This window comes from Varanus komodoensis, unplaced genomic scaffold (genome assembly GCF_004798865.1).
Source record: "Varanus komodoensis strain SLA01 unplaced genomic scaffold, ASM479886v1 scaffold1, whole genome shotgun sequence".
Classification (NCBI taxonomy): Eukaryota; Metazoa; Chordata; class Lepidosauria; order Squamata; family Varanidae; genus Varanus; species Varanus komodoensis.
Window position 1 is genome coordinate 130,000,676 of NW_025335268.1, and position 62,808 is coordinate 130,063,483.

Consider the following 62,808-nt stretch of genomic DNA (forward strand, 5'->3'; position numbering starts at 1 on the left):
CTTGCATTAACAAATAGTGAGCAATCGTGGGCAGATCTGGCCAGGTCCCTCTCGGCATCCTTGCGAGGGCACCTTCTGGATGCCCAAAAACAAGACTGCAAGAGCAGGGCCTGTGCAGTCCGGAGCTAATGTCCTGTGTTTCTGTCTCTCCTCCAGGGCGAGTACTCTGGTTTTGTGTACAGCTATGCTGTGGAGGAACCACTCTCAGTGGGACATAAGGTGGCTGGTTATCTGCCCAGCCTCTTCTGGGGGTTCATCACACTGGGCAGACTTATCTCCATCCCTGTGTCATACCGAATGAAGCCAGCAACTATGGTTTTCATCAATGTGGTACGACCAAATCTTTCCATTCTCCTTTCCTTACAGGGCAGCTGAAATGGTTGAGAAGGCAGGTTGCGGCCACTGCATTTTCAGGAAGGCCAGTAACACTATTGATCCTTTTACCAGCAGACCCATTTGGAAGCAAAAGAGTTGTGTGGGTAGAGAATCTCATGAATAAGGGCAATGCAAAGGAGCTTGTAAAATTATTCTCCCAATGACGTGCTCCCAAAAGGCATTCTATGTTCATTAAAAATAAAACAAAACTTAAATATCCTGTTGCAAATCAAAACTAGAGCATATGAATGAAAATTGTAGCTGTAAAGTCAAGCTACAAGGAATGGGTTGGATCCTATTTCTGTAGGATCAGCTGCGACTCACTAGCCAATCCCTGCAACTCACAATAGAATTAGTTTCCCAGATCTGGTAGATGTGGCAATCCATTGTGAGTCAAGCAACCCTTAAAACAAACCATGGTTGTCAGGGTAGCCTGTTGCCACACGATTAGCCACCTTCTGGGAAGCAGTCTGAATTCAGACAGCGCAACAACCCAGCACAGCTTGTTATCCATGATGGTTTTTCTTGTTGTGCAGATTGAAATCAGTGGGAATAATTACTAACTTACGCATTGATTTCAGTGTGTCTTTTCTAAACACGGCTAAGTGTAGATCCAACCCAGTGCTTTCTGAGGTGGGTCCCATGGTCAGCTGCATGTCACTGGGAACTGGGATACTCACTCATTGATACTCAAGCATGTGTGAATTGTTATCCAGAGGGAAAACTCACCTGGCCATTTTCTTGGTATCTTTCTACTCCTCCCCATCTAACTGTTGCTCCTCCACTTTGGCCAAGCCCAGAACATTTTGAATCTATACATTGATTTCTCTCCTTACTTCCTTTTTATGTCATTGCAGGTTGGAGTGCTTATAACATTCTTCCTGCTCCTGATCTTTTCCTACAGTGTTCTCTTTCTGTTTGTGGGGACTGCTTCTCTCGGCTTATTCCTCAGCAGCACTTTCCCTAGTGTGCTTGCCTACACCGAAGACATCCTTCAATACAAAGGTAAGGCAGCACTCTCACTGAGTTACTTCCTTCTGGAAAAATCACATCGACAGCCACAATTGCACTAAGCAAAGCAAAAGTGGAGGGCTCACTTTCAGTTCCCAAGCTGAGTGTGTTCCTGCATTGTGTTTAAAGGTTTGAATTCTACACAGATCTTAAAGTAACATTACAATTTCAATGCAGGTTTATTCAGAAGCAAGTCTGATTATATTCAACAAGCCTGTCTCCTAGGTTGTGGAGGACACCCTTACTAATAGCAAAGCAAACATACTCACCTTACAAGACTTGCACAGAGAAGCCTGCTCTCTGGTGGAGACAAAAGCACCTGCCCCTTTAAGGACTTCTTTGTTCTGCCCCATGAGCTAATGGTGTGGTCTCCAACATGGTGCCCATGGGCGCCTCTCTTGGCACTCATCAGGTTCTCTGGCCCTTCTGGGTTTTATTCTGATTTAGATTTTTTTTAAACAACACTATGGTGCTGGATTGCTGCAAAGCAAAATGCTAGCTTGCGCCATCCTGTTTATTTCCAAAAATGCCTCCGGGCTCCCTATGTGGGCACCAGAATTAGTCTTTGAAAATAAAAATGGTGTGTGTCTACAGCCCAGCATGGTCAGCTGCCTAGAAAAAAGCAAAAGAAGGCGGCAAGCTGGAAGTGTTGCAGGGTGCATCTGAACAGACAGAAGAGGAGTGTTTGTGAAGTATTAGTTAGTGTGTCTGCCTTTTCAGTGCTGCGATGTGTGTTTCTTTGGGCAGAACAAGTTTGCCTGCTCTTACCTGGATGTTCCTTTGCACTTTGCAATGGCAAATCTGTGATTTGGCGTTTAGCTTTCAGACCACAGGTCTGCCAGGTATTTTATTTTTTGCCCCATTCCCTAGGAGAGCAGTAGTCACATCTCAGTCACATAGCCAAACAACAAAAGTCTACCTAGCAGGAAAGGATAAGACTGCCTGGGACGAATCTGTTTGGTGGCCTCTTCTTGGTCCTGGGGAGATAAATTGGGTTGGGTTCACCTGTGTCTTGGGAGCCTTGCTTTGGGCAGTGAAGGGTTCAGTGCTGGGAGTTACGTGCCTCTGTTTCTTTGCTACTTATTCTCCCATTTGTTAACTTGGATAGACCTTTTCTTGATTCAAAATCTGAAGCCAAGTTGGTATTTTGTCTCAACCACAGATTGGTCCCACCTAGTTGCCAAGCTTTTATGTAGTTAAAGGAGTTAAATTCCAGCTTGATAGAATTTAGTTTCCTCCTCTGAGGCAAATAAACAACATACCTTAAGGATTTTCCTTGCCCAGAACTAAGTAGAATGGAGAAAATTGCAGACTGCAGGACAGCGCGGGGGGGGGGGGAGTCTTTCTTGACTGAACATTTCTATCACCTGTATTTGATTGTCCTCGTCTTTTCCAGTTTTTTTTATTACATCCCCAGGAGAGACATGATGTGGATAAAGCTAGTGAAGATGCAACCTCCTCATGATGCGGTGTCTATGCTGCCTTTTATATGCTTATTTAAAATCTGAAGCCAGGCAACTAACACGTGCCAATTCTATTCCAGGCTGTGCCACTACTGTGTTGGTGACAGGCGCGGGAGTTGGAGAGATGGTCCTTCAGTTACTGGTGGGATCAGTAAGTGCATGAGATGCAAGGCAAACATAAACCCCCATTAAGTATAAGCTGTCCTGAATTGTATACCCATTTATGATAGATTTGCATAACTGCTTTCCAGGAAGTTAATCCTAAACAGGAAAGAAACTGCCTTTTATCAAAAGAGTTCTATCTTAATATTGACTGCATCTGCCTTCCCCAAGCTGGTGCCACTGGCCATATGAGCTGGAGCTGATGGGAACTGAACTCTAAAACATCTGGAGGGCACCAAGTTGGGGGAGGCTGGCCTTTGTTGACTGGCAGTAGCTCTCTAGAGCTTCAGACTGGAGAGACATGGAACTTGAGACCTCGTGCATGTCAAACAGGTGCTTTGCTTGAACTTTAACGTGCTGAAGCCAGTTCAAATGGCAAAACCTTGAATCCTGCAGTTATCTTTCTGTTGTCCACCCTACAGCATTGGGTGGCATTTTAAAATGTTTTTCTGCTTCAGAGAATGCTTTTGTCTAGCTTCATCATCTTGCTCCCTTTTAAGGTCACAGTTCTGTATGGTGTCGTGGTTAGATTGCAGGGCTAGGAAGTGAGAGACCCAGGTTCAAACTCTGACTCAACCATGGCAAGTGTTGCGTGACCTAGGGCTGAACTCTGGCTCTCTTTCAGCCTAACATACAGTGCTACCTTGGCTCACGAACTTAATCCATTCCAGGACTCTGGTCGTGACCCAAATTGGTCGTGAGCCAAGTCAAATTTCCCCATAAGGTTCAATGTAAATAAGGTTAATCCGTTCTGTAACTTTTTTTTTTAATCACAAAAATTTGAAGCAAAGTGACAAAGAACAAAGATTGCAGCCATCTCCCCCCCCCCCACCTGAGCACAAGCAGAGCCATCTCCCCCGCCAGCACGACTGTGATCATCACCTGATGCAGAATTTGTGACCTGAGGCAATTTTTTTCTGAAATTTCTGTTTGAGACCTGATTTGGTCATGAACTGAGGTGTTTGTGAACCGAGGTACCACTGTATTTAACAGTGTTGTTATGAGGATAAAAGTTGGGAGTCAGGTGGAAAGAAAATGGTGTGCATTGCCTTGAGGTCATAGGGTAAAGGGTGGGTATAAATAAATATAAGCATAACTGATGCAACTTTCTTGAAAGAACAAGGGGCCCGATTCAAAGTTCCAAGTTGGAAACATGTTCTGGTTAAACTGGGCTAGTTTCTAAGAGATGTGGGCTTAAGGCACCCCTGCAATCTAGATAGCTAGTAACTTCTGGAACTAAAACCCTCACCCTCTAGCAGAAAGCTGGTAGAAACCCCAGGAAAAAGATGCCATTCATCCCTTTCCCCAAAGGTCAGATAATCTGGCTGAAAAAAGCCCACAGGTAAATGGATCCTGCATAACCCACATCAGCATTACTGGAGCAGTTTGAAATAATGGTTCCTCAGACCTCTAGACATAGCAAAGCAGTGTGCCGCTGCATCTGTCATTAAGGCTGCACTGAAGCCACCAATTCTGAACTTCATGGTTTTCTCTATTACAGATCATTCATGATCAGGGCAGTTACAGTTTCCTGGTCTGCGGAACCATCTTCGGAGCCTTGGCCTTTACTTTCTACATCTTCCTTCTGTTATTCCACAGGATGCACCCCCAGCCCCAATCAGGTAAGGACTGCCAGCCTGTTCCCCTGACTTTACGCTTCTGAAAGCAAAGGAAGAAGGAGTGTAGACAAAAAGGCAGAGCAAGTGGAGAGCGCGCAAAGTTAAAAATGCAAGGAAGTGTTTATTTGACAGCTGCTTCCTGTCCCTTCTTCCTGCTTGGATAGGCCCACAATGCTCCAGCAACTACACACCCATTGATTTTCCTTAGTCTTGGAAGTGAAATTCAGGGAAAATGAAATATACTTTATAGGAGGGAAGTGGGAGGGGGGTGTAGTTAGTGGGGTGGAATATCCACCATAAAATGTGTTGCAAGTCTAAATATATTTTTCGGGATCTTTATATGTATGTGTGTGATGGTGCCAATATAACAAACCAGCATCACATGCAGCCCTCAAAATTGAAGAAGTTGTGCATGCTGTAGGCTTACCATTAAGTAGCCCTGGGTTAGGAGTCAGCTATAGACAAGATTTGAATCCATTCAGTGTGGGGCTGTGGACGCAACGCTGTTTGCCACAGTATCCCTTTGAGAAACAGAGTGTGAAGTACGCTCCTCAAATCTGCAGCTGATTCACACTGAGCACAGAAAGGGTGCATTAATCTTGGGCATCAGCCCTGTGGGTTGTGCCTGGAAGCACAAATCTCTAACCACATCTGCATGTATCGTATTGCTCAAAGCAGCCCTCTCAGACAGAGTCCATCTACTAGCACAGTCCTTTTAAACTCTCAATGGATGGGGTTTGGGTTTCTTTGCTTTTGGACGGGCAGCTAAAATGAACCTTGTTTTGCAGATGTGGATCTCTCACCCGACAAGCCACCACCAATAGGAGAACCAGGGCTTTATCAGAGCTAAAGGAAGCAGCAAATTTTTATTTGGATTAAGCACATGGTCCCTCCTACTGAACGATTTGCACTCACCACCTGGTTTAAAACTACCTGAATTTTCTATGATCAGACTTGTTAGTTACAACCTGTTCCTATTAACAAATTATCCATTGTTACCAGAGGAAGTTCACTGCAGCAAGAACTAAGTGATGAACTGCAGAATCCTAGAAGGGCTGAAAATTTTGATATATGGAAGTTTAACTCGTCCGATTAAACTCCTAGATCAGTTCAGGGGCACAGGTGGTGAAAACATGTATTGATGTATTTTACAGGCAAGGGGGTGGGAGGTCTCCTTAAGTTTTCTATTCACTACAACCAGGAAGCATCGCTAGGTATTAGCGGGCATGTCCTCCTAAGCTGCAGCCCCTTGGCTGCAGCACAGTAAAAGAAACATGTTCCCTGGCACTATGTACAGCCATCCAGATTTTTTAAAAACTGCATCTATTCACCACCTGGATTCTAGTATTCAAGTCTTGTGTGTTGCCTAGATGGGATTTCATGATGTTCACCAGGTGATGGGGTAGGCCACCTAATGACGCTCAGCTGACCCAGGATTGTTGGCCTTACGAAATTTGCACAGTAGGCAGTATGAGTGAGTTGTAGGCTACTTTAGGTGCCGGAACAGCCAAACTCCTGAAACATGGAAGTTCTGAAGTACACTAAGCCAAGTGTCAAGTCTCTTCCCTTTGTGCAATATTATAATAGGTGCCTTCTGTGAGCAGAACCCGAGAGGTACTGACGATCCAGACTGTAGCAGCCATTTTCATGCCTGCTACAAATGAAGGTATCAAGATCATTTAAGACACAGCTTTAGCAGAACTGAGCTGGTTGTGTTGCAAAATGCTGTCCCGTGACATACATGTGTATGTATATAAAGGAATGTTTAATATGATTGTTGTTGTCGCATGATCTTGTGAAGTGACTAAGATGGGACCCAGCAACTTCACTCAAGCAAAGCTACTTTCTCCAGTGTGTTTTTGCACTGCTCAGCTCTAATTTGTACAGAAATACCAAATTTGTGTTCCCATTTGGCTTCCAGTTTGCTTTGTTGCATGGGTACGCACCCTCACCTTTGACTTCCATGTTGTCTGAACCTTAAAATATACCTTCCTTGATTACAGAGCGTGTGTGTGCTTGTGCCCTTAAGTTATCTAAGTTTAGGCGTAAGTGGGACATGGGTGCCTGCTGGTCAGTGGGATTCTTAGACTGGAGGACAGAACCAGGTAGATCTTAATCTGATTCAGCAAAGCAAGCTTACATTCTTGAACTCACTCAGGTAATCCGTATTTTATAGTTTAGGAGTTTATTTTCACAAAGAAGCAGGCATAAAACCTGGTGTTTACGGTCCCACCTTCCACTCAGGCAAGTAGAGAAGACTAGACGATACTGCTTCTGGCTTGCAGTAAACAACAGCTTGCCATAAACTGAGCCTGGAAGCTTCTAATCTTAGTATGCTATGCACAGGAAGAACGTTTATTTCTGCTTTTTATAATAGCAAACCATGGTTTGGTATTACATTTGAAGGCAGCCAGTGAGTTTAAAGTGTACCTTCTATGGAAGACATAAAAGGTGTCTTTTGAAGATGCAATGCAACTTATGAATTATAGCTGTGCATTATTGGCGGTATAATAGCACAGACATGCATTTTGCATCTCATATAGAAACAATTGGTTGCATCCAGTGTTAGTCCTACCTGGACTAGATTTACAGAAATGAATGTGAGCTAAGTTAAGCGAACATTGGATACAACCCACTGTTAGGCCCTGCAATTAGTGACCCCTTTGTTTCTGAAAGTTTTGGTTGTTTACAGTGTAATCCTATGCATGCCTGCATTGAAGCGAGCCCCAAAGAGTTTGTTGGACTTTCTCCCCAGTCAGTGTTTACAGGATTGCAGCCTTAATGTCCTTACATGTTAAGACATTGTAATCCTTAGTATAAAAGGCTATACTTTATCTCAGCCAGATCATTACTGCAATCAGCTGGTATGCATGCTGTAAAATTGCGATCCATTGAGCCTGCTATTAGTATATTTGGAGTGTTAATCTGCAAAGCTCTGGAGTGACTGACTGCTGGCTCCACTGAATGAAAGTATCTATCCAAAAGGCACAATATTCACACCCCCTGGCTCAGAAGAACTAAATTGTCCTTTGTCTTCTGCACATTCCATCCATAATGACCATATAACTAGGCAGATACAGGTTAGACACCACTGAAATTACATTGATACATTATCTCTGCTGTATTTGGTGTTGTCTATGTAAAACAACTTCTCCGAATAATACTGATGCTTGCTACAAAGACTTCAATATTTAACCTTTAAAGATGCTAATAATAATAATACATTGTTTGCTTGCTCACTTAAGAGCAGAAAGTCATCACCCCACCCATGCAATAGATTTTGTTCAAGAATATGCATTGTTGCTGGAAACAGTGGGTCAAGCAGCTGGTCCCTGCTTGCTTTAATGTATTTAGTTTCCATTCTATAAGAGAGATCTGTCTGGGGAATGTGTTTCCTTGTATAGGTTGCCCCCGCATATTGCAGCAAGAGCTTCGGGGCCAGTCCTGCAGTGCAGCAGAGAAGGGATCTGCTTCGAGACAGAAGAATGCAAGAATCAGTGGAAGAGTGGCAGCTGCAGCAAGACTTTCGAAAGTGTGGTGCTGCTGCTTCAGGCAGCAAAATGTCTTTGGAAAAACCAATAAATACATCTTCAGTGTCAGTCAATTGAATTTCCGCACTACTTCATGCTCCTCAGTTTATCTACAAATGAATTAAACAGCTGCAAATACTGTAGATGACGTGGGAGGGGGGATAATCTAAAGACAACAAGAAGAAGAGGCTCAAGGTGCTTAGTTCCTTCCAATGAGATTCTCACATTGTATCCAGATAGCATGCAAGTATTTCAGCTTGCAAGGTTACATCTGTGCCTTTGAGATACTCATAATGTTACTTGGCAACAAGTATGCATCATTTAAATCAATTTAAATCCAGGAATAGTGTCATCATTACATATAAGCAGGAGTGAAGCTTATATTATACATGCAAGAGGGGTTCTGACAATACTTAGTGATTACATTATTGCTGCTCTTTCAATTACCCACAGTAAAGATTTGTCAGAAAAAAGTAATGAAGTTGCAACTGCTTTCCATTGCAAAGGAGAGTAACATTCAAGATAACAAAGTTTGTTAAAAAATATTTATTTAGAAAAATACAACTGTTTTGCAAGTCTGGTTGCACATACTTATTAACATGATTTGCTACAATGTTTAAGCAAACTTGCATTATTATACAAAGCAAATTCCTCTGTCAGTTCTTAAACAAAATATTTAGCACTTCCCCCCCAACACTTCTTTTTAGAAAAAAAAAAAGATTGCCACAAAAGTCTAAGCAGTAGAAAATGTCACCTGATTTCTCAGGAAAGACCTTCATTATGGTTGGATGTACACTAACCTTTCAAAGCAAAGCAAATCCATAAAATGGCATTGCTGTGCAGTCCTAAAACACTTTAAGACTAACTTTGTAGAATTCTTGGTCAAATTTCAAACACTGCCTTAATAAAAACATTTCTCAATTAGCAGATTTTCTTCCCTTTCTAACATCTCAGTATTATGAAGGCCTTCCTAATATCTTACCCAGAGGTGCTTCTAGTCAAGACAATAATACTGAAAAGTTACGTAGCACTTTGGCTATTTATGCAATTGCATTACATACCAGCATTTACACAATGGCATTAACATACTGGCTATATAAAAGAGTTCAGCTTTTCAATTATATAAAAGAGCAAGACTCCAAGCTACTTTTCCCAGCTAACTTCACACGACTATTGTAGCAATAAGCAAAACATTTGCCAGATATCAAGAAATCCTGACTAGACAACATAGCCATATCCTCAAAGACAACACATCCAAGGTGCGTATGCTTTCTTTTTTGATGTGCAAACTCTGGATATTTGAGGCTGGTGCAAAATGACCAAAGAAGCCCAAGGCCCACCTTACTCCACGCTAGCCCAAATTCTTCCTGGGAGGCAGGAGGAGGCACTGGAGCTGATTTTACTTCCTCTATGAAGAACAGTGCAAAAGCCTTGGGAGGTCAGGGACCTGGAATGAGAAATCCCTTTCCCTTCTTAAAGCTCGCTGTGCTATACTCTGGGCAGTGAAAGCAAATCCACTCCATTTACTTGTTCTTGTATGTTAGCCTAGACTGAGGATTATCACATCTACAGTTAGAAGGTAAAGACTTGACAAACCATTTTTTTGTGCCAGATGCATATTGGGTAAAAGCGGACACTTCCCTGCAAACAGTAACCCTATAGCACAGAAAAGACCAGGAAACCAACTGTGTATTATAAGTAAAATGGCAACTTCAGCAACATGCTTTGCCCTGTGGCACCAGACCAAATCCAGCAAAAACCTAGAACCATGAGAATATAGCAAGGGGTGTAATCTCTGAACAACAGAGATGCTAGATGGTTCAGTGAGCTCCTCCAACCTCCTCTCTCCCACAATGTTCTACAGAATAAACACTTGTGCATATACATGCATATACACACAAGCATGAGTGCACACAAACAGCAGGCTAACTGAATGGACCTGCATAACCATGCCATATCCTTCACTAAATGTAATTCTAATAGTTGTCATTTTCTAGGAATTTCCTCCTCCATCAAGAGATATTTATTTATTTATTTAAAACTTTTATATGCTGTCCTCTATGCGTGGCATCTCAGGACAGCTTACAAACACCAAAGAATATATACTCTGTCCTCAGCTTCCTCCACTTTTCACAACCTCTTGTTTCTCTTTGCATATCTTTACAAGATGCAAACACTATGAACACAGAGAAGAAAAGCTTTAAGTATTTCATTATGGTAGGCATTACATGAGCAGAGCTGACTGGAGCTGGGGTCAGACTAGATGGCCCATGCGACCCCTTCTGACTTGCTCTTTTTCTATATTTCTAAGTATGCTACTGTACCTATCCCACTGTGATGTACATAAGGCCATCTGGTAACTGCAGTGAAAATTAAAAAATCTATTTAAAATTTTATTTAGAACTAGACTTTGCCATACAAGGTTGACATCATATTCATTAAAAACTATTTTTAGCACGTAATATTTCAACACTGAAAGTCAAACTCTAAAGCTACACTTCAGAACATATTTGTGAAGAAGATAGCTCCTAGTTCAACAGACATACTAAACCTGTTCATTTACGTTCATTCCTAATTACACAAACATGACAAACTTTCTAAAGACCAGCTATGAAGACAGCCTTAGAAGACAGCTAGAAGATTTGTGAAGAAGACCCTATTGACAGCAATGAAACCTTTCCTAGTTCAGGTGCACTGAATACCAATTCTTAGCCATCAACAGCAAGGGCGTACAACTGCCTTCATGCTATGCTTTTATGCTCTTTGGTAGCATCTGGTTGATTAACATGGAATATAAGATGCCAACAGACCATCAGCCTGATCCAGCAAGACCTCTATGTTCTTCCTGCTCAAAGATCTCCTACAGGAAGGTCTGTATTCCTTATCAGCTCTCATGTATGCCAGTGCAGAACATGTTGACTCCAAGCAGTTTGGAATTTAGCTCAGACATGGATTCTGAGTTGGCCATTTCAAATCTATCTTTCACGGGATATGAAAATATAGCCTCCAACATTTAACCTTGGTTATCATTTGAGTAAGGGTGCGTACACTCAATGACTTTAAGCGCCAGCTACCATGAGACATGGAAGAGAGCGACAAAGCAAAGTCTAACTTTGCAAGTTTAGCTGCCACGATCAAGCAAAGGCCTATTGCAATCTTGTGGCAACAGATAAGCATTTCAACCATTCAGGTTATAAAATGACAAACATGTGAATGGGAGAAAATGTCATAGAATATCAGTATGTTTCAGGAACTATAATGTGGCATAACTGATTCCACTCGAAATCCTGCAAAAGTGCAAAACATTTTAAAAGCTGCATCTAAAAAGCACAGCACTTCCAAGCTTAAATAATACGTAGAATCAAGATGCCCATCTGGCCTGCTTATGTCTATAGAACGTGTGCACCTATTTTTCCTGTTTTGTCCAAACTACTGGATTAGCTTCATCAGTTTGATATTCTATATTACTCTGAAAGGTTTGGAGGGAAGGGAGGGAAATCAGCACTAGAAAGAATGGCCAACCACGTTCACATTTTGGAAACAGATGTTCAAACTGCCTTCTGTACATCGGAATTTCAAAACCATGTTTGTTGGGGCAAGAAGGAGATGCAGTGAATTTTTACTTGTATTAAGCACAAAGGCCCCTTACTGAATGATTTGCACTCACCACCTGCTTTAAAACTACCTGAATTTTCTATTATCATATGTGTTAATTACAACCTGCCACCATCAACCAATCATCCATTGTTACCAGAGGTTCACTGCAGTAAGAACTAAGTGATGCACTGCAGAATCCTAGAAGGGCTGAAAATTTTGATATACAGAAGTTTAACTCATCCAGTAAACTCCTATATTTGTACCTTCCTTGATTCTAAAGCCTGTGTGTGCTTGTGCCCTTAAATGATTATAAACTAGTATGGGCACAAGTGGGCCATTCGTGCCTGCTGGTCAGCATATTTCTTGAACTACAGGACAAACCAGATGGATCATAATCTGATTCAGTAAAGCAATGTCTAATGCAAGCTTACCTACACAGATGTCCAGCTTGGGAAAATGGACTGGGACTCCAGGTAGGCCAGATTGAGCCCTAGAGGCTGGACACTTCTGCCATAAGTGACTACGATCCACTTGCTAGTTTGTCACAACTTCACTTACTTTCTCAAATAATTTGGAACTAGTGGGCTTTGTTGTTACTTTTTGAAGGACAAGAGATGGTTAGAATCGGTGTACCAAAATTAGCTCCACTAACTAGATTTCCTACTGGAAAATACAGAGCATTAGTGACTGGTAATTAAAGAGCAGAAAAGATAACTGATAGCAGATACTGCTTTTCCACAATACCAAGTGTTAATCAGAAGAAATGAAGGAAGTACACACCTTGGACAGTTGGGGGCTCTTATGTTGGGACCATTAGCACACAGGGTGACTGCAATAACTTGAACGAGTATAGAAGGAAGACAAATAAAATACTCTTTGTGAATGCTGTGGACATTATCTATGTTGACAAAACTTTTGATGAAGTGCCTCACAATATCCTGTTTAGCAAACTAGCAAAAAGTGGGCTAGATGGAACAACTATTAAGCAGCTCCATAATCATTACAGCAGAGTTAACAAGTGGGATGCTTCAGGGCTAAGTCCTGGGCCCAGTGCTTTTCAACATTTTTATTAATGCTCTGTATGAGGAAGCACAGGATAACCTGGAAGACAGAAAGGAGATTCAGTGTGATCTTGATCGGTTGGAACGCTAGGCTGAAAACGAGAAAGAGATTCAACAGGGACAAATGCCAAGTTCTGCACCCAGCAGAAAGAAACCAAATGCACTGTTAGAAGAAGGGGAATACTTGGCTCAACAATACTGCAAGTGAGAAGAATCTTGGAATTCTTGTAGATCTTGTTGTAGTTCACAAGCTGAATATGAGTCAACAATGCAACGTAGCTATAAATGCTATGTTAGGTGCATTAACAGAAATATCACTTCTAAATCAAGTGAAGTAATAATTCCTATATTCAGCAGACCTCAGCTGGAGTACTGTGTCCAGTTCTGGGCACCACAGTTTAAGAAAGATGCAGACAAGCTGGAAAGAGGAGGGCACCAAGGATGATACAAGGCCTGGAAAGGCCCTATGAGGAGAGATTGAGTGAACTGGGTATGTTCAGCCTCAAGAAGAGAAGACTGAGGAGTGATGCATGAAGGCAATCAGAGAATGAACAATTTAGAATAGCCAAAAGGTTGTCAAAATATTAGTTGCTGAAGTAAAGAATCATTAGACACCAAGTCATAACAGTATATTATGCACAATAAAAAACAGATTTTTTTCTGTAACCATCAAAAGGGACTAGACACATAACCAAGAAAATTTAGGTGCTTTAAGAAAATGTAATTAGGCACGATCAATCCAATACACATTAAAAAAAGATTTTGACCTAGCTTAAGTGCCAGACTGTAATTCAGCCTGTACAAACAGTATAAAAATACTTATCATGTAAAATAATGATAGGTCTGTACATTTAATTTGCTGTAAAAAGGAAGCTATACATGAAAGCAAGTAAGATTATTATTATTATTTTAAACCATGTAAGATTTAAACCCAGATCTTTCAGGACTAATTCTGTGAAAGAAGAACTGCACTGCCTCTTTCTAGTATAGGAAGAAGGCTGTATGTGATTCACTAAAAGGGATCACTGACCAGAAAAAAACTGCCAAGGGCACAGGTTCACTTTAAAAAAAATGATGAAGAGAAGGGCAGGTCAAGTGGCCAACAAGAAAGATTGAGGATCTTAGCCATACTGATTGCAAAAGATCTTGCACCAACAGAAATGTTTAAAAAATACTCCCTTAGTTGCAGAGACAAGCTTGAACCTACAATGTCAAAGATCACAATCCTCAATGCCAAGTGTATTAGCCATTCCCAGTTCTGGCTAACAGCTCTCACTCCTAACTATAAAGCATCCATCAAACAAGAGGCAGCCCATCAGCTCAAACCTTCAAATGAACTATGTGTCAAGGATGAGACAAGCAAGCAGACAGGAGAGGGAAAGGGAGAGGTTCAAGAACAAAGATATAAAATCTCTGTAAAATGAAGCTCCATCCAATCACCAAGAACAGCAGAACAACACTTAAACCTCAGAATGGTCAGGCAACTTCTCAGTGTCTTGGGGAAACTTGCGGGGTTCACTTATAGAACTAGGTATAGGTACTGCACAGGTGCATCACACAGCACACAAGACTCTACAATAGTTGAACAAAGGCAGTCCATGTTTTCCTACTGTCAGAGGAGGAGGGGAGGCAAATAATTTAATTACTATTCTTTTAGTGTGCAAGAAGAAATTTAAAACAAATATCATCATTTTGAAATCTCTCCTACGCAATAAGCAGCCAGCCTAGAATGACTGCCCTTAAAAAGTGCTGCTCTTTTTTGCCCTAAAGGCAGAATACAAACCACTGTGCAAATATCACAATGCAGAATGCCTATACTCTCTTATTAACCGCAGTTATTTTCTGGCATGTCTATGCTGAAACGACTATGAAATATTGCACTTTCTATTTAGGTACAACAGGCATGGGCCTTTCAATTCCATCTCAGCAAAAGCATCTCACGTGACAGACAGAAAACTGTGTGTAATTTCTCTGGTACATTCTTTTCCTTGCACCAGATGTTTAATAGGAGTGTTTTTATAAGGACAGTCCAATAACTTAACTGTTGCACTGTTCTTGTGAACATTGCCTCACAATGCTGAAAAGGATCTGGTTTACCATATCAATGCAGACAGTTTAAGCAACTGTCTCCTTCCTTAGTATGGACTCAACCTTGGGTGGACCCTTATACATAAGTGCACACTTTGGAATCAACTCAAATCTTGTGGAAGTGCCTTAGTGACCGTGTAGAAATCTCCCTGTTCACTATAAAATGGGATAGATACAGAGCAGGCATTTCAAGCTTCTCTCTAGCCTTACGCTGGAGATGCCATCTTTGCTGCTAAAGATTCCACTAAAAGTCATGATTACAGTTATGATAGGAAAACTATCATAAACTATCCTCTGTTCTTACTGGGCAGATGGCTAACACTGCCTAAGGTCAACAACCACCATCACCACCACTCCTACATAAACACACACCCATCTGTTGATAGGACATTTATCACACTCCACTGCTGGTATGTCTCTTGATTTCCCAACAAATAGCTACTTTACACTACAAATCTTAAGGTGCTTTCAGAAACTGATAGCCCTGACACCTGTCAGGAGATAAGTGTGCTATTTCTGAAAAAACATTCCGGTTTCTCATGCATCTCCTTCTACTAAGAAAAAACTACTTGAGCGTGGCCATCCCTAATCACATTATCATCATTCTTCCCATTTTTGTTCTTACCTATAAGCAAGACTTGCACATCAGAAAGCCAGCATAATATTACTGATACTCTTAACTACCACTGGGCTAAAGAAATCACCCAGGGAGGTTTGTGACAAGACTAAGTGCAGGTGAAAGTTGCTTTTTGGCTCTATTATATTACAGGCAGCTTGGGCCAACCTGCCCTTTCCCACCCAAAACCTCCTTATCAGCAGAAACTTTTTGTAATAACTGCATAATATTTCTAGCTTAAGGAAGCTTTGCACACTGAAAACTTTAGTTCAGCTCTTACTCATATTCAAATGAAAAAATGGATCACCCAGAGCTATTGGGCTAAGCCAAGCAATGCCTCTTCTTTGGGTACCTCATTGGTCAAAGAGAGAATAAAGAATAAAATGCAAGCGTTCACTTCTCAAATGCTGGAACTACATACGACATTATCAAGCAGCAAGACAACACTGCACACCGCATGTCAAATACACACTTAGCTGTAGGGCACAACAAGTCCACTGCAACAATCTCCAATTAGCATTGTTAATTTAAATTATTCTCTATTAAGTATCAGAGGATTTTTTAAAGTTTTCTTTCCTTTTTTGCCTACCAAGTAATATCAGAGTTAACACATTCAAATATTTCTAGACAATCAAAGCAATCCATTCCACAAGCTATGCATTTCTGTACTATTTAAGCTTACACACAATACTTGGGAGATGAACTGACATTTTCCCATATAGATATAGAGCTAGATCTATAACTGGATAAAGGCTATTACCCTCAAGAGATTACCCAATTCTCTTCTATGCCATTGCAAAAGTTTCTCCTTACAATGACACAGGGTCTTTTTCCTGTATGAGTAATACAGAAATTATCAATCCCAAAATCAAGCCTCTTAAAAAAGCTATTTCTTGGAATGCCAGCTTCCAAAAACGATTACTAGTTTTATGTGAAAGATAAGAAGCAGGAGTGGAAGGTTATCAGTCATAAGAGACAATGTGTCTGTGCTATCAGGCTCTGCAAATTCAGTCATTGCATCCATACAAAAAAATATTCCCTTTACCAAAGAGAAGCCTTCTTAGACCAAAAGAAGCAGGGGAGAGGGAAAACAATGGAGAAGAGTCTCCAATTAAGGCATTTTCATACAAATTCCCTTATGTGTCAAAGAGAATTTTTGCAAAGGCATTTGAACTGGGAATGGCAAAAGTCAACTCGGTTTATAGTGTGTTTGTGGAATTACAAGCCACTCCTTGAAAACTGGATTATGTGTTTCTTGATTAAATGTTGTCCTCTTTTTTTTACCCATTCTGTCCTCTTCCCACAAAGACATACACTATGTCTTCTGCACATCTGGGGAGAAAGGCCCAGGAGTGGAAGGTCCATCCATTCCTGACACAGTAAATGGTCCATGTGTATTCAGCACCGATGGGAACTATAAAACAAAAACAAATGTTAAAGTTGTAGAGATGTTTATAGCTACACTTGCCCTGGCATTTAGGTTTTCCACTGATGGCTGATGCATTGAGGCCTTGATACTGGCAAAAGAATTCTTCCTTTGGGGAACAAGAAAACAATGACCATTTGTGGGGAGGGAAAGGCAGCACAGGGTTTGCTCCGAGTTCAGTATTCATGCTATTAAATGGTTATACAAAAGTGGCCTAGTGCAGCAAAGCCACATGACCAAGTTCTGACAAATGTACCATGTTATAAAAACATAAACAAAACCTTCATCCTCAAAAACATTTTTACAAGGCCATTTTTAGCTACTTGAATACAGAGGTAGAAGGCCAACCTTGATTTGACTCTTTCACCTCAAAAACAGTCCTGTAAAATTATTCTTTACTCTGCCCACCAAACATCCAGCTGTAGCTTTGAAAAGTTGCCTCTCGCTTCTGCCAAAACAGAAGTGCTTATATATTACTTATCAACATAACCAATAAATGTAAATGGTTCAGGCTTTGCTGTAGGTTAGACTGTGCAGTATTCAATGCACAACCCTGTACTATATTTTCTCACATATTCCCCAGCCTCATACAGTACAATCTCCACGCTGCAATCTTAATTCATATGTACACATATCCCATTTTCACGGGAGGGGAAGTGGGCATTACAATCTGCACAGTAAAGATACATACTGCAATTTCATTTACCTTAAAGGCTTAGGACACAGTCAAAACATCTCCAGATCACTGGTTTACAGTTATACTGATTTGGAACTGTTTTGGAAACATATAAGCCTGATTCACATTCTGAACTTCCCTCCCACAGAATACTGTGCCTCAACAGAAGCAGACCAGATAGCCAAGTAAGTACCCATCTGAAGGTGGCACCTGTATGCCACTCATTCAAACGATGAAAGCATTATATAAGCAGTTCCCGGCTTATGAACAAGTTCTATTCCTGAGAATATGGAAATTCTTCAAGTCAGATTGTATATAGATGGGCTTCCACATTCATGAGGGTCAGGGTCACAGGACCCCCATCAAAGTGGAAAAGCTGCAAATATCTCTAGGCTCCAGCTCCCAAACTCACCAGCACCTCCTCTTTACAGCAAGGAAATGCTAGAGAGATTTCCCTCTCCAGATGGGTGGGGCAGGCGCTTTTGCTTCTCCTCTCTCTATGGTGGTAATGATTTCCTGCAGTATTTTTTTAAACAAATTAATAGGCTTTATGGTAGTTCATTGGTAATTATGTGTTGTTCATAACTTGGATGTTCATAACTCGGGGACTGCCTGTAATATCCTCAGTTCACTGCAGTATATAAAGGAGGTGAGTAGTTCTGCTTCCAATGTTGTAATATCCATCTTTTAGTGGTCAAGAGGATGCAGTGAATCCATTTATGCAGAGCAGTGGTTAACTGCCATAAAGTAGGTAAATAATGTAAAAGAGCAGGTACATCGACAAATATTAAACAATGTTTGTTTTAAAGTAGTGCCACAGCCCTTTCAAGACAAGGGAGATAGTTTGGTGATTCAATAGAAATACAGTAGAGCTGTCTAACTTATTTGTATTTTGGAATCCTATAATGAAATTAATGATAGTCTGCTCTATCCATGGAGGTTCTCCTTTTCAAACGGTTGCCCTCCATGAGTTGAAGGTGAGGGCTGTAGCTCTTTTTCTGCTCAAGCATTTGCCCTATTCAGGGTTAGAATACCTGAGCAGTGCCACTGCATTATTGCAAAAGGCCACCATAATTGCAATATAGGATTCCAAGTATAGATTGAGATGGTTCTACTGTTTGTTTATTCAGACATAAAGGGTGCAATCCTATGCACCTGTAAACATAAAGACCTATAACATGCTGTGAGTTGTAGGTCTTTCTTTTGTCTAAACATGTATAAGTTTACACCTTAAACCATTTCTCTCATCTGGAAAGCAGTATGGCACTATTATGTAAAGTGAAAAGTTAATTGTTCATCTTTCCTGAAAAAAATGGTGGGGCTTATCCCAAAAAATTATGTCAATGACAAAACTACACTTGCTGATCTGGATTAACACAAAGAATCCACTGTGCTATTCTTTGTATTTCATGAAGAATTTTCATTGAAAGAACAGAGGAAGATGTCATTTTCCAATCTATTGCACTCAAACTAGAAAGTTGCCAAGGAATCTTGTCGGAGAATTAAGGAGAATGACAAGTCTTGATTATAAAGACTATAGCTAGCACTGGCCTTCCTAAGCAGGAATGGAAATCCAGTTCAAACTATAGTTTTCAATTTTGTTTTCAGTACTAGTATTAAACAGTTTGCCAGTTCAGATTCTGGCATGGCATCTGTGGGCAGCACTGAACTACAAACTGAAAGTGCAGAAGGAAAGAAAGGAGCACAAGAACCTGTGGCTCATTTATGATCCTCCAAGATTTAAAGAATTGGAGTGGGGAATGCACAGCCTTCCAGTTATTGGACTCCACTGACAAGCAAGCAGTCTTCGTCAGCATCGTTTATGGTGAATGTGGATGCAGTTTCAACAATATTCATACCACTACACATTGCCCATGCCCAGTACAGAGGACAATCTAAACTGAAACTCATTTCTAAATGAATAAAGCAGCTCACATTTAAATGAAGTTGCAAGAACATGAGGTATTTTCATTTTCAAAAGATCCTCTTAGTTCTTTAACAAATCTCATCTGTTTTCTGGAACTTACCTGGAAAAGAGTGTTAGCACCTTGTAATCTTGCTGGACTGAGGGGAGCAACTGGACTAAGGGTGCTCCAGAAATGGATACTGGAGAGCAAGGGACTTGGGGTCAGCAAAATAGGTGTCTGTGAGACATACAGAGCAGGGTCACAAAACCAGTTTTGAGAGCATTTAATAGCTGAAGTTTCCATTAAGTCCAATATAACTTGCAAACACATTATTCAATTAAGTTACTTTAAACGTAACACAGGTGGGGCTGAACAGCAGAACAAGACTAGAAAATCATGATTTAGAATTATACAGCCTTTACAAAGTGATCCTAACAGTGGAAATCTGCTGTCTAGTTCATGTGCAAAGTGTATGGTGTGAGGTGGTATAAATACTCTCTGCTGCTTCCCTACTCTGCATAAAATGTTCATAAGCCTTCAGATTCAAAGGATTGCAAGCCTCAAGGGTGCAATTCATTGGACTGTGCCCATGGTGTGCAAACCTACAATAAAGTCAGAGCTAGATGGAAGCAATCCTAGCAAAAATGACTCTAGTAAAATTCATATGAGCTAATTTGCAACATCCATACCTTGTTCATGATACAGGAAGTAAAAATAATATTGTAACCTAGCCACAGCCCACACAGAATAAATGCCCAAAACTAAATTTTTTAAATTCTACGCAAAGTGCAAAAACTGTGAATGAACTTTGCAGAATAATCTATATAAGAAGACAACCTACAGTGTCAGATCCACCACACCCATGGGAAAAAATTGCAAGCTTTTGCCTATTTCATTTGCCTATCTACTATCCTGCCTAGGCAACATGAAGGAAGCAAAGTGAAGCAAGTAACTGATCTAATGTCTTCAGCTATCAAACTTGATAAATAACAGGGACCAGGTTGCAGGGTTGCATGTTTCCTACCACAATCTATCATGAAGTGTAGATTCTACCCTGCCACTCTGCAATATTTCTGCAAAACCATTGTTAATAGTGAACTAGGGTTCATCCTTAACCTAGGATCTGAACCTAACCTTATGTTAATATTTCAGATCCTGTGTAAAGCAGGAATCCTAACTAATTCTAGTTATGCTTAATATTGCTGCAGGTGTAACAGTGCATTAGGCAGGAGGGATCTGCATTCATACCCTGCCTTTTACTATCATATAGTGAACACACTTGTTTTTTGGCAAGGTACTTGATTACATTTCCATTTCAGTCTCTTAAATATCTAGTTTTGCGCCCTACATTCAGATAACACTTGACACATCTCTTACCAGAATGTCACCAAAGTAGCAGTCACTTTTCTACCAAACTTCCTGTATACATGAACAAAAATAACAGAATCAGGATTACCTGTGAAAAAAGTGCTGGTGTAAGAGAAGCCGTGGGGAGAGAAGGGCTTAGTATTCCCAATGGACTTGGGTCACTGCCAGTAATGACCAGAGTGGGAGCAATCTCCAGCCCTTTGGGCTTTCTAGTTCGGCTATGACGAAGCTCCTTTTCTTTAAACTCCAAGGCTTGGTTTTGAGAATGCTCTGGCTGCTGGCAAGCCACAGACTCAGTGTCTGTGTCTATAACCAGATCAGGATTGGAATTTAAAAGTGGCAAAGGAGACCTGGAAGGAACCTGAAGAGGTGGTGAAATGGAGGTTGCAGGAGGTGTAGGGGTGAAATTGGTGGTCAAGTTTGGCAAGGATTCTGCAGTTTCACTGGGAGCCACTTTTGGTGTTACTAGAGATTCCAAGGCCTGGAGACTTTCATCTGAACCAGAACTAAGCATAGAGGCAGCTGATACAGTAGAGGTCAGTTGAGCAGTAGAGGCAAGGGGAGATACTGAAGGCTTTTTGGACGACATGGTCACAAATTTTATAACCGAAGGTGTTGGATCCTGAGGAATTTTTTTCTCTGCCAATTTCTCAGTTGGGTTTTCCATCTTGATTGGCTTAAAGAGTTTTACACATGAGGAGGAATTCAGGGAGTTCAAAGTAAATGAAGAATAAAGGCCTGAGTGGATATAGTCATTGCGGCTAGAGGATTTTGCACAGGATTGATGCTTCTCTTTTGCACAATTTTCCATGTCCTTTGTAGCACTGCTAGCATCTACAGAGCCTGTTTGCACTTCACCATCACCCTCAATCTTGCCAACTGCTAGTGGATCCATATTCAAAATCTCCGGATAAGACACAAACTTGTAAACAAACTTTTGACCATTCACTTTTTTGATGATGTTCTGTGGAAACATCAAAACAGTAAAAAGCATCAGGCAACCTTCTGGTTTGAATTCTTGCCACAGACATGCTTCAGTTGGACATCTTGAGACAGCCCCGCATCAATTAGGAAATTCTGTAAACTTGACCATGAGTATTATATGCTCATTTATTACAGAATGGATCCAGGCTTAGTTAGCCTCATTAAGGTCCTACTAACTAGGATTACCCATCCATGCTCAGTCATTCTGGCTCTAATCAAGGTACATATGTCCAGTTAGTTTCAACCAGCCTATTGCATTTAGCAATTACAGAATATTCACAGTTTATAAAAAAAAATGCTATTGCATTCCTCTGGGCTGGCTACCCACACAGCCAGAAAGCTGATCCATGATCAGTATAAACAACAATGTTTATTATTATTATTAGTAGTAGTAGTAGTAGTAGTAGTAATTATTTCATTTCTATACCACATGTAGCTTAAGTTCTCTGGGTAGTTTACAACGAAATATAAAAACAATAAATATAATAAAAACATTAAGAATTAAAATTAATTTAAAAGAACATAAAATTACATAAAGGAACATTAAAAATACAATAAAAAAGACCCAGCCAAGAATACAAGAGAGGCTCCTGGCTAATTGTGTCAGGTTCCTGAATGGCCAGAAGGTCTTTAAAGGCTTCCGCAAAGAGGGCTGCTTTAACCTGGTGCTGAAAAGATGGCAAAACTACATCACAAATGTTGATCATAATGGGGACAGATTACCTACATATTTCCTGACTTTGATCCAGAAAGCAAGGAAATTTAAACCTAAATTCTGAAGACAGGACACTTGTATTAATGTGAGCACAGCATCGCCACATCAAAGTTAAGTATTCAGAAGGCAGAACATTTATGTAAGATTTCAATATAGCTGAAGGAAAATGAACAGTTGAAACACAGAACTGCAGCCATTTCAGTGCCCCTGAGCACTTGTTTGTTGGCACTCGTTACCTTTGTACTTACTGAAGCACTAAATGCTTCCATTTAGTGCTTACATGCAATGCGTAATAGCTAATCCAGTGTTCTTGAGCCCAAGTTCTAATATGCCAGTTGGAGTTGACATTACTTCGAAAACATTTAACATTCTTATTCTGCCTATCTTTAGACAAAAGCAGATTCAATCACTTATTAGGTGCTTATGAAATATCAGCATCTGCTTTTCTTGGATGTGCTGAATATATTTTTTCTGGTGTGCTTTTGTTTTCTCCCTCACCCAAAGTGGGGGGCGGGGGGGGGGGAAGCAATCTTTCTGCAGAACAAGTGGGATAGCTTCCCATGCCATTCAATGTTGCAGCAAATATATTCTTACTGCTTTTTTCTTATGTTCTTATTGAGGAAAGGTAGCAAGTTACTAAGCAACAAACCTAATGCAGTATATGTGAGGAGTGACCCAAATTCGAAATACAATTATTTTGTATTGTTAGGGTTTCCATAATCCCCAAATGTGTACCCTCTTTAGAAATCTAACAGCTGCTTTTCAGATAAAGCCTCTACTAAGAGTGGAAGATAGATTTTTTCATACATTATTAAAATTAAGCTTTCAAGTCTTTAAAGGCTAAGTGCATGTGCATCTATATAACTGCCACAAGAAATGGAGTTCTTAGACACTCAAGCTTGTTTAGCAAATGAAGGTATTGGGCTGAATGGGAGTTTAACTGCTTTAACATTCTATACTATGTCATGAAACAACTACATTCACTCAACCCAAGTCAAGGTAGGGCATGTAAGCATCAGCTTTCCTATTTGCAGTCCAGTCAGCTCAATCCTTGAAGTGAATGAGAAAAACAACAACCTCTATTAAGCAAAGGCTGCAACACAAGATAGTTCAACATCTGGACAAAAGCCTGAGTTACCTTCACATAATAGTATCTGAGAGCCCGACTGAGTTTGTCGTAGTTCATACTGGGTTTGTTCTTGCGGATTCCCCAGAGGCGAGCCACCTCTTCTGCCTGCAGAAGTTTGAACTCTCCATCATTGGAGGTCCAACAGATGATATCCTTCTTCCGAGGCTCCTGAAGGAGTTGCAAAAGGAACTGCCACAAGGTGATAGCACTGTCCATAGCAGTGAGCTGGAATTCAGAGGGAGAGAGGAGAGATGGTGGTCACTGAGGCCTTGTACATCTCTTTAAGGATGTGTGCACAACTCCCTTAGTTGGACATGGGCAACAGGGAATCTGTATTCGCAACAATCCATGCCACCAGACAGGAAACATGGCTTGCCAATGGAAACTAAACATAAAAGCTTTTCCACATGGGTCTGCATATATTCTCATTTAGCTAAATCAGGTAAGCTTGGAGAATCACACTGACTCACAGCATTGATCCACAAAAAGCCCCTGCGTGTTTCCAGTTTCAACTTGCCTCATAGGAAACTGTGCCACTACAGCAGCCAAACAAAACTTCTCTCTCTATTCAAGACAAAAATAGCACACACAAAAACAAAGCAACTGCAATGCAACCACAATTGCAATTTACTCTTTTTCTCTTGAGAGAAAAGAGAAAGGGCATTACTACGTTGCTGGAAAAAAGTTTCAGGGATGTATTCAGGCTCTGCCTTCCACATGAGGAAAAGACCTTCTGCAGGAAGAGGGGACCCCTGCCCAGTTTAGGGGCTACCCCTCCCAATGTCTTCCTCTGTTCATCAGGATCTCCTATCTCTTTGTGTAGTAGTTTCCGAGGACTGAACAGCCTGCTGTGGGAAAGCAGTGGCAGAGAAGTTCACTTTAGCTAGCACAATGGATCCAGTTTAAATCTGAAGCTAATACAAGTGTTCAAGAACTGACCTCCATGTTGATTTTAGCATTAACCCCACTTCTAAATCAAATATGTATTACAAAACTGAAAAAAATATTCCAAATATCTGCAAATATGTGTTGCTTTAAAAAAAACCTTATTACAATCCAGGATGTAGGCCGATGTGCAGAATGGCTCTGGCTATTTCCTCTAGGTCTTCAAGGCCACCTCAAAGTTTTACAGTTATCCTTGCTCAAAAAAGAGCATGTGCAGCCAAGTAGCCAAGAAAGCTGGCAAGTATAATGTTTTATTTTCCTTCTAAACTAGTGCAACTGAAGAATGCATGAGAGCTCTGCAGTTATATACAGTTATATATAGAAGATATGTATAACATATTAATACAAAATCCTTGGTGAATGAAATATTCACCTGAACAAGCACAAGCTTTGGTTTCACTTTGGTAGGTATTCAAAAGTGACACACCCCTTGCAAATTCCAGTCTTTTAATGAGGCCCGCCTTCTATATATCCTTGCTCTAGGCTAAAAACAGGGGCCAATAAGATGTGAAGACAGCAAAAGGACTTCCTGGAAGACTACAGTGAAGGGTGCGCTTTTAGCCTTGGCATATCACTACCTTCAGGGTCTTCTGATACCACAAATCCTACTTGGATCAGAAGGGTAGGAAATTCATATTCAAATCATAAAACATTTCATATTCAAATTCTGTTACTGAATAACATTTCCACTTTTTTATCAGGAGAGGATCCACATAAAGAAAAAATAAGCAGCCTACTCAGACATACAGAGTGAAACAATTTAAACAAGGTTCAGAATTCCTATTTAAATCATGTCACAATGCAGGGTCTTTCCCTTTAGACGGAATCTTCGCATCATGAGAGCTTGCCAAATGAACTTGTCGTTCAAGGTGCTTAAAACATGCACACCAAGATTTGTGGCCTTAGCATGATACTTTTGTCGTGTCTGGCCACAGGCTGCACTATTAAGAAAACAGGAACACTGCCAGTGAGGTGGGAAGGAACATTTTCCAAAATGGATTGCCCCACCTCCAATGTTCTGTTTTTCCACAAAAAAAGCTGGACCTGAGCTGCAAAGTATAACAACATCTTTGCTCTGCTGTTACCTGTTGATGTCCTGGAATAATTTTGATAACTATGACGATTTCACACACCTCCGTGTTGACATGTGTGAACTTTAGGTATCAAGTAAGTGAAAAAATGGAAACCCCATAAAGTTCTAGTGCAGATTGAGTTCCCAGATTATGGAGGAAAACATTTAGAAGAGGCACAGTGAGCAGTCATGACACAGGAGTTTCAAGGCACTGAATTGCCTCTTGAATGTCATGGACTGACTCAAGTGCCTGTGTTCCAGAGATAATAGGATCTAGATGGCCCAGGAGGCCCCTTCTGACTCACGGTGTTCCTATGTTTCTATAACTGTGCGCAGCCCAAGTGCTACTGCATGCATGCTGGGATACCCACAAGTCTTTCGAGCTGTACTGAGTGCTGTTGTAGAGGCTTCACAACTTTGAGGAGCATCCTTCATTTTCCATGGTTGCAAGAGGAGGAAGAATGGGCCTGAGAAATCCTGGTGAATGTTCAGAGAACCTCTAGATCAGTCACAATCTCTATTTTTTTAAGAGAAACATCAGAACTTTAGCAATGAAACTGAGAACTCTGAGAATAAGTTTGTGAGCTTTCCTAAATCTAATCAGAATCAAAGCAATGTCAGAATTTTTAATAGCTGCTAAGGTACAATGCCCCCTTTGACTCTGCCATACATTGTGAATAAAAATGGATTTAATTGACATTGTTGCCACTTGATGAATACAAGGTTCTCCACACTCTGAAGATGCAAAATATTTTTATTGTGGAACAAAAGTTAAGTAAACAAAAACAAAGTGGCACTTTTTAGTAAAATAAACACACGCACACCCCTTTGCTATGACACACTTAAATCCACCTGTGTGCAATTCCAGTGCTACATGGTTTCAGATTAAATATACCAGTTTCTGGAAGACTCCAGAGTTTGTTGGAGAGAATATCAAAACAAAGACCATTATGAAGAGTAAAGAGTTATCAAATCAACTCTGGGATAGTCATGCAGAAGACCAAACAGGGATGGGTTATGAAAAATATCCCAATCTATCCACAACCCACAGAAAATATTACACCCACTATTACAAAATGGAAAGAATATGGCTGAACTGTGATTCTGCCTAGAGAAGACCATCCACCCACACCCAGTGACGTCATAAGGATATTAGTCAGAGAAACAATCAAGGTGCTTCTACCAAATGTTCACTTGGAAAGAGGGATGGGGTGAAAACTGCACAAGCGACAAGTTTTGCGCCACAATAAAAATATTTTGCACTTTCAGAGTGTTACATAGAAACACAGAAACAGAGCGAGTCAGAAGGGGCCTCCTGGGCCATCTAGTTTGACTCCCAGCTCCAGCCAGCTCCACTCATGACATGCCCACCATGTTCATGTCTAAAAATCTAGCACGCCCAAACAGGGACTTGAACCCTGGACCCTCAGATTAGAAGTCTGATGCTTTACTGACTAAGCTATCTGGGCACTCTACTGAGCTATCTCGGCGTTGAGTATCTTGTGATCATCAAGTGATAAGATGCCAACTAAACCTAGTTCAGTTCCAGGCTATTACACAACAAAATGTGGAAAAGTCAAGGAACGGAAGCACATACATCTGTACAGGCACTATAAATCAGGGTTCTCTAACATGGCACCCAAACATTGTTCTTTTTTTTGTTCTTTTTTAAATATGCATACAATGAGCCATATGCTTCAACAAAAGCAGACCAAATACCCAAATATTTGAAGGTGGCATCTATGTCACCCATTCATATACCAAAAGTTTTGTAAGGTTCTCAATCCATTGCTTTATAGGATGCATTTATTACTCCATTTTTTAATATCAGCCTTTTAGCTGTTAGAAAGATGCAGTGAATCCATTTCCCCTTCTATTTCTAAATTTCCATGAAGCAAATAATAAATAATAATTTAAAACACCATGTATGTCAATGAATATTGAAGACTGTTCCAGTACAAAATGTATCTGTAATAATAACCACTTCCCACAAAGAAGGCTATTGCCAAAGCACATGTTAAAAAGAAGCATTTGCTGTATCATACCATCAGCAATTAGTTGAATTAGATAACTCTTTATTAAAGAAATGTTGCTTTGTCCAATAGACACGAAACAAATGCTTTTACTGAAAAAGACATGGCCAAATTCCATAGGCATGATAGGTAGAGACCAAAGCAAGGATCCACTGATTAAGCATTTTGTGAGAGTGTCCAAAGTAGTTTCTGAAACTCCGAAATGTTCCTTCAGTTCCAAAATGGTTAAATAGTCACAAAAAGAAAACACATTATTCCCCATATGGACAAATATTCACCATAATCAAGGTCTGTGAATATGAGTTTCCATATGTATGGAAGGATTCAGTAAATATTTGGGAATTAATTCTGTTCAAGTAAAAATCTTTATCACCCAGTTAACAGAATGGATATAATCTACTGCATTACAGCCAGCATCCAAAATCTACTTTACATATGCCAAGGATGGTCTTAAACTTTACTTGTTTTCCTGTTGGACAGAAGACCTTCATGCTGTGTAACACAGCTTTTGAAATATCTCTCAGTTTAATTTAATATTTTCCACTCAAAGGTCTTCCAATAAGTTTGCAACTGATATTTTCAGTAGCCTTGTTCTCACATGACAACCAGAAAGAAACCCATGCATTGCTATTGAGTGAAGACCTCTAGGTTGTTTGTGATTAACAATCCACAGTTAAATTATAGTCAGGTTTCACACAAAATTTGAAAACAATCCAGAGTCTACTTGAACTCTGGTCATCATGACATGTGGCCTAGATGACTGTCAGCATCCTTATTTGTTAAATGACACTATGGAAGTACTAGATCGCAGCCACAGTGGCTTCGGGACCAGTGAATGGTTTTGAGTCACATGATGAAGCTAAAATACATAGCTATTCGGAAGACTGCAGTAGGATATATTTTATTAATGATGTTTTAATTATTTGCTGTAAAATACCATTAAATGGGAAAGAGGTGTATAACTTAAACATAAAAGAAAAAAAGTTGCCAGCTTAATTTTTGAAAGTTATATTTTTGTACGTCTGAGAAATAGTTAAATTACCTTACTAGGTTTAAATAGCACTTTGTTCCTAGTAGCAGCATAATTAATTGAAAAATACAATCTGAAAGCCCACAAAGAATTGTGGGGGTGAACTATGGGAGCATTAGCTATATGTACAGACGTGGTTTGAGGTTGGGGGATCCATCCTTAAACTTTCCACTACAATATGTGAAGAAGGTGGATTATACACTCTCAAACTATTAAGGGTGGAAAGATAACTGGACATGAGGAATGGGCACCTGAGTATGGACATCTGCCCAAGATAACTTTGCTTTCCCAGCTTCTTTAAACTGTCCACTTTACAGTTTAAGCAGTCCTTTGGAGAAAGCTTGATTTGGATTAGAGAAAGCATTTTTCTCACTGACCTCAATTATCCACAAAAAAACCTCTTTCCTTGTAAGGAAAGGGAAAGTTCCCCAAACAGTTTAAATCAAGTGTGGGCAACCTGCAACTTTCAGGCTAATTTCAAAAGCTATCTTATTTATATAAGCCGTCCTGAGTTAATCCGTTCTGAGCACTTCCGCGGAAGGATGGGATATAAATGCTGTAATAAATAAAAATAAATAATAAATCTGCATGCCATCATTCAGGCCTCTGGAAAGAGCATGTGAATGAAGAAGTTAAGAACAAAGATCAGGTGAGAGGTAGGCAGAAAGAGACGAGGGAATCAGCTCTGGCCTCTGCACTCTGCTGCCTTCAGCCCCATTCACTGCCAACATGCAGCCCCTGACAGATTACCCATGAGGGAATGCAACCATCAACAGAAAATGGTTTCCTCTGCTGCTTAAATAATTGTGGGGGCGGGATAAGCATCATCAGTCATACATCGCCTGCTAATTATTTCTCTCTGTGCATTTTTCTCCCTAAAGTTAAGCAAGCCACCCAAAACACTGATAGTTGCAAATCTGGAGAATCTTCCACCAAAAGTAAAAACCACCCACTTCTCTCTGGGTGGCCTTATTTCATTGCTACATTGGTTGGCACAGGACCATCAACTTTGCTACTATACAGGGAAAATATTTATACACTTTTTATTTTTGCGTAAAACATTTTGTCTCAAGCATACACTGTGATCTCCTCAGCATTACCCATGAAGTTCACAAGAGAAAGCTTATGGAGTTGATTACAAATAGCCACCATATCCTTCCAGAGATCAAAGTCCTGAACAGAAATGTAGCATTTCAATGCTTTAGCAGTTTCTTTCATCCAGGTTCTTAGCAAGTATGCACATGTGCACACATACACTCAAACACAGAGAAGTTTCACCACCCCTTTCACTCTACAAAATGAAGCCCTCATGCTTTCAAACTATTAGTTCTCACCAATATGGTGTCTCACCCAACTTAATGTTTTAGAACTAAGCTTTCGGAAGCATGTCCTCAGAGATTTTTAACACATACAGAAATTATTGTACACAGTACTAACAAGCTTTCAACTCTCTCCCCACTCCAAGAGAAGCAGAATAAGAGATTCTCTGCTGAAAAAGATTACAATGTGGAAATCCGGCTGGTAAACATGAACCCCTCTGCCAGCTTTGGAGCTTTCAAAAATATACATTGGTTTATTTTTCCAGTTAGTTCCTACCAGCCACAAAAACATCCTGCCGTGTCTCTCTGTTTTGCTGACGCCTACTTCTGTCCTTGCATCTCTTGGCCAATGCAGGAGCAAACAGAATGCAGCACAAAGTTAGGGAAACAGGTATGCTGCAAGTGAAGTGCAGCGTAGATAATGATGGAAAGACGGAAGAAGAGTGCCACAGTACATGAGATGTGGAGGCAATGAAACAGGCAGGGATCAGACTGGGCAACAAAGAAAAAAAGGAAAGGAAGGGGAAGGGGAAGGGACGGGATGGGACAATCCCTTAGAACAAGAGCCAAAATGGATCAGTTTCTGAAAGAACTGGGATAAACAGATGGTAGTTGCAGAACTCTGGGTGACTTGCAGTAACTCACAAGAACTTTTCACTCCCATCTAACTCTTCTAACAAGAGCAACAACTAAGTCTTTCCCCAACTCCTAAACTAGGATGCTGAGAAAAAAAATTGTCCATGGAAACCAAATATGGACTTCTGTGTGCAATATTTGCAAGCTGGGTTTTGGTGCTGATCACAAATTTCTGAATTCATCATGTACTCAGAGCCGCCCTGTTTCTTAACTATTAATATATGTCTATCCACTTGAGCAACTATTTTGCACCTGGCTCCAGTTGTTGGATCTCAAGGGTCTAGAAAAAAAAATAAACATGCAAGTTGCAAACATAAAGTTGGCCCATTCTTGAATTAAAATGAAACAAGGAATGATTAGCAAAGGAACATGGATTTGGGGAAATGCTAGAACATTCTGACAAGTCTGAACAGAGTAGGGAAGAGTAAGAAAACTCAGAGAGAAAGATTAAAAAGTATTCCAGCAAAATGTATAGGCTCAAAAGATCAGCAAGAGCTTGTATTCATGACAGTGGAAAGGGAAGGCCATAGCCAAGTGTGTCTTAGAATTGAAGGATACCTGGAAACAGTGGGAGCATAGGCAGGTGTGGTAGGGGTCAGGACACATAACAAGGACTAGCTGCCACTTCTAACTGGTTTTAGCATTCACAATCACAATTTTTTGGTAATATGAGGCCGGAGTTTATCCATCCTCTGAAGTTTGGAGGTGAAATAGGGTACTAAAATGTGTCAATAATTGCTAGCAAACAGCCATGTTGAATTAAAGCACACATATAGGCACAGGTCTTGTTCACATAACCAATTTCAGATTAAATAAAGCTTTCACAGTATTAGTACTCTTGGTATACAGTGAAGCCATGGATTTTTCTTTGAAAAGATGCAAACATTACATGAAAACAGTCTATTCTTCCTTTTGCCAGACAGTTTGTCTACCCTTTGTAAAAAGTATAATAATTTTAAGAACAGCCAAAAAAAGCCTCATATTACCTCCAGCTGCAATGAAACATAAGTTTCATACCAGTACATAAGTTGTATTCTCTTGCATAAAACCTGCAGATATACCTAACACAGCTTGTTACATTCACACCAATGCAGTTCCATGTTCTCAGGAACTATCACAAGCAGCAACAACCAAAACTGTGTGTAAGAGAGGCAGGGTAGGACCATGGGCCCCAGGGAAGCCATTAGTTCCTCAAGAGGGGGCCTGCATGCCATAGGAATCACATCTGGAAATTTCAGTACAGAACAGAATGCAGCAATGGGGTTAAATTGCACAGGCTGGGACTCCAAGTGAAAACCCAAGCGTTGTATGACAGTGCAACCATATCAGGAAAAATGAATGCAATCCTGCGACTATCGTCTGGCAGGTACAAATCTGAGCTGGCTAAACCAGAAAGGTATTTCCCCCCTCCCTCCCTCCCTCTCTCTCTGATTCAATTCTTCACATGTAAAATGGCAAGAGTAATTATGATAAGACTACCGTAATGAGTGGATCATATGCTGTGCTGCAAAGCAGCATGTATCAGTAGTGATATATAAATTCATAATAATCAGGAAACGATTAATAAAATCAAAATAGCAATTATCGAAGCAAGTGGCACAAACATCTGTCAAAGCAACCTGAAAGTGGAGGAATGTATAAAACAACTTCAGTAAATGATAAGACAAACTGCTAATACCCACATGGAAAATATAAAGCATAGGGGAACGGAGAGAGAAGAAGCAGACAGGGAGACGAAAGAGAAGCAGGGAAGCACTTTAATCAGGTTTCAAGTTCAAAACTTTTTACAAAAGCCCCAACTCTACCCTTGATTATGCATATTAATAAGGGCGATCCCCTGAGCATGTGCAGAGTGTATTTCTATCAACCTCTGCAACTAGAGCCATCTCTTACACAGAGAGGATTAGCGATCGGGTCTCGCAGTCCACATTGTGCGCGTCTTGCAGGGCGATCCCGGCCGAATTCGGCGTTGAGAGAGGAAAGGACCTGGGTCCGGCCCCCACTCACCTAGTCGGAGCCCGCCGGGCGGCAGGCGTTCCCGTGAGATGGCAGGTGCTGAGCTCCCTGCCGAGTCTCTGCCTTTCATGGCCGACAGTCCCCGGAGAGACTTGCACTTCGGGTCCCCATCCCTTCGCGGCCAAAACCGAAACAAGGAGGCGCGTTACGAGACTCCCTTGCAGACCAGTCACTTACTCCGTAACAGGCAGGCACCCCAGTCCCATTACGGCCGCCGTAGCCCACACTTCCGCCACCCCCGGGAAAGTGAGGACAGAAACTCGAGGACATCGACCAATCGTGGTAGTCATATTAGGGAACGAGACCAATGAGAGACCTATTCGCCCCTCCCTCCCGCAAGGCTCTCTGGGATTTGGAGTGTTTAGTACACGGGAGAGGGCTGCCTCCACAGGCCAGTGATGAAAGGAGCATGTGCTTGTGTCGAAGGCGGGGAGGAGCGGGGGATTGTTCGGCGTCGGCTCGAAGCGCGTCCCCAAAGTCTTCCTTGGGGCATGACCGTCGTGACCTTGTTCTGTTTGGTCAGCTTATCTGTTTGGTTAGCTAATCCTCGTTCACGTCACGATATGTGCGGTACACGAAAAGTGAGAAACAAAACAAAAACGAGGTCATTGGATTTAAGCCCAAGAGTATCTGCTTTCAGGACGGATGGAATGATGAAGTTTCCCCATTGGTTAATTTATTTGCCATGTTTTAATATTCTCAGGGAAGCAGGATTTATCCAATGCAGCACATGCATGTGATAGTTGGAGGACAGAATAGTCGAAGACAAAGGAACATTGCTGAATGCTACTTGTGAAATGAAATGTGTATTCTGAACAAATTTTGCCCCCACTCCCAGTAAAAGTTGTCCCGGTACCACATTAGCAAGGTCATGTTGCCAGTGGAGGAGGGCGGAGATTAGATTAGCTCTTGACTTCATCAGGGCCACTATAAAATAGATGCGAGTTGGTTCTTTGACTTGATGGTTTCCAGCGCAGTTGTTTGTCTACATACAGTAAGTAACAGAATCCATCCATCTCGAAGTCAGAGGTAGAATGGCTAAAGGATGAATGATGGAGGTCCTGCTATAGAGCTAGAAAGGGGAGAAAGGTTGATTTGGCTACATTAAGAAGGGTATAAAGGTTCAGTTCTGTGCACGTTTAGACTGAGGGGAAAGGGGGGCCTACAATTCCAGGCACTTCCCAAAGAGCATGACTTGCTGGTGCATGCTGGGAATTGTAGGCCTTTCTCCTCTAAACTTGCATAGGATTGCATCCTAAAATCCAGAAAACTGAACATTGCAACAGCAACAGAAAACAGAAGGCAAAAAAGCAACGTGTTTCACTCTTTGGGGATATGACATGGTAGTTGCCCAACCAAGATAAGATACAAAATGTAGGCTGGAAGCCCTATTTTGGAAATCTTTGTTTCTCATTCCAGGTTTCACATTACTTTAATCTGTGAGTGCAGTGCAGATAAATTCAGATTGGATACAATCCAGGCAGACCTGCAGGAATTTGGAAGAGATTCACACGGGACAGAATTCCATGTATGCCTTCAGCGTACCAAGTTTTTGCAGCAGAAAACATCATAAAATGTGAGACGGGGGCATGATGTTGGCAGGTTTCTAGCCAACTTGCAAATGCTTATTTAGGTATGCATTTTTCACTTCACGCTATGTTACATTTACCACTGTGGTGTGCAGGCAGTAAACATATAAAAAACTTCATTTGTGTTACTGCCCTACCTTTCCCAAGAAATTTTTGAACAGGAAGTGAAAACACCATTTCCCTCCTCCTCCCTCTGCACCTTGCCAGTTTGCCTTTTGTAACTTGATTAAGAGATCTGGTAGTCTCAGAAACATGCACATTTTTGGTGACCTTGCAGTTGGCCTAAAATTAATTTCCAAATCTGTATGGAATTTGGAAATTTCTTACTGCCAACATGGATACCTTGGTTCTTTTTCTAAGCAGGTCACAATTTCAAAGATTGTAAGCAAGGTTCTATGTCTCAGCCCAAGTGAACTGTGATGCAAACTAAGCCTGCTTGTCCCTGGTAACTACTGCCCATTGTGTTTTAATGTTTCCACCCATTCTTCTCTTTACAGTTCAATTGCTGTCCTCTCCTGTCCCCTCCCTGTTCCTAATTCCTTTCTGCCTATGCCACATGAATCATCAGCCAAAGGGTGTCTCCATACATTAGAGTATATGAAAATAAGGGGAGGTATTTTTTTTTCAGATAATGATAAAGACATTTAGGATAAATAAGGGCACAATCCTATGCATAATCAGAAATCAGACCTCCCCGTTCCATATACTCCAAACCAGCAGGTCAATCATTCTTCTACACAGATGGTGTCTTCCACTGCATCTCAGGGCAGCCATTTACAGGCTAGATATCCTCCAAAAGCTCATTGCACTCCCCATATCATCAGCCACCATCCTCTGCCTATTGATAAAGCTGTCTCTGATTGGAAATCTGGAAACAGTTGCACTTTCCTTAAAACTTCCAGTGCTGTGCAAATGCAAATATTTCTACCCCACATTTTGGCCCAGTTGCTCCACAAGGTGGCTTACAAATCCATTGCGTGTCAGTTGTGCTGTTCAAAATCATTCTCTTCTTCCTGCCTCTTCGCTGAACCCTAAATAAACTTTCTAGGTAATAAGTTCCATGGAGGGCAATAGGACTGATTTCTCAGTGAACCTACTTAGGATTGAGCTGTTACAGTACTATTCAAAACGTGTACTCAGAAGAAAGTCTCCCTGAATTTATTGGTGTTAAGTGGGTAGGTAATGTGTGTAGGATTACAGTGCTTTCAGTTTCAAGGAGCATCATCATGTGCTTTGTCCTAAACTTTAGAATTTATACCACCACCACCACCATCTTGAATTTCAGAGACTTAATGCATCATGGCACCAAGCAGGGAATGCTGCATCACTTATTCTTAATATAGTATCATTCCAATGATAGTTACAGTTCTTCAAGAGTAATTATTTTTTTAGCCCTGGGTTCAGTGACTGACACTGGACTAGTCAGTTATCTGAATACCTTAATTTTATCCACCTGTTGAATGAGATAAATATCTTCTACATTGTATAAGAACAGTATGCTGCATATATGTGCCCTATGTGTTTGAGTGTTCAGCGTTTGCATTCTGCTTGTAGCATATATGCAGTCTGAATTTTGTTCTGCTCATCCCCGACCTGTCTCTAAATGGCACATCACATCCCTTGCGTACTATAAGGTTTCCTGTTTCCAATTATTTCGTGGGACATAAGGCAATTGGTAAAAGATGATCCATGCAACGTATTTTATGAGGTTAGCTAGTAACTACAGAACAGCATAGCTTTTGCAGTCCTATGGACTTCTTCTGCCACTTGTGTAGGTACAGCTATGGAAAATTCATGTGCTACAAGGGAATCCAGGTGCTTGGATTAGTCACATGACAATACACAGCAAGTATTGTGTAAAGTCTTTCTTTCTGCCTCCATGCCATTCAATATGCATTAAATATAAGCCAAGGACAAATATAAGACAAGTAAGCTAAATAAACCCCAATAATTCCTGCCTTTGACTGTCCTAAAATGTGACACTCATAGCCATGAAGCAAAGGTCACCTAAATGTTCCACATCCCTACTCTCCATCTGAAAACAGTTTCCTTGCCAGGCAGACTTTTTTTCCCCATTAAAGGCCAATGTTCTTCTCTTTTCAAGGTTTTTTTGTGGAAGCAACAGATTACTCCCTGCCCAGCAAAATGGGTTTCCATGCCAGTTTTATCTAGGTTCCTTACCCCTTTAAATCATGCTGTGTCTGGAGATGCTTGTCTCAGCACTGGTAGGAGTTAACAGCTCTGGTAGTATTTACATGATCACATATGCCATGATGCAGAGAGAGAGAAAATATCTGATTTTACTATAGGCTGTGGACTGTCTCAGTTTTCATCAACCGCTGACTGCCTTCTTGAATGTGGAATTTATTTATATAGTCAAGAAGTCAATCAGGGGCCAAAGTGAGATAAGACACTGTAATCCCTGGATAAATGATTGCTATATAAACAAGTCCTTGGGAAGCAACCGGCCAAACTATCATCCATCCTATTCCTGTGAAAGCTAAGAAGAAAGGAGTAAGGGGGAGTGGGAAGCACATGGATTGCCTGAACACATTTTCTTTTCAGAAGGAACGCTGTGGTTGGCAAGTCGTTCTGCCAGGTTGTAGGCCAGTTTGGTTTGTTTTTCCTCTACAGTGACATAGGCAAATATATCTATCTGCCTGACTGGGCATGAATCCTGGATTTATGCACCTGTGAGCATGAGTTCTTGGGGGAGGGGGAGACTTTAAATAGCTAACATGGCCATCATGCAATTTTCCATAGGAGCTACTTTAAAATCCTTCTTTTAGTGACTTGGCCAACAGAAGCTCATTCAGCAGGAGAAGTAACAGCAGCAGAAATTCTCAATACATTCATTCTCAGCCACACTTGAAGACTGAGACAGGGCAGTGTGGGATAATGAAACCAAAGAGAAAATCCAGTTTTTGTGTATAGTGATCTGAAGCAAGGAAAGGAGAAGGCAGTTGTGTGAGTCACACAGCCTGGCATGTGCTGAAAAAAGAAGGTGCCTGTAGGGGAAGGAGGCTCAAACAGCCAAGGCAGGCAACAACAAGACATTCCATCATGGACACATCTTGTAATCACAGGCTTTCAAGTAAACATGCAAGAGTGCAGGCTGCTACTCTTGGCGGATGATTGTTCTCATCTGCTGGCAGGCGCTTGTCCAGAGAAATGCTGGAGATGCACAAGAAACAAATGCATTCGTGCAGATGCAAGGCATGCTGTTGCAGTCAGTTACAGCTGCAGAAAGGGACCTTCCTCTGTGCCCAGCTAAAGATTCCTTTCCTTTGCAGCAACAGCCGCAGAGTGCACATAAATAACGCTGAATGCCTAACTAAAGAAACAACGTCCAGAAGAGTAGTTGTGCTAGGAGCAGCAAAAAATGACAGAGTCTTGCAGCAGCTGATGCCAAAATACGCTGCTTCATCTTTATGGTTCCACAAAATTGTGTTGATTTAGCTAAATAAAACATTGGCCAGTTTGCATGATCACGGGAAAAAAGCCACGGTGCTTCCCCCACCCCCCGCCCTCATGCATGCCAATCACATGCCACACAATCACACATGGGTTGGCTTCCAAACCACCTCAGAGCCTTACAATAAACCATAGTTTATGGGGCAGTTTGGAAACCACCCACGCCTCTTCAGGTTCAGATGGCACATCTACCTGCACACCACAAAAGTAATCAGAGAAATCATGCAGAGTGTGACTGGGGTGCAATGAGGAAAAGAAACCATTGGGTTTCACCAGTAACGGGCATGTCATGAGCGGATGGAGCACATGGTGGGCATGTCATGAGCAGAGCCAGCTGGAACCGGGGGTCAGACTAGATGGCCCCTTCTGACTCGCACTGTTTCTATGTAAACATGCTAACCCAGCCATTGCCATATGGAAGGTCACCTGGGGTAGGTGGTAAAGGGCTGCACAGAGGACTTGGGAGGTCAGGGTCTATATCCCCCCTTGGCCACGAAGCTCACTGGGTATCGCCTTGTATGGATGCAAGGGAAGTTATTATATGTGGAACAGAAATAAAGTAAGCCCAACCCCTTTACACTAGAACCATTTTGGATGTATAACAATGATCAAGAGGAGCTCATGGGAAAGGCATGTGAGCCATGTAGACTAGCTGCAGAATGCTAAATGCTGAACATTCTTGCCTGCCTTATTACAAAGGCAGAAGAGATTACATTTCTTACCATGCAACACTTCCTCTAAGAAAAGCAACATGTGCACACATTTCATCTTGGGTACTATTCTCAGGCACTGGCAGGTTACAGTTCACAGAATACTACGCATTTCAGTTGTGTCTGTAAGAGCCAACAGTGATTCACAGTAATGCAAGATGCAATTCATTTCCTTAAAGACAAACAATTAAAACCATGGCAAATTACATCAAACAGTATGAAGCCTGCTTTTGGTGGCAAAATAATCATGTTTAGGAAAGTGTAGCTCATATTTTAAAACTGGGAACTTGGAATTCATACAGAAATGTGATGTTAGAATCCGAGATCCAGATTTCAAGACTCACTTTTGTAATTTTAGTGAACCCATATGATGGTATTTCCACTGAAATTAACTTTCTCCTGCTCATCTCAGTTTTAGAGTCAGTGACAAAACAATCAGGTACATAGCAACCAAAGAAGAAATGCTAATATTTGTATATTTCCCCCATGTATCCATCCTCACAGGAACGTTAGAATAATGTTCTAATGAGAAAACTGAGAAACTCACACTGTTCACTCCAACACCCTTAACTGTCACATTTTCTCTCCAATGTAATAATTATTATTTAACACAAGTTCACAAGCATCAGAGACGTTGAATTGGTGGCTAGCCCTGATTGTAAGGCAATTTGGTAGAGGTAGGCATTGGGGGTTCCATAAAAACATACTACTTCCTTATCTCCTCAATCAAAAGGAAAACAATCTTTTATATTTCAATTTGTCATCTGAATTTACTGGAATTTGTCTTTTGGCAAGGCAGCAAAGGAAGGGTTAACTATTACCCATACAACCCTGAGCTGTCCGACTTCCAAAGGAACTTAAAGATCCTTTGTGAATCTTTGTATGTTTGGATAAATGATCACTCCGGGCAAATTTCTTCTCACACACTTGGCACTGGTAAGGCTTGAGTCCAGAATGAGAGCGTTTGTGGCGAGAGAGTTCATCAGACCGGGAAAACCTGCCAGACAAAAGAACAGATATTTATGGTGCATTTGTGTGAACCATTTTTTCACCCAGCGCCATCATAAAGCAACCACAAAATAGAGAAAGTTCTGGGAAGTAGAACAGATAATCGAGCAGATGGTTCCCCTTGTTCAAATCTGGTAGAGCATATGAACCAGCATGAACATGTATAAACATGTGCCATACAAGAGCCAAGAGAACAGGAGGAATGGTGTTTCGGAGGTCCCCAAGATTAAAGATGAAATGGCTCATTATGCCTGGCCCTTCCTTCTGGTCAACCCTTGAGATTATATTGCTCCCTGTTCTTGGAGCCTTTCCTTCTTTTTAGTTTTTAGTTACATGAACCAGGGCACACACATGAGACAACAGCCAAGGCAGCAAGCCTTTTTATTGAGTTCCAGCAGCACCTCCCAACAAAGAAACTCAAAGACCTTGACAATTATTGGCAAAGTCTTCCGCCTTTCACACAGTTCTTTTTTCTGTTTAGAGTGAGGAACACAGCCTTGCAGAAGGAAACATAGTTTGTTCAATGATACATAATAATTCAGGGAAAAGCCAGCTGTGATCTCACTGCCAATCTTCTCAATGTCATAGCAAAAACAGCCCCAGTCAGAAATGTTTTCCTTTTTAATTGTAAAGGGGCCTTTGTTCAACCCGGCTGATGTCTATGAGTGGAGCGATAGAATGCAGGAACAGGCAACCTATGGCTGTTCTAATTCAAAAAGCCCTCTGCAAGGGTCGATTTGGACCTCCGGCAATCTGTTCATTTCCTTGGAAACCTGTTGGACAGGGTGGAAAGGTAGGGAGAGAGAGAAGGGATGGCAGCAAGGTGATGAGTAAGGTGTCCTCACACACTTTTGACTCTGGTTCTGCCCACGCCGGGCTTCAGACTCACATACCACTGGCACTTGACCCAGGACAGGCTGCTCCCAAGAGAATGCAGTTTCAATAGAAAAAAGGGTTTCCCACCCCAATATACAGTAATAATACCTGCTTTGTCAATCTTACCAGGAATTATGGGTTGAAGGATGAGGAGCAACAATGACCATCACCTCTAGTCAGCATGACCAATGAGGTTATGAGAGGGGTAGTAACATGGGAGTTGTAAGCCAAAACCTTTGGGGTCCACAAGTTGCCCATTCTATACTTTCAAACCATTCTATACTTTCAAACTTATGATGGAGATCCATGTCATATGCTGCATATCAAGAAAGCACCTGCGCGCACATGTGGGATAGAGTGTTACATTTGAAGTGGCAATCTGCCCTCTTGACTGGCCATAGCACCCCAGTTTCTGCATGTGGGCTGAAATACAGATCTTATCGGCGTCAGATGTTTGTCTTTGTTTACTTATTCAAAGTATTTCTAAGCCACCTTTCAGGAGTGTAGTAATCCAAAAACTACTTGCAATAATAAAACAAAGATATAATTTCCATTATAACACATTATTAAAACCACAGGCCATCACAAGAAAGACAATTCAAATAAGCCAGCCACAAGAAAATACAGTTCAAGCCATACCTAGATATGCAAGGATAGCTATGCATGCAATGTACTTGCTTCAAAAGAAGCAAGTCTTTCTATAGGATGGCGGTGAGCCATCTGTGTTTTTAGGCTGCATCTCCCATTACCCCCAGGCACATAGTCAAAGCTGAGAACGATGTGATCACCAGGCCAACAATATTAGCGGGGCTACATGTTGCGCCCCCTGGCTACAGCCCAGTGATTGAGGATGGCAGCGGGAGGGGGGTAAGTGCAACCTGAACTGAAGGGGCAGGAGGTTCCCACCAGTTCTCAGAAATAAAATCCTCATCTTGTTCAGTCCCGTCTCAGAGCTTCTCCAAAGGCTCTTCAGCTGGTGAGCAGGACTGGAAAAGACCACAGAAAGTTGCTATCTACCAAAGCAGAAAAGTCTGGGGTAGATGACCAGTACTTTGATGTAATGCAAAGAATCACTGACAACCATAGAAATGTTTTAATTAATTAATTAATTAATTAATAAAACCACCCTAAGCTTAGTCCCTTCTGTACCTCTTTCAGCTCTTCAATTATTATTTTCAAAAAGAGCTCATAATTTAAAGAAGCAAAAGGCTGACAAACCTGTCCTTAATATCGCTCTGTGATAAGAAGATCAAATAAGTAACGAGGAGTACCATTTTTAAACTCTAAATAGTCATATCTATACAGGGTGCAACACCAGTTCCAGAATTTTTGGAGGCCTTTGCATAGACAAATTTGGTTCTCTTGTCTTGAATCTATTGCCATCAGCTTCACTAGATGACCTTTAACAGATAGAGAGCAATTTCTATCTACTTTATCTGCACCATTCATAAATAGACAAACCTCAGGATACACATATAAACCTTCTTTTCCCTAAACTAAAAAGTACCAGAAATTTTAGCTTTATAGACAAGAGAGATGTTCCAGCCCTTTGTCCCCCCTCTGCCCCTTTTCCAGTTACATAATATCATTTTGGAGACTGAATAACCAAAACAGTCTTCAAACAGGAGCGGGCTGGTGTCAAATGTAGACAAGGCCAGGCCCGTGCCACAAGCCATACCCTAGCAGAAGCCCACTGACAAGGCCCCTTGGAGTTGCTCCTCACCTTCACCGCTACAACCTGCATGTTCACTGACCTCTTACTCTGGCCCAATGACAGTGATACTGCGGAGCGGTGGACACCACTGCATGCTTCCCTACTGACTCTCAGTCTGCCAAGCAAACCTGTGCTGGTGGTAGTGAGAAAGAGGCCGAGGAACAATAGGAGCTGGTGACAAGGGTGGTGGGAAGGTTAACTCACTGAGGGAGGAGCTCCTTGAGGGTGTCTTCCTCAGGGACTCACAAAGCCTAAGCCAGTGCTGGATTTACAAAAAGGTGTTAAAATCCTCAGTGGCCCCAACCTTCTCTTTCCTGTTAGTCATTGACAGATCGGAGGTCAGGGAAGACCCAGTCTGGTATTTTGGCTGAATGAGTATCACTTTGTACTTGCAGCTTCTCCACAGGGGCATTAATTGTCTGCTTGTAATCCCTCACTCATGGAAGTTTGTGAGTCCTTTATACAATATTGTCATCCTCTAGGGCTTCTCCCATATTTTACACTGATTTTTCAAAACTTTTTCTTTCAGCAAGGAAAATGCAGTATTTTTCTGGATGTCATTATTATTTGTTACAGATGTGTGTTGTTAATTTGCAGTCCTGCTCTATACTACAGTGTCATTGTACTATGTAATGGAACATACAAGGACACACAGAATGGCAGAGAGGAAAACCCAAGGGGGGAAAAGTCATCATGTGAAGGATGTGCTAATCTTTCTGCAAATGAAACAGAAGTTGTTTCAGTAAAGTGCTGGTTTAAATGTCTCTTGTAGAAAAGCCCTTATATTCCATCTCATTTGCTACTTTTCACCCAGTCGGGTGGAGAAAAGGGGCTACAATCCTCTCCTCCTAGGTACCTAGAAAAAATTATCCTTTCTCACTTCTTATCCTGATTTCTTCTCCAAGGGGAGAGGGCTCTGATCCCACCTGGAAACTGGTAACAATGCTCCTCAAGCAGGCAGGGAAACATTGCGAGGGGAAACTTGTTTAAACCCCTTCTTGCTTCAGAACTTTCTGCATCTAGTAAAGGCAAATATGTAATCACTGAAAAAGGTTTGCAGCCACTACCCTGGAATGAAGGAATCCAAGTTTGATTCTTGACCATGTCACAAACTACCCATATGATCCTGAATAAGCCACGTAGTGGTAGATATGAAACCTCTTCTACCTCATTGGGCTATCAGAAACATACTTCAAAGTTTAGTTCCATTATAACGGACATTATAGAGCCAAGGACCGCCCTTATCAGAGAGAAACATGCATGCTGCAGGAAAAGAATTCAGGCCCTCAGATTCAAAGAACTGTGCATTCTTGGTGCCCCAAACATATGGTGAAGCCATTAGAAGAGCTTATGCATAATGCACAAAAGAATGTGGTGTCAGTCACTTGCTATGCTCATCCTCTCCCACACTCCATCCACATTTGGAACTCATATCTAGCACAGCAGAGGAGTCTCTTTACAGAGCACTGCAGAGATCAAACAGATTCCTGATACATTTACCAGGGCTCCAAGGGGGTGGGGAGAATACTAACTTTTTGCAGGAATGCATTCCAAGGTTTCAGGTTATTACAGCCAAAGGAAGCTGGAAGGAAACAGATCAGCCAAGATCACACAGGAGCCTCTTGAGCAGGAATGCAGATCTTCGGGCTTTGGGGCCAAATGATCCTCCAGGGTTCTGCCACTAGCCCTGCCCTCTTCCCCTGACAACACCAACTGTTTTGGTGGTTTCTCTGCTTTTGTGCTGTGCTTTTCCCAGTTGGAAAAGATTGAAATGCTTCTCCTAAGGCTCAGTTACTAGCAGTAAGACTTTAAGCTAAAATATAGTAGCATTTTGCCCTTACTTCTGTTGCCTTTGGCTCTTGGGTTTCAAGTCATTCTGCACCTGTTTATGATTTCTGATAGCCTGCAGTTTTTAGCCTACAGGTTAAGAAAAAATGCTACAGAGATTGACAAAGTGGCAAAGAAAAAAACCTCCAGGCAGTTTGTTGCCACAAGCATGAAAACATGAATACATAAAAAAAGTATATGTATGTTGTGAGTCGCCCCGAGGCTTTGTTACGATGGGGGCGGCATAAATAAAATAAATGGTCTAAATAAATAAATAAATAAAACAGTCTTCCCCTACCTGGTACCTTCCAGATGTGTTGCATTACAAGTCCCATAATTACTAACCATTGGCTATGCTGGCTGGGAATGCTGGGAGAGCATCTGGAAAGTACCAGGGCAATGAAGATTGTATTAAAGAATGGCAATTTGTCAAATGAAAGCAAAAACCTAGCACTCCCTTGCTCTTAGAGATAAGAAAAAGTAAACTGTTACACCTTCCCAGCCCTATAGCTTTAGTTTAACCTAGGAGTTTGTAACAGTCAGGTCTATCTCTCTGTGTATTTCAGTACTGCCTATACCAGGGTAGCAGTTTGAGGCCCTGTTTTGGCCCATCATATCCATCAATCCTAGCCAACATAGCCAATGGTGAAAGATCTTATGGGGCTGGTGGCCAAAACATCTAGAGGACCACTAGTTGTCCGTCTACACTGGTTGACATTTTCAGAAAGGAATCTTTCCTGGCCATCACTAGAACTGCCAGAGATTGAAACTGGAAGCTTTAGCACACAAACCATGTGCTCTGCCACTGAGCTTAACCTTTCCCTGAAATGTTTGCAACCTTCTGATGAAAAGTCTGTGCTCCATACAAGCCTACTCCATTCATTTATCCTTGGTGAGCCTTTCTTGCACTTTGCTAGGATGTTTTGATATAGCAGTATAAAATGAAAACTGTGAGAAATTGTGGGAATGACTCTCTTTATTGCTTTGCAGTTCTTCCTTCCCCCACACAGAAATAATTATTGGTGGGATTGAGGTAGGGGAAGAGATTGGACTCACAAAAAGCTTCCTCAGAATCCAGGAACACCCCTACCCCCAAGAGTCCTGCCTTTCTAACAAAGTGTGCATCCTTCTGATCACTATTTCCACCCTTCTTCCTCCTACCACCTCAAGAGTTGCTTAAGAGGCAATCATGGGCAATGCTGGATCAAACTATTTGTCCATCTTCTAGCCTTCCCCAACCTGGTGCCCTCAGAGATTTCATCCTACAACTCTTATTGTTCCTGACTACTGGCCATGCTAGCTTAGACTCAAAGCAGCACTATTGTGGGAGTTTGGTCTACTCTGCCACGGAGGTTTTCACATTGGCCCAGGATCCTCTGTTTCCTAAACAGGCTCTTGGTGAGCTATGGTCTTTCCTCAAAAGACTCAGCCTCTCTTTCTCCCCCTGTGCAGCCAGAGATTCCAGGCTGCTTGAGAGCAGCGGCACACACACACACACGCACACCTGAGCTGATTTGATGATGATGCTGGGAAGCTAGTTCCCAGCACCAGCACCAGCACCAGATCAGTCCTACCCAGCCTCCTTCCTTGTTTGGCACCCCTGGAGCCTGCCAGCAGTTAATCACTGTACCTACATTCAGTTTCATTGCAGAATTGTGTTCTGAGTTGGACACAGAGCTTTTTGCTCTTTTGCTACATGAACTGTAGGTGGAGCTGTGCTAGAGCAGAGCAATGCAAATAAATGCAAGGCTTTCAGAAATGATGCCCCATTTCTCCCACTAAATAAATAAATATTTTAAAAAAAAACAGGCGAAACTGGAGGATCAACATCTTTTAAAGAACCTATAAACCAATATGAGTGAGGAATCACAAGCATGCAACAGATGCCTTGAGCAGAAGTTCTGAATGTGCCTGTCCTATTTTGTAAACAATATAGACCTTCCACCATCTTCCATTTACCACAAGCAACCATGCGGACAAGCTGCCCAGCTCCAAGACGTTCTTGCAAAGCTTTCTGCAAGCTCAGACAATTGCACATTTGTCTGTAGCAATCTCTCTACATTTTGAAAGTCTCCACTCATGACAGCTGGAGGCTTTTAAATTTTAAAGAAAACCATCTGCTTGAGAAAGGGATACATGTGCAACAGGCATGCACACCAACAATCTCTCAAGACTTTGCAAAATTTATCCCATAAGATGTGTCCTATAATCTGGAAAGACAAGGATAAAGGGGACAGAAAAATGTCCTGTTGTGTGCTTGTTTTGGTGGAATATCAACTATAAGCCTGTGGGCTACAGTCACCCTACTAAAGGAAGGGATTCTGGCATAAACAGAAACACTGGAGATTAAATTATTTATGCAACTGCTTGAAAGAGCATGTTGGACATAATTCCATGGGGTGGGGAAGCTAGCGTCACCACCTTGATTTCCTAGCACAGCAGGGTTCCTAGGCCTTTAAGCGGTTTCACAATAGCAAGCAAAAATTCAAGATGTGAAGCTTTTTCCTGTGCTGCTAAGAAATAAGGAGTTTGCCTTCTATTCAGTGGTGAGATAGTAGCTACTGAAGTCCATGTGCTCATCATTCCAATCCCCAAAGCCATGCCTTCAAGGGGAGCCCAAAATGCCAAGAGTTATGGTGACCAATGTCGACTTGCTCTTACTTCCACTAGTAGCAGCATGTTTGTAAAGCCAATGACTGGGTTCCCACAACATGACATGGGGAATGAGCCACAATGGGTTGCCATGTCAGCCAAACCCAGAACATTTCCTATACAGTGTCATATTGTCTTGCAGCAAGCTGTGCTGACAAGCTGTGGCTTGTTCTAGAGGTTGTTTAGTCTATTGTGAGTTGTTGTGTCAACCAAACATGGGACAGCAATTTCACTGTGAGTTGTAGGGATTGCGTAGAGCAGCAAGCTAGAGCAGCGAATACTCCTGCTATTCTTCATGATCTTTTCTGTGCCAACACCAATCACAGCTCCTCTACTAATCTCCAAGCAGCACTTTGGAGGGGACCATCATTTCTTTTTGGCCCCAGAATATTGTACAAATCTGCTCATAATTTATTGTTGCTGCTGCTGCTATGTTTGGACCAGGAAATATATGTCAATTTAATATCTGGAAAACAGATGAAGAGTAAATGTGTGCCAATTTAAATCAAGGCAATAAGTGGAGGGGATATTTGTGTACCTATAATAACAGAACATCTTCTACATGTACACAAATTTATTTTTAATGTACTTCCTCAACCTTTAAATTGCTGCACATTTGACCTCCTTTTATTTTCCATCCATTAAATTGGCTACTTTTCTTGGGGGTTTTAGTACTGTTAGGGACCTGCAGTTACCACAGCACTAAGTATTCCAAAATAAAGCCAAGAAAAGGCGAGGAGTTAAGGGGAAGGAAAGAATTGGGAAATGTTAAAAAGGTGGAGGGTGCTGAAAAGAGTCAGTTCAACACGTAAAATCAGGAGAATTATATTGCTAAAAGCACCTTCTTTTCTGCCCCCCTCCCTTTTCACTGCTTTCCATTGGCAACGGGACCCTGACATCTGTGCAAAAATTAACCCATTACAGCCTCACCTTGTCAGTTTCTATGTATGTTACCCACTACACTTGCCAACTCCTTTTAACAGCAGAAACATATAAGGAAATCAATCAGACAAGCCCACACATATCAACATACTTCCACACCTGTGAAAGACTGCCAATAACAGCAACAAATGTCAAACAGAATTGTGCAATTTTCTTGCCCCACATTCCCAGTGGCACATTTTTGACACTTTGGGAAGAAACCCCCAGCAGTGAGTGAAAAGGGGTAGTGATCAGAGTGAGGAAGCAGAGGCAAACCAGGTCCTACTGCAAGATCTGAGGAGGAAGGAAGGGTACAGCAAGCCTGTTAGCTGTACTGTACCACAAACAACCCTCACTAAATAGCTTATTTGCAGCGAGTCTTAGCATAACATGCAAATTCAGACAAAGGGTCTTCATTGCTTAGTCAAGATCAAGCCAACCCCAAATACTTTGCACAGGAACACAGATAGAACAAAGGCACATATTGTTACTGGGGAAACAGGTACCACAAAAACTGCAGCTGAGCTCAGTGGGCACATGGAATTCCGAACCCGGCAGCTGATGATGTCAGCACCCCTGCTAATTCAGAGGTTTTGGCACTGTAACTGCAACCCATTGTAACTGCAACCCATAGATCAACCATTGGTCTATCTAACTTAGTGCTCTCTACATCAGGGGTCCTCAAACTTTTTCAACAGGGGGCCAGTTGAAAGGCGCCGGCGATGGGCGCAGGCCGCCAAGGTGGTGCGGGGGTGTGAGCGTGTGGAGACCATTCTCTCTGAGCGAGTCCAAAACAATCTCTGTGTGAACAAGCCGCTGCCGTGCCTCACTGTGTGTGTGCGCGCGCGGCGAGTCCAAAACCTCTGAGGAGGGCTGGATAAATGGGCATGGCGGCCTGGATCCGGCCCACCGGCCGTAGTTTGAGGACCCATGGTCTACACTGATTGGCGGCAGCTGTCTGTGGTTCCCTACACCAGTCAGTCCCTGGAGATGCTGCGTGGTGAAACTGGGGTGTTTCCCATACAAACCATGCATTCCACCACTTTGTTGTTATCCTTTCCCCAAGAAAAGGACCAGCTGTTAGCTGTTAATTGTTGGGCAGGCATAAAAGACACTAAAACCCTGCCAGATAGGAAAGACAAAAGGAGAACAACATTACTGCTCGTGTGTGTGTGTGTGTGTGTGTGTGTGTGTGTGTGTGAGAATCAGGCAGCTTCAGATCAGGGATGAAAGAATAACACTAATAACTAACTAAATCATAGCAATGGCAACAGCAGTGTCACATGCTGTTTACTAAATATGTGACTTTTTCATAAAGTCATTTCCTGTAGAAGGGAGCTGGTGTTGTTATTAAAATGCCAGAGTTTGCTATAAATGCTCTAGCAGAGTTCCTACCCACATTGATGAAGACTGTACAGAAAATCCTTGTGGATTGTGCCCAGTGTGTGTGTGTGTGTTTCTGTTTAGACAATATATTTTAAATTATTTTTCAGACCTTGTCTAGTCTGTTGACTTTACTTAGGCTACAATCCTAAACATACATACTTACTAGGAAAAAAGCCTCATAGAACATAGTGGGACCAACCTCTGAGGAAACATACTTTTCCACTTTTGGCTGGGAGAAACAATTAAAGCAATTATAATACGTGAAGAGCATTACTTTTATCTCAGGTGCTTTATTGAGCAATGCATTATGTTAAAAGCAAGAGAGTTGACCTATAAAATACAGAATGGAAAGGCTGGAGAGCTCTAGTAGGAAAGCAGCTTTTGTTTTCACAGACTTACCTCCAGCCACAGTTGGGCCAAGTGCAGGTATATGGCTTTTCCCCAGTGTGGCGCCGGAAATGTGCCTTGAGGTGAGAACTCTTGGTGTACATCTTGGTGCAGCCAGGATGTGTGCATTTGTGGACTCGGATGACAGAAGAGGAGGCTTTCGGGACCTTGGCCTCCTCCATGCCTTTTGTGCTTCCAAGAACTTCAGGCCTCAGCTCCACGGGCAAAGGGGCTATTCGTACATACTTTTGATCTGGACCTGTGATGGGGCTCTGGACAACCTGAGGAAGAACAGTCATGCTCTGGCCTTGCATTTTGATGACCAGCTGAGCCAGCCTGATACCACCTCCCACAGGGCTCTGGGTGGATGAGCTACCTTCACTCATTTGGATGGGCTGGATCTGAAGGACGACAGGGATAGTCCCCATGGTCCCCGGTATGCTAGTACCACCAGCTGCCATTCTGGTTTGAGCAGAGCTTTCAAGGCTTTCATCTGGGGCAGTTCCGGGAACAGACTTTTCTCCAGGGCTTTCCAAGTTGATTTCAGATTTTATCTCAAGCTGTCCTCCTACCGGCTGTTTGTCAGTCAGTTCATCCTTGAGAAGTGCCATCTTTTCATTCAGGAACTCCTCAATCTCCTCCAGTGTAGGAATGAAGTCTCTGGAGAGTTCTGGGCAAAAATTGGGTAGCTTGAGGTAAGCTTCGTAGACAGTTGTCTGTGGTTTTTCAGCTTCCTTTTTCACTTTAGACAAAGAGACACCCATCTCGGATGTGCAGATTGCGTTGGAGATAGCTGCTGGGTTAGACTCTTGTTGCCTGCTGAACTCCTGCAGCGGATTTAATGGCGGCATCTCTGGTGCAAGAGCATCAGAAGTGTTGCCTAGCAGAACAGAAGCTGAGGCAATCAAGGGACCTGAAGTAGATACCAGTTTGCTATGATTTACTGAGACCATTGGTTGGTCTCCTCTCTCATAGAAACATACATTGGTAGCTGTGTATACAAGTATTAAGCAGTTTGGCTCAAAAGGATGACATCTGGAAAGCTATGCATCCACCTGCAAGAAGACAACCACAAGGAAGTTTCTTTACTAAACCAAAAAAAAAAAAAATACAGGAAACACAGAACACTTAAAGGTTTTATCTTCTAGCAGAAGATACTATAAGGACAAATTTAATGCAAAAGTGAAATCAACCTGCAAAAGTATCCTTGGAAGTCCAGCTAGATCCATTAGATGTAAAATATACAATCTAATTCTGGGCATGTACAAGAAGTTGCACATGAGTATTAGCAGGTCACTGGTGGGGATATCCAAGAACAGACCCAGCCAGCTGAATGACTATTGAAATACATGTATAAATGTGCATCCAGATACACTTCTACATCTGCAGCACATGCAGAACCTTGTTTTCAAGCACTGACATTGTATGCTAGATTGAAACAATGGATCCTGTGGATAGATTAATGCTGTACTTTATGCCACAGGTATTCCTGTGCTCCCAGTTCGGTAGTCAAGAAGACTGTAGCCCAGAGGAAAGGGAGGTCCTGTTTCTGGAAAGGGCAGCTCCACACTAGCAGTGCCACTGCATAGTCTGCAGGAGCCTCCAGCTGGTCCTCATCAGCTGCTCGGCCTGGTGTGGCACTAACAAGGCCCAAAAGTGCCTGTACACTGAAATAAAATTTTGCACATCTTGGGCACATGTTTATCATTGAATCATTGAAATGTGAATTTCAGGCTTCATTTCTGAAATTTGAGGAATAAAGAATATTTGTTGAATGTTTAAAAAATATTAAAATATCATCTAATTTCTTGGCCTCCTTTTTGGTGGGTTGGGTGGGAAATCCAATGTCCAGAACTTCAGAAGATCAATTTCTGTTTTGGCTAGTAGAAAAGAGGAGTTACTTAAGCGGAAAAAACAGTTTTTGTTTAGGATGGAAGCAAAAACTGCATGCCATTCATTGGGAATATGCTGGTTGATATTTATAGTTATTTTTATTTATCCATGTATTTTTAAAGAACTCTTAATTCTTGATAGTCTTAACCAACTTACCTGAGGTTAAGTCCTAAAGAAACTTCTTAATTCTGAGCGTACTGTGCAAAAAAGTTTGCACTGTGTATCTATTTATACCTCTTGTTATGGGCTATGGCCACATAAATAAAGCTTCATGTTTTGATTGCTACTAAATATCAATCAGTATCTTAAACTCTTCATATCCAATTGTATCCATAACTGGAAATGTTGAAAAATGAGAGAATGTAAATTCAAATGTGAGTAAATAAATGTGAATGGAACTGTGCTTGAGAATTCTGCCCTCAGCAAAGTGTTTCAACCCTAACCAACACAGCAGATTGAATGCATTAATTTATGGTGGCTTAGTATTTTGTTCAAACTCGGCCTCCCCTCTCTTTTCAGGCTCACTTCCTTGCAGCTTCGAAGCCACCACAGCAGGTTATGGGGTGTTGTAGTGTTTCATAACCACCCCCGGTCTTGCCATGTTGTCCAAACCTGGGTAACAGGCTAAGCACAGGACAAGTCCCAAAAGCTTTGTCCTGCCTCTTGGCCAAATTAGCAGAAAGTTTTGCCTATTTGGCCCAGAGACTCCAGTGAGTGTGCACCCGTCGCTTCAGCCTACTTGTGTTTCCCCCCTCCCCCGTTGCCATTGCCAATTGGAGGTCAAGATGGGGAAAACGCCAGGTGCCCTTGTGGGACACCTGCTAGACGGCTCCAGAAGGGTTTGGAGAAGCGCTTCAGGATATTTGCTCTGCCAAATCATCTGTGAGGCTCATTACAGGCCCCGCAGTAAACAAGACACATTGCGCAGCATTCTATGCAGTGCGGTTTGTTGTATTGTGCAAACCCACCCACTGGGCTATATCTCAATAGAGAATATATTTTAATGGTTTCCAGTTCAAGGCTTTTTTCCAGTGTACTCTCCTATGGCATTCAAGAATGTTCTGAAGGGGGATGGACAATCCCTACACATGCACGTATGACAAATGAATTAAAAGACATATCGGTTCACTTCAAATAGAACATACTAACATTTACAGAGCTACATGACTCTAAGCAACCTTTCTTGGAACACACAACATTATTCCCATTAATATTTTCCCAAGTTGTCCCCAGTTCAAATGCATCAAATAATGTTTCATAACGTATGGTCTGTAGTGCATTTCAAATAAAACTTGAAAAGTTATAGTGCGCTACTTAGAATGGAAATTTACAACAGAAGTTTACCCTGGGAATTTATGTTAAGACAACATTACAAGAGAGGAGGAGAAAAAACGGTGCGAAGGTAGAACTAAAGGAGCCTTTGACCAGGGTGTGAATGCATGGAATTCCTTCAGATTTGTCCACAACATGTTTGCTATTACTACGTTTCCAAATTAAAGAATTTCAGCAAGTGGGAGGTATAGAATTCTAGTAACTGAATAAATGCTGAAACTAGAGATTCAAGAAAGCATTCCTGAATAAACACACCCAACCTTTAAAAGAGCAGCACTCAGAAGCATTTCATGGCTCACCAACAGCAACATGTGGGTCAACGACCTGGCATTGCTCAATGCATTTCATAACACCATTCACAACAGTTGCACAGTATCTTTTGCTTTCATGCTAAATTAACTCCCACTCAGATCTTTGTTAAGTAAGTGAAGTGCTTGGGAGGAGCCAGTGTCATTCTATTTTTCCCTCCCTCTAGGATTGTTTGGTAGCGACTTCTTATGTAATTAAGGCCGAAGTTTGTTGGATCTAGAGAATGCCCTGTTCTTTGCATTTCATTGTTTTTTCCCAGAGGAGTAGAGAGCTTAAACTAGAGATCTTACAAAGCTAGAACCTGATAGTTAGTGTCACTAGATATTTTATCAACAGTTGACACTGTTTTTCAATCCTAAATCTTGAATTCAATCCTAAATGAAACATGTCAAGCCTTAACCTAGGATGCAATCCTATTGCCCTTAGGGGACATCTGAGGGAACATAAGTTTGTTTGAATTCCTCGATTCAAGGTTGGAGGTTACATGTCTGCCTCAAAGTTGGGCATTGGAGGTCTGCCCCCAGGTCTGCTGGCACAGAAACAACTGCATTGGCTGCTCTCCAAGTTTGGGAGAGCAACTTTGGAGAGGGGGTAAAAGGGGGTGTTTGGGGGTGGGGAGAGGAGACTGGGGAGGCCAAGGTACAAGGTTTCCTGATTTCTTTCCAGTTTCCTTCCTTCCTCCTCCAAGACATTCTGGCTAGATAGGCAAAAAAAAAAAAAAAAAAGCCTGCCCAGCAAAATGCAGAGCAAAAGCACAGGGAAGCAAAGTTCACCCCTGCCACACCTCGGCCTCTGCACTGGATGCTCTGCCTTCAGGGTTTGCAGGCATCCCTGTGGGCCCTCACCCTTAGCCACTTCTGAGAATGCTTTATACCTGAGGACAGAAAGCCAAGTGGAGCACTGGCCTACTCCTGCTGGACTAAATATTTAGTTTCATATTTATAAGTTGCCTTTTCCATCCAAAGCAGCAAACAAATGTAATAATATTATAAAACTTTAAATTTTAGAAATACGAACAATTAAGATTAAAATATAATTCAATTAGTATGAAAACATAATTCTAATAATTAAAGACTAAAACCACAATAAAACCATACATGTAAAGCTGTTCAAGGCAGGTGTGTTTTCAAAGCCTGATTTGAAAGTGAACTGCTAATTACACATCTCCTAGAAAGGAGGTCTGTAAGATAGAAGCCACTGCTGGGAAGACCCTAGGGCCTCCCCATCTAATTGATATTAAAGATGGGTTAATCAGTAGAACTTCCTATGCGGTCTAAAGGCACGAACAGCTTTATGCAAGCAGAAGCAGTCCTTCAAAGACCCTGACCTCAAACCTTTTAAAGGCTTCAAAGGCCAAACAAGCTTGGGTCCAGAAATGCATCAACTACCAGTGCAGCCTGGTATAATATGTTCCAGCTGCAGCAGGACTTGTGTGGCTGCATTCTGCACCAGCTGAATATTCTTGGCTCTCTTCTAAGGAAGACCCATGCAGAATGCTTTGCAGTAGTCGGCTCTGAAAATTGCTAGTGCACACATGACCAAGGTTAGGTCCGTTTTCCTGAGAATAGGGTCATAGCTGGCACAGCAGCCTAAGCTACTCCAAGGCACTGCTGTGACCACCACCATCACTAGCACTTCCACAGACAACGCAAGTCTACAAGAATCTCACCCCCTCAAACTGCACATATGGTCCTCCAGGGAGAGTGTAAGCCCATCTAGAATTTGGCTGAATCCCACTACGCACGTCATCCACTTTCCCTATTCAGAGCCTGTCCATCTTTTCTGGATTCAGTTTCAGCCTTCATCTATCCCAAAACTACATCCATACTTCCTGTATGAGAATGCCCCAGGAGGGTAAGTGAAAAAGAGTTACATACAGTCAATATATCGGTGACACTACTTGCCCTGTTCCTGTGTTCCTACCCTAAAACAGAGTGGGGTTTTATCCCTCCAGGCAATTAAAGGAATGTAAAACATTATATAATCCCCTGTAAATGTTTTTTAATGTTTTATAGAAATGGCTTGAGAGACCAAGGAGGAGCACTATTTTAGTGGGAAACCCAGAGAGTTGGTTCATATAAGCATTTTCATCTTTGAGAACCACAACACCAAATGATGACTTATTTGTGTCACTGAATGAAAGAAAGAATAGTATACTATATCTTTTGTGGGGGGGGGGGGTTGTTTTTTGGTAATCAAACATATTTCAAGCTATTATTCTTCCTCTGCTCCAGTTCCTAAAATGATGCAGTCAGAATTCACATTTAGCTCCAAACCAGCAAGTATTAAGTGAGTGAGTGAGTGATGAGAAATCAAGCAATGAACATGCAAATGTGCAGAAAGGGTCTTTTCATATATTATATGGAAAGCACTTCTGAACTTCTCTTGCATCATGTGTGTATGCTGCTAATGCAGGAAGGAATGTGGGAAAGAGTCACTTTGAACAAGATGTACACTCTGACTAATGCAGACTTATGAATTACATAAGAATTGCAAAAACCACATGTAATGCTATGCACTCCTATCTGAAATCAGGTAAGACATGCTTGCCTAAGATTGGTCAATATAGATTCCTCATACAAATTACCTTGTATTATATGAATATGCTGTAGATGCTTTTAGCTTGTTGCACTAAAGAGAGCAATGGCACATGGATGCTACAGGATTCATTGTCTGCTAGCTAGTATCACAAAAGACAAAATTTGATACTTTACACACACAAAAATGAATTTGGAATTAAATTATTCCATTTCTTTTATTTTGTCCTTGTATATTCCAAGTGGTGAATGCAGGCAAAACAATACATAATGCATTACAGCGGTCTTCCTGAACCTGGTGCCCACCAGGTATTTTAGAGTACAGCTCTCACTGTTCCTGACCATGGGACATGCTAGCTGGGGTTGATGGGAGGTATAGTCCAAAACACTTGGAGGGCATCCAGTTGGGTTCAGATTTGCAGAAGTTGGGTCAAAAGCTTTTATTCTGTGTCAGTTGACTTTGTCCTGTGCTTTAGTGCTCACATCTGGTAAAGAAGTAAATGACATCTGACCTAATGTACAGGGTTGTTACAAGAAGAAATAATTTAAAGGTTATGGTTATGCTCATGTAACAATACACAAAGGAGTGTTCCACAGTCTAATTAAGGCTTGTAAAGTATTCTGAGAACTGGGCAAAACACATGGTATTATTTCAGGTAGGTATGTGTACCTTTACCCATCTCCCATTCACAAGTTTTGTATTACTGTAAAATTCTCACTGGCCTTCTCTGCAAAGGAACAATTTAATGGTTTTGGCCATTGGTCCACAGCCAGTGTTGGATTTAGAAAGCTGAGACTAGCAACACATTAAGTGAAAAACCTGGTCAAGTACCAAGTTGTTTTGGGTTTTAATGTTCAGTGCAAAGGATACCCGGCACTCCCATTTCTCCTGTGGTTTGACTGATAAAAATAGAAGGGTAGGTGTATAACATCTCTATAAATGTTTTAACTGGTTTATTGCAAAGAAAATTATGGCTATGAGTTTGTTTTTAACAGAGTCCTAGATCCAACAACAGGAGCCTGGTGTAAAAGACATTCACTTAGAATGTAAGTATTCTGAGCCCTGGAATTTGCCTTGTGTAGCAGAATTGAATGGTACTTACACTCCTTTCACCCAAAATGGCATCCCCGGTTACCCCCCAGCCTTCCATCATTTCAGTAGTATTAATGTCAGGTGAGAGAGAATTAATGATTTGTAGCTTGTGTTATTAATCAGTTTGGGGGAAGAAATCTCTGCTGATCTACTACAGCTCACCAGTAAATCCTGATCTAACTTCTGTCCAGTTCTGGCTTACTGCAGTCATTAGCACATTCTCATGTCACACCAACCTACCCATTCAATAAGCTCTACCTACTCCCTCTTCCCCCTCAGCCTTCCTGTAGGTATCCCAGAGGACACTGGAGTAAGACCACCTTCCCCCCACTCCAGCTGTCATTGCAAACCATGTTCAGCTTGTTGCAGAGTTATACTTATGTCCCTCAGAGACCACAAAAGCCATTTTGACAGCAGTTCCTTCAAAGTGTGCAAACAGCACCTTGGAAGGTCTGTGTTTGCAAAGCATTTTACAAATTCTTTTTAGGACCTCCAATTATGCATTTGTTTAAAAATTATTTTTCCTACTCTTTCACAAATATGAACATGCACACTTACAGGGGTTCTGAAGTGGGCAACCTGATCTTGGCAATGTTCAGAAAGTTACCTTCCTGTCAAAAAGCGGCAGGTACTAATTGTAGACATTAGTAAATTTTTTCACCTTTAGTTTGGTTTGACAGCTGTCAAAAGACAAACTCTCAAGCCAAACCAAAGGTGCAAATGGTCTGTGCTTGCAAAAATGGGGTGGCAGGATTTGCATCCCTTTGTGGGAAGATCCATCCTTTCTTTCCTCTTTTGAACCATTGTTGTAAGGATGCTCTCACCTTTCCACTTCTCCCTGGGAGTCTAGATGCTCAGGAACAGAGGAATGTAAGTCATCCCACTTTTAAAAGAAGCTATCTGTTGGTGAGCTAGCTCTTGTAACTCCCATCCCTTTTAAAAGAGAGTTTTTCCATGCTCTTGTGCTTTGTTTTTCAGAGAGGACTCTGCATAGTTTCTTCACAGGGGCACATGCAGACACGAATGCAGATGTCCCTGTGAAAATACCATGGGGGTCTCTGTAAAACAAGTCTTTCACAAACTCCTAAACATCTAGATCATGAGTCCTCAAACTATGGCCCAGGGGCCAGATCCAGCCCGCCAGGCCCTTTTGGACCTGCTGCGCGTGTGGCCATGCCCCCTGCTGCCCACCTCGCCCCCTGCACGGGGAGGCAGAAGTTTGCTCGCTCAGAGAAAACTATCTCTAAACGAGCAAGCCGCTGCCTCCTGCACCCGCCTCGCGGCGCATGCCCACCCCCGCCTGCACCTCACCCCACCCCCCCCCCCCCCCCCTCCCCCCCCCCCCCCCCTCCCCCCCGGTCCGTGCCCCCGCCCACCCCCCCCCCCCCCCCGCCAGCCCACGCACACTGCCGGCACCACCTTTCCAGCCCATGCGCAGCACCGGCAGCTTTCCACTGGCCCCCTGGTGGAAAAGTTTGAGGACCCCTGATCTAGATCCTTAGGAGCAGGTGGAAAAGTGAGAACACCCTTAGGTCAGCAGAGTCGATATAAATGAATAAATATGATCGTGCGGCAAAGATAGTATAAATCCAAGCACCCTCTTCTTAATTAGGGGGCTTCTGTCCTCCCCTTGGAAGATGGCCTTTTTCCGAGGGAGAAAGCAATTTCCACAGGCCTAGAACAATAGGAAAATTGCTAGGCTTGGGGCCATAGTTGTATATTTGAGACTATGGATATCTTTTCGTTAGCTTAATTTCCACAAAGGAGTTGTTTTGAAGGGAGATTGCTGCTGAAGAAGCAATCCTTAAACCTCTTCACTTGCTGCAGGAGCCCCTGCAAAGACTGTTTTGGAATTGAAATTTTTTGGTGCAAATATGGCTATTTTTAAGGGACCTGATGGAAAAAGCCTCCCGGCTGTGCTCTTTCTTTGCACTCTTCATACCAGTATGAGTAAATTGTAATTGAAAAGGAATCTCTCATTTGGGATGCTCTATGGTAAGGTGCAAAATCATTCAAGCCTTTTATTTTATCTGAAGCCATTTGGTTGAGATTGAATAGCTGGCTTAGCTTTTTGCGAAATCTACACGCATCTAAGTAGCGCTCTCTAAATTTACACGTATGCACATTTTACGCAGATGTAAATCTCTGATGGGTCTGGAGGGAGGCAAGGTTATCAGTACACTTCATTTTCACCCATGGGTGACTCCCAAGCAGTGGGGGCTCCTCATCCATTACAGTTTGCCCTTTAAGCTTTATAGGAGCTCTCCATGGTTCTGAACCCCGTCTCCAAGACAGGTTCTCCACTGTGGGTAGCGCGCTAAAGCTCAGGGTAAAAGCTGCACGGCATGAGTAGTCCCACTGAGTCACCCGCCTCCCCTGCCTATTTTAATCTCTCCGGCGTTGAAAGGCATGAAATATGAATCGCAAAGGCCATGCGCCATTCAGGGACCGCATGATCGTGGACTCTTCATGCCCCACGAGCTGCTCAGGCGGAAAGAATGCGCGTCTCGGTCAAAGATAGCGCACGGAAGGGGCAGCGCGGCTCCTCGGAGCGCACGCTCAGCTGACGCGGCCGCTTGGGGCCAGACCGCCGGTCCTACTCCGACGGCGCTGCCTCCCCTCTCACCATTCATGGCCCCTGGGACTCCCGCCTTCGCTCCGGCGGCACGGGGCAGGTCGGCCGTCAGTCAAGCCCTTTCCGCGCCTCCGGTAGGGCAGCGCGAGGGCCGAGGCGCGTGGGGCGGCTCGCCCTCGCCTCCACGCGATTGCCAAATCTTTGCGCGGAGGCGCGGAGCCTGCTCGGCGGGATTCCTGCGCTGAACACGCCGCCTGCCTCTATCCGCGAGGCAAGAGGTGGGGGGAAGGCCATCGGGGCTGCGTTTCTAAGGCCAGGAGCGGTCGGGCTGGGCGATCAGGGCCGCGCGAGCTCGTCCTTCGCCCCCGGAGAGCCAGATTTCCCTCATCCGCATCGCGTGTCCCGCAGGTCAACAGAGCAACATATAGCCTGAAGTTAACATCGCGCATGGAACCTTTATTCGGTCCTTAGTTTTCCCGCTCACGCTACAAAATAACTGAGGACTATGCTTGTTTGGACTGGGGAAAAAGTCCTACAACTCCCAGCATCCCCCAGCTAGTCATGGGGAATGCTGGGAGTTGTAGGCCCCCTCTTTTTTTCCTTTCCAAACGTGCATAGGATTGCACCTTAAATAGGCTGCTTAAAATAATTAATCTAACGGGCTGACCCCCCTCCGGGGCTCTTGCGATTTCCGTGTGGAAGATCTGAAATCTTCCACACTGAAATCTGTAAATCACAACTAACACGCCGATCAACTCGCCTCGTGGAGCAGAGGAGTCTTAATCTCCCCCAGCTCAGTCGGCTGGAAGGAGAGAAGATCAAACCTTTCACAGTAGATAAAAGATACAAGCGAGGGCGGTTGGGAACGGATGGGGTGGCAGAGCGTTTCACGCGCAAAAGGCATCAATGCACCAACTCCTGGTGAGTCTTTTACTCCCCGTCGCCCCCCACGGTTGCCCCTAAAAGGTGCCCTCCGATTCCGGCACAGAAAGGCACCCCGGCCCGCCGTGCTTCGCATGCAGCTGAATGCATGCACCTCGCACCCGGAAGATGCCCCTCTCTGTCAGCTCTCCCGGGCTCCGATCTCGCTCGCAGTCCACGTCAGCACGGCTGCCCCATTCACCCTTACCATGGTCGCCGAGCGGCTGGCGATGCGTTCCCTTCCCCGCCGGCACTCCGTCTGCTTCGGTCGCGCTCGCTCGCTCGCTCTCTGCTCACATGATCCGAGGGAAGGCTCCAGCCGGAGCAACAGGCCCGCCCTCGGGAAGGCTTGGCTCCATCCTCGCCTCCCCATTGGGCAGCCGGTGGCGGGGGCTCGTCCGGCCGCAGGACCACGTGGTGCTCGGCTGCCGAGACCGTGCCCACGAGCAAGCCGCCTCTGCGCGAGCTTCCCGCGGCATTGTGACAGCCGCGTCTTCCCGGTCAGTTTCCCTAGGGTGTGCAGACGTGCATGAAAGAGTCTACCGCGGCACAGAAGTAATACATGCTGGCTGGAGAATGCCGGGAGGCTTTTGCAAGTTGTTAAACTGTTTGGGGTGGGGTTGAATAAACGTGCACAGGAGGGCACCCTCAGGGTTTCAGCTTCGTATGCCCCAGGACTGATAGAAAGAATAAAAGGAACTAATTATAAATAAATGTAACTGACGTGAGGCCATTAAATGTACAGTTCATTATGAGTTACACAGGTGATTATTAAGAAACCAGACTGCAACTACACAATTACAGCTAAATTGCAGGAGCAGTTTAATAATGTGTTTTATAGTGCACTCCTATACACATCTACTCAGAAGTCAACCCTGCTCCAGGTAAATGAGTTTAGGACTGCAGCCATAAGGCCTGTGTGGGTAGTGTTGAAATTAAGGCAGAAGTCCCCTTCCCGGCTCAGCCGTGCTCAAATTCATTCCAGTGGTCTTAGGGCAACTCGTGTAGTGGGGATTCAGAGCTAAATCTGCCCCGCCTGCAGTCCTAATCCAGCCCTTCCTTAGAGTGTCAGCCCACCACTTTCCCTCCAGCAATAAATCATTTGGTGGTTTCTCAGCTTTTGTGCAGTTTTGACCCTATTCTAAAAGGTTGAAATGCCTCTCCTAGAGTTTGGTTACTTACATGAAAACTTTTTTAAGCTGCAGTATATCACTGTTTTGGCCCACCACTAGAATGCAGTTTCCAGGAGCTTTGCCAAGACAGAACTCCAACTGCAGGTGGAATGGGATTCTATACAGCAGACATACAGTCCAGCCCCTGCACTGTGTCCAGCTTTATTTCCAATCTCATCATTTAGGCCAGATCCGCCTAGGAAGAAAGTGCCTCCAAGCATGGGCAGAGTGCTTCCCCATCTTTCCCACACATCCAGATTAGAGTTCGGAGCACTGATGCTGTGACTGTGTCAGTAGGAACAGCCTGCAGGAAAACTTGAGGCCTAGTAACACCGTTTCTCCCACTTTGAGCTCTGACAGACTTCAGAGGGGGAGATCCCATCTGCCATATGACCCTACGCTACCATCTCAGGGGCAGTACTAGGTTTGGAAAAGATCAGGGGCTCAAGCCCATAAAACCAAAAAAGTGCTAATTTGCATATTCCAATAAACATATATTCTTAACTCTCCCTGTGTTTTAAAGGCTCCTGTCTCCTAAGGACACCCCTAGTTGGACAGGGGAGAGGAGGAGATTTGATTCCAGTGTGGGGGGACCTCAGGCAGAGAAACAGGAAGAGGTGAAGCACTTGAGGGCAAAAAGTCAACTCATCTGGGGGATCAGATGCCACTGTGATCATCAGGGTCCCTGGACCTCAATTTCAGCAAGTGCCCACAAATAGCAGGGTGGTGAGGCAGCTGCCCTCCCAGAGATTTGGGAGTCCAGCCCTAGAAACTGAACCCCTAACACTGCCTCTGGATACCAGAACTGCAACCGATGTGGCTTGAGTCAAGCCACTGTTATCTCAGACCCTTGGCCCTGTAAGGTGCAGCTAGCAACCATCTTACAGCATTCTCGTAATGATTATTGAGACAGTGTATGTAAAATGCTTTGAACACTCAATGCTGCCCAATATTTAAATGCCAGGCATGATTACTTACTAGTGACAAATACTGGTAGATAAAACTTGGCCTATCAAGCTGAAGAATGTACTGTTAGCTGGGATTTGCTGTGCTCCGTGCTAATCATAACAGGATCAAGTCCCTAAACTCCTTCTCTGTGGAAGTTGCATCCTCTCATCCCTAGAGCATGGTATGACATGATTATTACTATTTGGGCTTTCTCCCCACAAGGCTGAAGTACTTGCATTAACTTGTAGCCAGATTAATTAGTTTACTAGGAATGATAATTAGAAGGTACCATCATTACCTCTCCTTTTGCAGGCTGCCAACACTCCCAAATTTTTCTTTGATTTGTTTTGGGAACTACCCAGCTTTCTGCCACAGTTAAACGGCACATTTTCACAGGTGGTGTCCCCAAGAAAGGGAACAGCCAATTGTTTTGATAGACTGAAATATTTTTCCATGTCAGCAGCATGTTTGTAATTTGCACACAATTTCAAGTAGTTGTTCCACTTGCATCAGTGTGACTAAAAATGATGATGTGGCCATCAATTTTATTTTATATTTGCAAGGTTGGTTGATTTGCTTCCCCTTTCTACCACTTTGGGAGGGGGGCATTTGCATGAAAATGGCACACATTATTGAGGTATCCCCAGGCCAGCAATATGCAAAGTATCAAGATATTTGTGAAAACTAGGAAGTTATGATGCATGAA

The 62,808-nt window shown here is 42.4% G+C and overlaps 3 protein-coding genes and 1 non-coding gene across 7 annotated transcripts in view; 1 reads left to right on the top strand and 3 right to left on the bottom strand.

Annotated features, from left to right (window-relative positions):
- The window catches only part of MFSD4A (major facilitator superfamily domain containing 4A), a 46,987-nt gene extending 40,599 nt beyond the window's left edge, over window positions 1-6,388 (top strand). The window contains exons 6-10 of the mRNA XM_044445957.1: window positions 157-330; window positions 1,233-1,380; window positions 2,930-3,000; window positions 4,513-4,633; window positions 5,419-6,388. Coding sequence (XP_044301892.1) covers window positions 157-330; window positions 1,233-1,380; window positions 2,930-3,000; window positions 4,513-4,633; window positions 5,419-5,480 — 576 coding nt within the window. The 3' untranslated portion in view covers window positions 5,481-6,388. The remainder of the gene's footprint in view (window positions 1-156; window positions 331-1,232; window positions 1,381-2,929; window positions 3,001-4,512; window positions 4,634-5,418) is intronic.
- Window positions 6,389-8,691: 2,303 nt separating this feature from the next.
- On the bottom strand, window positions 8,692-33,032 carry ELK4 (ETS transcription factor ELK4). 4 transcript variants are annotated; one of them, XM_044446031.1, is made up of 6 exons: window positions 32,770-33,032; window positions 26,116-26,261; window positions 23,737-23,952; window positions 20,988-21,863; window positions 19,652-19,768; window positions 8,692-16,936 (listed from the first exon to the last, which is right to left on the bottom strand). In XM_044446031.1, the coding sequence occupies exons 2-6, from the start codon at window positions 26,170-26,172 to the stop codon at window positions 16,838-16,840; spliced, it is 1,365 nt and encodes a 454-aa protein (XP_044301966.1). In that variant the 5' UTR covers window positions 26,173-26,261; window positions 32,770-33,032; the 3' UTR covers window positions 8,692-16,837. The 4 variants fall into 4 exon arrangements, with proteins under 4 accessions (XP_044301966.1, XP_044301986.1, XP_044301977.1 ...); XM_044446051.1 differs by lacking the exon at window positions 26,116-26,261 and having other exon boundaries at window positions 32,956-33,032; XM_044446042.1 differs by lacking the exon at window positions 26,116-26,261.
- TRNAR-UCU lies at window positions 27,141-27,213 on the bottom strand. The gene has a single exon. It is a non-coding gene; the product is annotated as a tRNA-Arg (tRNA).
- Window positions 33,033-33,565: 533 nt separating the features above from the next.
- Window positions 33,566-60,280, bottom strand: LOC123031278 (Krueppel-like factor 15). Its single transcript, XM_044446072.1, has 3 exons — window positions 60,191-60,280; window positions 49,335-50,377; window positions 33,566-39,548 (listed from the first exon to the last, which is right to left on the bottom strand). Exons 2-3 carry the CDS (start codon window positions 50,273-50,275, stop codon window positions 39,362-39,364), a joined length of 1,128 nt encoding a protein of 375 aa, XP_044302007.1. The 5' UTR covers window positions 50,276-50,377; window positions 60,191-60,280; the 3' UTR covers window positions 33,566-39,361.
- Window positions 60,281-62,808: the final 2,528 nt, after the last annotated feature.

What these genes read in the sequence shown, in the direction of transcription:
- LOC123031278 (XM_044446072.1), bottom strand. Translation starts at nt 50,275, where the DNA reads ATGGTCTCAGTAAATCATAGCAAACTGGTATCTACTTCAGGTCCCTTG. An exon ending in TGGCCCAACTGTGGCTGGAG is followed by an intron (nt 39,549 to 49,334) that starts GTAAGTCTGTGA and finishes TTTGTCTGGCAG; the next exon opens with GTTTTCCCGGTCTGATGAAC.
- ELK4 (XM_044446031.1), bottom strand. Translation starts at nt 26,172, where the DNA reads ATGCTCCTCAAAGTTGTGAAGCCTCTACAACAGCACTCAGTACAGCTC. An exon ending in CAGTACAGCTCGAAAGACTT is followed by an intron (nt 23,953 to 26,115) that starts GTGGGTATCCCA and finishes TCTGAATTCCAG; the next exon opens with CTCACTGCTATGGACAGTGC. An exon ending in TCAGATACTATTATGTGAAG is followed by an intron (nt 21,864 to 23,736) that starts GTAACTCAGGCT and finishes ATGTTTCCACAG; the next exon opens with AACATCATCAAAAAAGTGAA.